This window comes from Mytilus edulis, chromosome 5 (genome assembly GCF_963676685.1).
Source record: "Mytilus edulis chromosome 5, xbMytEdul2.2, whole genome shotgun sequence".
NCBI lineage: Eukaryota > Metazoa > Mollusca > Bivalvia > Mytilida > Mytilidae > Mytilus > Mytilus edulis.
In genome coordinates this window covers 40,962,149-41,034,237 of record NC_092348.1, presented here as the reverse complement: position 1 = coordinate 41,034,237, position 72,089 = coordinate 40,962,149, and the positions used below count along the sequence as shown (strand labels likewise).

Sequence of the window (72,089 nt, the reverse complement as noted above, 5' to 3'; positions counted from 1 at the left end):
TGGTACTCATACCACATCTATATATACATGTAAGTGCAATGACGTCTGTCATAATTGTTTTTTCGTAAATTATTTTGTAATAAATTATGCCATTAGTTTTCTCAATTGAATTGTTTCATATCTTTCATGCGGAGCTTTTTATAGCCGACCATTTGTTATACGATTTTCTCATTGTTGAAGGCCTTACGGTTGCCTGTAATTATTGCTTAATCCACATCGATTGAACTTTTGTTGATAGCTGTCTCATTTGCCATCATACAATTGAAAATCTCCTTCTTTTTATATAGTATTCTATTAATGATACTAGTTTTGAAAATGACATCTGATTTTTGAAAATTGACATCTATATTCATCTGCCAGAAAAAAAAAAATGGTAAGAAAAAGGTCATAAAACTAGAAATAAAATTTACGAAAAATCAATTGCAACTTTCATAGAAAAAAGAAAAAAATAAGATGCCAGTTCATAGTATTTTGGTCTATAACAGGACATGCAATGGCATCTTATTTCTTTTTTTAAATTTATCTGCATATATATGTCAGGGACCATTTTACACTAATTTATGCAGACAAATTTGTTTACATGTTTTTGCTCGTAAACTTTGTCTTTTTACACTGTTTAAGTAATGGTTCTCAAATTCGTATGGTTTTTTCTTTCAAACATTCATTTGGTGTCCTATAAGTGAATAAGTTAAACACTGCGTAAGATAAGAAAATTGATAGCTTAGTAATCTAAACTTCGGACAAGAATATCGTAACAAAATGGAGAACATATTCTACTTCTTAATAACAATAGTCACAGCGGCTTCAGGTTTGTGTTTTCATATCATACCTTAATCAAATATTTATTTTCGTTTTAAGACGAATAACAAAAATACAAACTTCACTACCTCTAATGAATTACAAACCAAAATATAAGTAACTCGTGGTGCCGATTTATGACGTAATATTGTAGAAGAATGCTTACATCTTAATCCCTAGCATTCGGGTGCAGGCTATAAACTTTGAACAGACACATGAAGAATGATGCTGTTTTAAACATGTTTTCGAATGCTCTACCCCTCTTTTTTTGACAGTGGTGCAACAAACAACATCGGGAAACACTACAAATCAGTTAGACAGGGCTAAACTTGTCGGGTCGATAAGTGAAAAAAACAGAAAAACAAAAGACAGAAAGTACTGTGCTCTCGGTCATAAAACTTTACTCAGTACTCCGAGTACAAAATAAGTGCTTGAAACACAAAATCCAGTATTTGATTGGTTGATTCTTGAGTCTGAGTACAAAAATCGTGCTCGAAAGTTTATGACCGCATGTAGGAGTACTCGAAGTCACGTACTATAAATGTTTGTTTTCCTGGTGTAAAGTATTATAAGTATTTACACTGTGCCTTTTCATTATAACATGCAATTTTTTATCAATACATCCGTATCTTTTAGATTAAATTTTGATCAAAATAATAATAAAATCATGTCATATACACCCCCGTAGGTGATCACTGTTTAACATTCTAATGGGGCACGAGGAGCTCAAAATGAACATCTGTAACTTGGCATTGCACAAGGTCATGTTTTTCTCTGGTTGTTTATGACGTCGGTCTTTACACTAAATCCATTGGATGTTGAATGTGTACGGATTGATAGTTTAGTCTTAGATGCATGATTTTTTTTATTAGTTGTTAGTGGCTTTGAACTAGCTGTCAGATAACTGCGAGTACTCTCAGATCTGTTCATTGTGTCTTTTTGTGTCGGGATGTATAAGAACCGGGCCACGTCCACTTGTATTTTGTCCATCTGATGAGTTAAGCCCTTTTCAACTGATTTTTATAGTTCGTTCTTAAGTTGTACTGTTATACCACTGTCCCAGGTTAGGGGGAGGGTTGGGATCCTGCTAACATGTTTAACCCCGCCACATTATTTATGTATGTGCTTGTCCCAAGTCAGGAGCCTGTAATTCAGTGGTTGTCGTTTGTTTATGTGTTACATATTTGTTTTTCGTTCATTTTTTCTACATAAATAAGGCCGTTAGTTTTCTCGTTTGAATGTTTTTACATTGTCTTATCGGGGCCTTTTATAGCTGACTATGCGGTATGGGCTTTGCTCATTGTTGAAGGCCGTACGGTGACCTATAGTTGTTAATGTCTGTGTTATTTTGGTCTTTTGTGGATAGTTGTCTCATTGGCAGTCATACCACATCTTCTTTTTTATATTCTCACCAATAATAATACTAAGTAACTGGTATTAAAAGTTACATTTTATCAAGTCAGAATGAAAGCCTAACAAAATGCAGGTCAATACAGGAGATACATGTATTGAAAAAGTGAAAATATAAGCCGAACATGTACACTGTATCAACAGTGTGCGAACATGATTAATCCATGCAAATGCCAATTCCGTTGGAAGTGCAACTGCCTAACGTGTTACATTTCTAAAAACAAAATATATGTGTGCCCAGAAAATCATGATTCATTTTATTAAATTAATGATATAAAGGAAAATAATTTATTACAACCAATATTATATATGGATTCATTTGACGTCATATGCTATACAATTATTCCAAAAAAAGAAGGCGAAATGGATCTCACTATTCTCTGCTGGTGTATAATAAACAATGAATTGTGGGAAGGTAAACCTACAAATGTATATACACCTCGCCAAAAGTTAAGCAACACCTGATAATTTTCCAGAATCGATTTTTAGGAATTCATAACTTATCGAAATATCGATGCAATGAACTAAATTTGTGTTTTTATAAGATAACATATATAATATTAATTGAAAAGTGAAAGTTTGGACTGTTTTCATGATTGATTTTTTTACTATTTCATTTTTGGCAAATGGTTGTGAAATGGCAAAATAAAATACAAGATAAAGTTTCAACTTATACTGACGTTTTTTAAAATTTGCTTTGCACTTTACACAAAATTCAAACTCGAGAGTGACAATTTGTGAATACATTAAAGTAAAATTTAGGTCACTAGCGAGTGTATCCTTCACGCTCCCGGACTAGTTCATTTACATGTCGTCTTATGCTTTGAACAAAGCGTCGTAATCTTCTTACAGTAATTCTTTGCCATTCTTTAATCAAGGCTGCTCGTAATTCCTGTTAACTCTTACTAGCAGGAATCCTGTTGTTGATTTTTCGACCAATATCATCCCAGACATGCTCAATGGGATTCATATCCGGTGACATGGGTGGCCAAGGAATATTAGTGTCAGTTACATGTACCTCCTTGCGTAAATAATCTGAAACAATGCGTGCTCTGTGTGGCTTAGCATTATCGTCAATGAATATTGGTCTAGTTGCAAGATTGTGATAGTCAAAATGTGGCACATCGATATCCCGGGTAGGTTATAGCGATAATTTTGACACGTCATAGTCCCATCCAGAACATAATGGTCCATTTTGCAGTCAAATGAAAAGCATCTGTAAAATATCAAACCCTTACCGCCAAACGCTGTAGTTTCAAGAAGGCCGTACGGTGACTTATAGTTGTTAATGTCTGTGTCATTTTGGTCTTTTGTGGATAGTTGTCTCATTGGCAATCATACCACATCTCCTTTTTTATATACTGTTTCCTGTATGCTGTATTCCGAGGACGCCATACGCGCATGCGCTCATCAATATGATGTTGGAAGAATCTTCTCTCGTCAGACCAATGGACGTAACGCCACTGTCTCAAAGTCCTATTGCGTTGACCAAGTGACCACTGATGTCGAGCTTGACGATGCCTACGAGTCAGCAATGGTCTTTTGAATGGTCTACGGGCACGTAAATTGACATAATTTAGTCTTCGATTAACAGTTACATTTCATTCACGAAACTTGCAACGATAAAACTTGTATGTAGCTTTATAAAATATGTTTTTTTAAGGTACCTAGGAATAGAATTTGTACCTGAACTCTTACCTTTCGATTAACAATAGATTAACAAAATATATGGAATCAAAGCAGTATCAAATTTAATTTTAAAACAAATAATAGAAGCAAAAAAATTTAGGTGTTGCTTAACTTTTGGCGAGGTGTATATATGTAAGTTAGCGATTACATTGTCCAAATTAAGTGAGTTGAACTTAGAATCATAAACATCGTTGACAGACATTATGGAACTACTTAATGAACTGAACGCCCGATTGGTAATAATGAAGTCGGATGGGAAAGAGCCAGATTGGAAATTCATCGCCAGTTCTGACCAGGCCTTGAAGTCATAAAATTTTCGAGTCATTTTTTGTACTCGTACTCCAAAATCAACCAATCAAAATGCTGGATTTCATGTTTCGAGCATGATTTTTGTGCTCTGAGCACTGAGAAAAGCTTTATTATGACTTCAACCCCAGGTCTCAGTTCAACTTACTTGGATCAATTTAAGGTCAAGGAACAATATACTTCATCTAGGAAACCTAAGCCAGCCCTGAAAAGTAAAAACAAGCCACCATATACAAGGAAACGCAACGCTAACCGTTACGCCCAGTGGATGGCCACAAAAACAGCCGTTGTACCCGCTGCAGAACAACAACAAACCACTGAGTTGTAATAAACAGGGATATTGTCACCAGTCCTTGCAACCCCAACAAGGCATGTCATTGCCGGATCTACTACAACTCCACAAAAGGCAGAGGCAAGCGCAGTAGGATCAGCTTTGATGTAGGGTTTGACTTTAACAACCAAGACCTACTGACCACACTACCACACACATCTCCCGTCAGCATAGGACCCAAAGAGGCAATGCAAGCAGCCATCTTGGCAGAACGGCCTGATACTTCGTACCAGCCACAACATCGCAGTCGGAGTAAGATGAAAGCCAAACGACAGATAGATCCAAATCTGTATAAAGGCATATTAGTCCGCAATATTCAGACAGGATAGCCAGACGGTAAAACACACACATCATCATCATTGTCAAAATATAAATCTGTTATAAATTGTATTATCAGTATCGATCATTATGGATTGAAAAGACAGGGTTGTGGAATTACTGGAGTTTTGCATGAAACAGACATTTTCATATTAAATACACGATCAATCATGAAAGACACAAATGATTAACTATTGACACTGGAACTTATGAGCTACATGTATGAGTCCTAAAAGGATATCATATTAGGGACTTGTCACAATATCGCAATTTTCAAAGCTTAATTTGAAATTCTGTTTTGCAAAGTTTTGTGACAAAATTGTGCCCTCGGTTTCTATCGGCCTCTTTAGACTTTCCCTCGTGAACGATTAATTATTATAATTTTTGCAAACGTTAACCGTGCGATTATAAAAAGAAGTACTTTATAAAATAGTTACAAACAACAACGCTGCTACAATAATACAGATAAGTTTTATTTAACAAACAATCAACAAAAACATACCATAGCTAATCTAAATAAATAATTTAGTACTCTGAGTCATAGTAATATATACACATGGAAAAAAGTATTGCAACACCTTGATGGAATATGATAAAATATTTGTAAAATAATATTGAAACGTAGGTAATGATATCATTGGCATTAAAACGAACAAAAAATGTATGAAAAAAAAGTTTTATCTTACCAAAATTTGTATAACAAAATGAAGTGTTTTTTATGCAACTTTTACTGTAGTCGAACTTTACAATGTCAGATATTTCAAAATTAATCTATAGATGATTGTTCACATCATGGTTGATCGTTATACGCCAAAGAATTTAATTTATTAAAATTAGTACTTTGTGCGCAGCCTCCATTCAAACGGATAACCACATCTTAACGTCTTCTGATTCCTGCCATAAGTCGACTACATTGTTGCTAAGGTAGCAGCAACCATTCTTGACGAAGGGTATTGTTTATTTCATGACGTGTTTGAACTGGGATGTCCTTTCGTGCACTTTACGCCCAATAATGTCCCATATATGCTCGATATGGTTCAAAACCGGGCTACGATTGGGCCAAGGAAGATAAACCGAATTCCATTGGAACAACGGATCTTCCTCCACGACGCTAATTTCCAACTTTGGTGAGCTCTGCACTATATTGGATAAGGTCATCTGTGTGTCTGTTTGTAGGCAAAGGTCCCCGAAATGGTATTATCGCACGATAACCAGTAGCGATGATCCGATCTTGAACAGTTATTGTTTAAAGGCTCCTGTATGGTCATCACTCTCTTTTTAAGATTGTATTGTTTGCAATGGGTTTCCTTCTGACCAACCTTCATTATGCTTGATTTTCCCTAGCAGATGTTATAGGGTGTCTTGTTGACCTCGGAAGGTCTTTAACATCGTTTCCTGCCTGATTTTTATTCTCAAAACGACTTATTATAGTTGAATGGTAATGATCAACAATACGTGTAATTGTCACAGCGACATACCTGCTTCCCTCGTGCTGATTTTCTGCCATCTTGCTGCAGTTATGAGTTGTGGATGACCAATTACAAGGTGTCAATCATATAAATTTATAAACTTGGTTATTTTAAGTGTTGAAAACAATGAGGATAAAAACATCTGTTTTAGTGTTTACGAGTACAGTAGCTGCATGTGCAGACAAGAACTGATAGAGTCGATATTTATTGATTAAACTCAGGTGATATTAAAATAATGTTTAACTAGTTCTATTTCAACAAATTATTTAAGTGTTTTTTTAATTTGAATTTCAATTTGGTGTTGCAATACTTTTTTCCATGTGTATATATTTATATGCTTCGGTGCTACATGTACAATGATATATATTACACGAAACCATTTAGAACAGTTCTATAGATGAGTCGGCAATTTTGTATTTATATACGCCTTAAAATCGCGTTCTTGGAATAGAAGCAGCGAATTCAAATTTCCCAGTGTTGAGTTGAGTCCTAAAAAACTGACAAGCAAACGCTATCAATTAACGCTAAATTGAAAATCAGCTGCCAAAATTTCTGACTTGATACAGGTATTTCATGAAGAAAATTGCTTGGTTAAACATAGTTTAATAGCAAGTTAATCCTCTAACATGTATGTCGCTTGTTTACAGTTCCGACAAGAACTTGGACCTAGCAGCCAAAACTGTGTAAAATCAGACATACACCAATTGGAGGCGTGATCACCCACAATTCCGATGATATTTTAGCAGCTAGGAAGTGCTTTCACTTACTTAACGACGAAAATGTATGTAACTGTTTCAGGGTTCCTGTTTTGAATACAATAACGATGTTTTATGTGATTTTAATGATTTATGTGATTGGAGTAATTATATATTGCTAATCACACTTTTACATTTTTCTGAACAGTTTCGGCTGAGTCATCTTCCAACTGTACTGACGCTACATTCATTGACTGTAACGATACACATGTCTGCAGCAATTCAGACCTCAAGAAGTACTGTCCTCTAACCTGTGGTATATGCAGTAAGTTCTTATAAAAAGTTGTAACGACATGGTGAACTTAAGGTGTGATCCGTCTTACCTCCTAGTATAACAAGATGATGGAATTTGCTATAAGTTTATTAACCTGCATAGGCCGATGTCCCATACAATAAAATACACAAGTATATATACAGAATATAACGGTGTCAAGGTTTCTATTAATTTGACCATTATAGTCTTAAATCAAAAGATACAGGGATGAATATATATTAAGTTGTCTCTAATTGACATGTTTTGACATGTTTTGACCAACCTGGAGATTGATGGTCAAAGAATGCACGTATGTCCAGTGTCAATAACTAATTGTAATGGCTACATGTCACCACCTGGTCTGCATGTAAACTTGTTATATGCAACCTAGAGGTCAATTGAACAACCTTTTACAAGGTCATGTTTTTCTTAATAGATATTCCCCTGTATTTATTTTATTCAATTTAATAAACATTTTTGAGAATATATAATCATAAATATAAATATAAATATATATAATATATATTTATATATATATTTTAAGCCCATCATATTGTCACACTAGGTTTAATTTTGAAATATTTATAAGAATAGAAGACACTAGATTTTCGACACATGTCATTCAAAATTAAAAATACTCAGTGCAAATTATTCTTATATGATTGGGTTTTCTACTTTACACAGTTGATCTTTTCGTTCACTTATGCATGTTATATTGTAGATATCTAGTTCATTCATGTAGCACTAGAATGTCTTAATTTATATCTTGAACAGAAATAGATATTGCTCATTTATTTCATTATGCTTCCTAAAGTGTTATCAATTGTGTCTTGTTGAAACAATAAGGGTGTTGTTGTCACTTACGCATTCTTCGTGGGTTTTTTTTTACAGGAAAAACAAATTTACCACTAAATCGTCTACTGTAACAACTAAGGCCGTGTTCACATTGACCTAAATTCGGTGTTGTGTTAGTGTAACTCACATGTAAACTAAACACAATTGCGTTCCCATTGATAAAACTCAATGTTTAAATGTAGTTTAAATCATGTTTTATCTACACACAGTCGATAGTCAATGTAGGCCTTGTGTAGGTTAAGTGTACACAAAACTAGGCATTTAGGACATTAGTTTTACCGTGTATATATATTTAAGGAGGAAACTATTTTTGAGTAAAATTACTATTTTTGATAATTATTAGTACATAGTTCTTTACAGAAATTATTGTCTAAATTTTACAGATTTTTTTTTGTTAAAAAAAATTAACGTTCTTTATCAAGACTCAAAGCAACATCATTGCCGAACCCATAAGGCAGCAACCAATTGATTTTTCGGGGGGGGGGGGGGGCTATTATAGTTGAGTTTAAAACATAAAGGCAAGCGGGTGGGGGGGGGGGGGGGGGGGGGGTGAGCTATGGATTTTGTTTTGGAAACCAAAAATGTTTCCAGTTTTTGGCCCTGAATTTTTTTTTTTTTTCACCCTCAGCTGCCACTATATTTAATGCTAAAATTGATTTCGACTTGTCACCAAAATTTGTCCTGAAAAAAATCAATAGCCCACGCCCCCTACCCCCCTCCCCCGCTCCCCTTTCCCCTCCCCAAAAAATGAAGTAAATAGTTGCTGCCTAATTCATTTGAAAAGGTCTTCCCGAATCGACTTGGCGTACACAGAAATATTCGTCACTGGTCTTTACTCCAACAACGATTCACGCATAAATGCATGACTAAAAAAAGTGTGAGGTAAATGATACGTTTGTCTTGTATCTCAGATCCGTTAAATAACACTTAAAATAAATTAAAAAAAACGTTACCCTATTCCTTTACCAAATACTACTTGGAGAAGAAATACCATTTGAAACAAACAGAAAAGATAAAAATGTAGTGATCCCTAATATCTCAATCCTTTTTTTCGGCTGTAAGCACGCTGCTGCAGCTAACGTTTTCTAATGCGTAATCGAGACATCTCTAGTATATTCAAACTACTACAAATAATAAAAATGGCTTTCATAAAGTAGCAACCACTTAACTTAAAAAAAGGGGAGGGTTATTTTTTTTTTTTATCTGAGTCAGATTTTTTTTCGCGCGTACGTTTTTATTCCATTTTTTTCGATGCTGGTGATCAAATACTTTTTTTTTCAATATTTAACACTATAATGTATGGGGAAACTCTTGATTCAGAATATTTTTTTTATCATGTGTATGACCACTTTTTTTTTTATCAAATTGGGGAACGGAATATTACCATTTCCACCCCACCCCCTTTTGAAGACAAATGGTTGTTCCCTTACCGCTAGAACAATTGTCCAAAAATTTTGAATTCAGTTCTACGTAATGAACATTTAAATGACATATAGTTTACAAGTGGGAACACATCTTATGTACAGGTAGCTAAACAAGGTGTATAGATGTGAACAAATGTAATGTGAAACCAGTGTACACTACACTAAACTAATTGTAAACATGTTTACTCTACACGGCGTTTGGTGTGAACACGGCCTAATGTTCGATCCCCATACCGCATTTTTGGTTTTTGTGTATTCTAAATTTGAGCCAAAAAGTGTTCGCTGTTGTTGTTTTGTCTTATTTACATACATTCGGAATCCTCTGTGTTTGTACATGCAGTGTCAACGCAAAAGTTTGCCCGCAAATTTGCTTTTCTTTTCATATATTCTTTACATGTAGTTAGACAAAAATGGAAAATGTTATTAAATCCTTGTCATTTTTCATAGTTTTTAAAAGCAAAAGGTGTTGAAATTTAATGTATAAAGTACACGTATCATCTAAGAGACATTTCCCGCCAAATTTGCAATTGATTATATATCAAAAGCAAGGACACGGGTTTTCATTTTTGTTCTGCTTTGTAGTATTTATAAACTATCTGTGTATAACAATCTTACAAAAAACTTGTTATTTTAAAACAGAGCAATAAACATTATCCTTAAAACAATGTATTAATGTTTCTCCTTTTCTTTTGTTTTAGAACCCTGTCAAGACAAGAGTGTATTTAACTGTAATAAGAATGTGTGTTCCTTTCCCACACTGAAGAAGTTCTGCCCTGTAACTTGTAATTCCTGTAGTGAAGCCACTCATATTACATGTATGTTATTTATTTCTTCATGTGTGTGTGTAAAATTAAATCGTTTACATTAATTATGACTGTTATCGCGCATTTTGAATTTATTCTGATCGTTAACAATATTAAAAGTCGCATGTTGTATAATAAGTTACAACTACATGGATGGTATTGTATTCTCAATAGTTTCAGAAAAAAACCATTCCATAACCTCATTATTTTCAAATTTAATATTCTGCAATTTCAAGCACTGAACTTCATACATGTAGCTGTTTTGTCAGATAATAAAAAGTTGTAATAAAATAACCGTCATTACATGTGAACACCATACCTTATCCCAGGGGCGGATCCAGCCATTTTAAAAAGGGGGGGTTCCTAACCCAGGACAAAGGGGGGGGGGGTTCCAATTACATGTCCCCATTCAAATGCATTGATCGTCCAAAAAAAAGGGGGGTTCCAACCCCCGGACCCCCCCCCCCCCCCCCCTCTGGATCCGCGCCTGTTATCCTGACGTGTGCTGAAAAAAAAATCGGCTTACCTTGAATGGCTTATTTGAGTTCACTAGTTTTCGGAATTTTAGTGGTACTAACGTAGGTCATTCTTATCTGAACAAGACGTCAAATATGCCTTCCTATTTAATTTCATTTATATCTATAAGGCATAAAATCTTTCCAAGAAGCTAAACAGTGATACAAAGTCCTAAAGCTATCATTTCACACCAAAATTGACCAACAATTTCACTTACTTACAAGTTTACAGCTATGCGTAGGATCTATTTTGTATTTTGATTCTATACCTACAATTGACGTTATGTTAGTAACACTTCACTACTTAAAACTTATAAGATATTTAACAGAAGATACAACATTGCAATCAATTATCGAACGCCAACAGAGAACAATTGACGGAACTATGATAAAAAGAAAATTGACTAACAATAATCCAAATATCATCACGTAGAAACACTACGAATAAAGCCACAAGAAGTACAAGAAGAAGTAAGGGGGACCCTGTTGATGTGGTAGGATTCTTACTACATACGTAACGTCTCTGTCCCTTCATTCTCCTTAGGACACGTGGGAAATTTGGGATAATACATATCGCTTGTGATAAACACTGAATTGAATTACATTTATTGGAAATCTGACCAAACCCAGAAAAAATCTCGTAACTCACATTTTTTAGAAGCAGTCATCATTTCAAATTTCTATCGGATAGATACACAACAGAGTGATAAATATAGTTTTACCGTTATCTTCTATCATCACTCGTGAAAATTTAGAAACCGATAACGAATAATTCCTTGATATTGTTTTATATTAATGCTTTCCCAATTATGTTTTATTCAGCGCAGTTAAACAGTTGTTATTACAAAGGAAATTCGTACCAGCAAGGTGAACACTTTACTGATGGTTGTGATTATAAATGTGTCTGTGAAGATGCATCTACCGGACGTTACATATGTCATTCGATGTAAGGTTACACCTTTTGTACAACTACGAGACACAGTGTTCGATAAATGTTGGAAAAGATTAAAAATTAGGAGATTGAGCATGATGTGATATGATTGCTAATGATTCAACTATCCCATATCATACAAATGACTTGGGTTTAAGCAACACATACATGTACTATGGGATACATAGGCGTACTTACTAAATTTGATATGCGACTTGTTGAAGCAATACAATAAGACAAGATAATACAGACAAAGGCTCATGCAATGCTCAATCTGTAGAAAGACAATACTGTAAGTCTGTTAGGACAAATAATCTTCTTTTTTTTTCTTTAACATGAAGCAATGCCTGAGCAACGATTTATATATTTACCATGATTTTTTTTAAACATTGACGTCTGGTATGTTTTGATAGAATTAAATTGATGTTACATAGTTTACTTAGTTTACAAAAACAATGGCACGATTGACAAAATGAAGAAATGTCACTTTTATCCAAGATTTTGCGCCCCAAAAAGGCGTGATTTCTACGAACCATGAAATTGGAACATACTATATACTTACATTTCAGAATACATTTTTGTACTTTATTTTTAATTTTTAAAGAAAAGTTGAGTGTTTTTACATTTTGACAATCATATTAATTCCTAAACTCGTTGTGTCAAGATTATAACTTTATACAGGTCAAGATATGGTCTTAGCCGTTTAATTTATTGTCAAAAATTGTTGAGTATTCTAGAAATATCTTTTATTGCAGGTGTTACCAGTGGAGCTTACCAGATGTTTGTAAATTAAATCCCGCTGCTCCTGGAAAGTGTTGTCAGACACCAAGTTGTCCGTCATATGTCCAAATTAATTATCCGTCAGGATATTCAGTTGAATAATTACCTAGTTTAACATGTTTAAGCACAAACAGTGTATAGACATGAAGAGGGATACATATACTATGAATAAAGATGAGAGAACATTACGGTTTAGATTTGCTTTTATAATAGTTCACACTATAATATGTTTAAAACAAAAACGTCGTCGGCTTTGAAAGGACGAATAACAAGGAACATGATACAAGCACTGTGTCTTTACTTAACAACTAACAACTTACAACAAGAAACTTGCCAACAAGATAAAACTTGATGAAAATTGACCACCAAAAGGAAAACTAGTTATAATTTCAACATACAAGAATAACAAAAAAGGCAACAACAGCATCGACGCATGATTTTATCAAGTTTTTTATTTAATTTACCTGTGCACTTTATTGTGGGACCTCGTGTTATCATGAACGATAAATTTTATTGTGTTATGAAGATGCTTAAGGAATAACGCGAGATTGCAGTGTAGCCAATCAGAATAACGATAATAATTCAAATTTAACACCACTGTTTGTATGTTTCTTGGTTGCTTCCGTACTGAGGTCGTTTCAACTTTAGTAAAATGCTTGAAAAATAGTTTCACTTCCATTCACCATACCCCCAACTATATATTACATAGATTTATTGTCGAATGAAAGTGTTTACACTGTACAAGGCCAATACCAGTATAGCAAAACAACATCAAATAAACCAACACGTCAATGTAATCAGCTATTACTAACTATTGATCCTGACATACTGGACATTCCTGCTACATTAACTTGAAGCCTACCGAAATTCAATGCAAACTCATCATACGTTTTTTGATTGAGTTAAGTCTGCCAATTGATATTTTATCGTATGTTTTTCTTTGTTGTGATGTTATGCTATTGTTTCAGAAAAAGGGAGAAGGTTTGGATCCATTAAAACGTTTAATCCCGCTGCAAATGTTTGCACCTGTCCTAAGTCAGGAATCTGATGTACAGTAGTTGTCGTTTGTTTATGTAATATATACGTGTTTCTCGTTTCTCGTTTTGTTTATATAGATTAGACCGTTGGTTTTCCCGTTTGAATGGTTTTACACTAGTAATTTTGGGGCCCTTTATAGCTTGTTGTTCGGTGTGAGCCAAGGCTCCGTGTTGAAGGCCGTACTTTAACCTATAATGGTTTACTTTTTAAATTGTTATTTGTATGGAGAGTTGTCTCATTGGCACTCACACCACATCTTCTTATATCTATCAAATCATTTCACATATTTTTTTTCTATTTTGTCATGTAGCTATAAATTGGCAATCCAATAATCGAGTTTACATAAAGGCATGTAAACAATAACACTTATTTGCTTAAATTTCTAAAATAAAGTCTGAAAGAATTACCATCTTCACACGGACTTTCCATCCATTGTATCTTCCGAAGCTGGAGTTGATGCATTCCCTCTTCAGGATTCACACTAAGAAAATTAAAGGCTGACCTCAAAATGCTCAAAACAGCTAAAAACTAAACACGAGACAAATTATTATGGTTTTGAAGATGAAATAGCCGTCGGTGGACATCTGAGCTTAAATATTATGAAACCCAAATTAAAAAAGCAGTAATTTAATATTATTCTTTTCGTTTATATTAATTTGAACTATAATTGATATATTAATAAGATTTTGTTTAAAACAAAAACTATTTATTTCCGCTTTAATCATGCCGTATATATCACTGGTGGTAAGCGGATGGTCGTAACTAAAAGTTACGACCATCCGAAGATGGGAGACAACTCTAGGGATAAGTTTTTCTTTTCCGATTTTCGTGCACTAAAAGGTTCATTTGAACCAAACCGCTTGTCTCGTACATACTATTCGGCAGTCCGGTGATATTAAAACCAAATTTGATGCCTTAAAACATTCCAATTTTCGTAAAATAGTCATTCAAAAATTCAAGCATGATGGTCGTAACTACAAAAACAAAAATATTGAGGATGGTCGTAACGTAAATTTGTGATGGTCGTAACTAAGATAAATAAGACCGAATAAGGCAAGTCAAGAGTTTTAAACGTTTCTTTTACTATATGAATACTAGTATTTTATATGATGTATTTCTGAAGAATTTTTTTCTTTTTTTACATACAATGCAAAATAAAGCAATTTCAATGCGTGTAACACTTATCAAATCAAAAATTTTAAAAGTTTTAAAATATTAGTTTTGGGGGAATTTTGATTAAAGTTCGATTTGAAATTCCAAATTTTTCAAATGTCTTGTACCGAACCATTCAAGAGTTCTAAACGTGTCTTTTGTTATATGAATATATTATATCATATTATATATTTGTGAAGTTGTTTTCACCAAATAATAAAAACTAAATGGAGAGAGGGATACCTGTAAAGAAAAAAATTGGAACGAATCGAACGAAACAATAAAAAATGAAATGAACAGTTATATATTCTGAAAATATTATGTATAAAATCAACAAAGAGGCAAATAGTTGAATTAATGTAAACGGTTAAATTTATTCACAATGTAAATTTCTCAAAAGTGGAGAATTCATTTTAAAAAAAGAAACACAGCTCTGGTTATGATAATTCTTAGTTAGAAATAAAAAGCACGAAAGTTTTTTTCGTTTGGAATTCGCATCTATTGAAAATATAAACGTTGAGGATGTACCTACTAGTTGATTTTTTAAAATCTTCAATTTAAGAATGATGCATTAAGTCGAAAGAGCATTAATAAGGAGTCAAAATAAGCTTAAAATATTGATAGGTTATGAAGGTCGTTATCGAGACTAGAGCATACCCGCGAATTCGCAGGTCCGTACCTGAGTTAAAGAACATACGCTTTATTTTTAGCCTGGATGCTTAGACGTCATATTGTTGTTGGTGAAATCAAGCTGATAATCAGGTGCACAGTAATGTCCAATAACGAAGTCCATGAGTAGCTCGTAGCCATTCATACCATGTAAACATATAACTTACACATGATTTTCAACCTGCATACCGGGATTTGTATGTAATAGTTGCCGCAGTACATTTAGTTTGACCTAAGTCCTTGTAACATTATCCTGGCTACAAGCTTAAGCCTGGCTACAAACTAGTATTTTATTTTACTCTTAAATTCAGTGCATGTAGCAGTGTAAAGTATATATCAACAATATTCCTGGGTTGAGTTCAAAATCGTAGCAGCTACGTAGCCGCTATCAATGTCTATGTAACAACTAGTCTATAGCTACATGCTCAAAAGTCAAAATCTACGTAGCACTACGTAGCAGCTACGATATTGAACTCAACCCTGACTCAGAAGTGCATTTGCGGATTCTATTTCCTCATGAACGATCAAAAGACGAATATTTGAAGGCCAATAGTTTATAAGACAATAACAATTTAAAGTCAAGGAGTAAAAAAGACTCAAAGACTCAAAGACTTATAAGAGCTGCAATAGATGATTTAAAGATGAATGTTCAGAATTGTGCGTTTAATAATTTCATCTGCCGACATGATTGGAGATAAAAAAAAAAGAAAAAAAGTCGTAAATAAAAAAAACACTAAAAACAAATATAAGGGAGTAGACGTGCATTTAATAATTTCATGCCTTAACGTACAGAAAAAAAGAAATTAATTCTCAACCCTAACATACTGTTTGGCTTAATGCGAGTTGATTAGTTTTCACTGTTGCTCCTAAATGATGAGCGTTTGAAATCCATCAGAAATGTGTATGTTTAATAATTCTCTCGCTTAATTTCTGCATATCATTACCAGAGTAACAAATAAGATTGTTTGTAGCAAATCATATATTACATCTGAGTCTATTACCTTTACAATTAAAATACATTAATAAAAGTTTGTCTAAATACTCGAGTTACGGTCATCTTTCAAAGTTACGACCATCTTGTGTCGGTTACGACCATCATCCAAAATGTTATAGTTGAAGTTACGACCATCACACATTTAAAGTTACGACCATCATGCTTGAATTTTTGAATGACTATTTTACGAAAATTGGAATGTTTTAAGGCATCAAATTTGGTTTTAAAATCACCGGACTGCCGACTAGTATGTACGAGACAAGCAGTTTGGTTCAAATGAACCTTTTAGTGCACGAAAATCGGAAAAGAAAAACTTATACCTAGAGTTGTCTCCCATCTTCGGATGGTCGTAACTTTTAGTTACGACCATCCGCTTACCACCAGTGATATATACACCTGGAAAAAAGTATTGCAACACCAAATTGAAATTGAATTAAAAAAAACACTCATTATTTTTTTGTGATATAATTTGGTAAAATAGAACTAGTTAAACATTATTTAAGTATCACCTGAGTTTATTAATCAATAAATATCGACTCGATAAGTTTTTATCTGCACATGCAGCTACTGTACCCGTAAACAGCAAAATAGATGTTTTGATCCTCATTGTTTTCAGCACTTTAAATAACCAAGTTTTTAAAATTATGTGATTGACACCTTATAATGGGTCCTTGACAACTCTTAACTGCAGCAAGATGGCAGATTATCAGCATAAGAGAAGCAGGGCTGTCGCTGTAACAACTGCACGCATTGTTGGTCATCACCATGCCACTGAAGTCGTTTTGAGAATAAAAATCAGGCAATAAACGCTGTAAAAGACCTTCTGAGATAATGAAGACCCCCTTTTCCATTTGCTAGAGAAAATCAAGCATAATGAAGGTTGGTCAGAAGGAAACCCATTGCATACAAGACAATCCTAAAATGAGAGTGGTGGCCATACAAGAGCCTTTTAACAAGAACTGTTCGAGATCAACTCATCGCTACTGGTTACAGTGCGATAATACCATTTCGGAGACCTTTGCTAACGAGCAGACTTACAGTTTTCCGTATCCAATGTAGTGCAGAGCTCGCCAAAGTTGGAAATTAGCATCGTGGAGGAAGATCCAAAGTTCAAATGGAATTTGGTTCATCTTCCTTGGCCCGATTGTAGCCCGGCTTTGAACCATATTGAGCTTACATGGGACAATATTGGGTGGAAAGTGAGCGAAAGGACACCCCAGTTCAAACACAACATGAAATAAACAATTCCCTTCATCAGAAATGGTTGCTGCTACCTTAGCAACAAATTAGTCGATTTATGGCAGGAATCAGAAGACGTTGAGATGCGGTTATCCGTTTGAATGGAGGCTGCACACAAAGTACTAATTCTTTGGCGTATAACGATCAGCCATGATGTGAACAGTCATCTGAAGATTAATTTTGAAATGTCTGACATTGTAAAGTTCGACTACAGTGAAACTTGTCAAATGCGTTTTTTGTACAAAAAACACTTCATTTTGTTATTGAAATTGTGGTTATATAAATCATTTTTTTTTAAACATTTTGTGTTCGTTTCAATGCCAATGTTATCGTGAACTATGTTTCAATAATATTATACACATATTTTATTATATTCCATAAAAAAAAAAGAGGCTGATTTTTCAAATTTTAAAAATCAAGGTGTTGCAATACTTTTTTCCATGTGTATATTATCAACAGTATATCGTTTAACTTGCACTGTACTGACTTATTTTTTGAAGTTATGTGTATATCTGTCAGAAAAGGTGACGTATCTCCTTACAAACCTGCTAAAACTGTTTACAACTAAATTTGACAACGACACTGACAGGTACAATGTAAACCGTAGTCTCAAATTTAAAAGTAACTAGAACACACCCGCGAAATCGCGGGCATTCAGAGCGTAGTTTAAAGTATGTAAAGTGTTGTTGGAAGAATTTTGTAAAATACAGAATGACTGGAGAATTTCAGCAAAAGTATCATAAGTCATAGGTTATTGGGGACAGGAAAATGTTTTTTTACCCTCCACCTTTATTTCCAAAGTTCCCGATTTTTGGTTTTCTATCAATTTCAAAATGAACATACATTTAGTATGTTATGAACATTTATTTAAGTAAGGAGCCTGTAATTCAGTGGTTGTCGTTTGTTTATGTGTTACATATTTGTTTTTCGTTCATTTTTTGTACATATATAAGGCCGCTAGTTTTCTCGTTTGCATTGTTTTACATTGTCATTTCGGGCCTTTTGAAGCTGAGTATGCGGTATGGGCTTTGCTCTTTGTTGAAGGCCGTAGGGTGACCTATAGTTGTTAATATCTGTGTCATTTTGGTCTCTTGTGGAGAGTTGTCTTAACATGGCAATCATACCACATCTTTTTTTTTATGTAATTAATGAATTTTGTAAAAGATTTAATGACTGGAGAATTTGAGAAAGAGTTTCAAAAGTTCACATGAATAATTTTAGCGCTTATCTGTATATTATGAACATTTGTAACTATATATATATATAAATAAAGCGTATTTACTTTCAATTCTAAGTTTACTAATCGATCCATGGTGATCATTGATATAGTATGCAGACCCTTTCTATTTGATAAACTCTGTGACCGCCGTGGATAGTAAACTTGAAAATGATAGGAGATAAAATTCTGAAAATACACTTTATTCGTAGTATATGTATGTTCAAAGTATACAGAAAAACGCAAACCGGAAGTCTAATCTGACTTAAAATTTCGTACAATGACGGGACAATATTCGGATGCCTTTTTTCTCGTTTTTCTCCTAAAATAACTCAATCTGAATAATCATATGAATGGATGACAAATGCGACTATGAACTGTACCTATAGGACACAGAGGCGTGTTGATTAATTTATTCTGGAAAGAAGAGAAGCGACACCAACAATGAGGTCTTCTCGTTTAATAGTATATTTATAGATGATCTTCAGTGAATATACTTAATAATTTATGCCTATGTAAATTTACGGACGCCATCACAAGTTGCTTGAATGTTATGTAATATCCGTTTTACAAATAATGTTACTACAATCGTATCCACTATTTCCCGATCGAGATCTACAGAATAAGACGAATCATCTCATTTGTACTAATATAACCATCACGATCTGCTCGCCCTTTTGGAACACCTAAATATAAAAAAGAAGATGTGGTATGATTGCCAATGAGACAACTGTCCACAAGAGACCAAAATGACACAGACATTAACAACTATAGGTCACCGTACGGCCTTCAACAATGAGCAAAGCCCATACCGCATAGTCAGCTATAAAAGGCCCCGATAAGACAATGTAAAACAATTCCAACGAGAAAACTAACGGCCTTATTTATGTAAAATAATGAGCTAAAAACAAATGTAACACACAAAAAAAAAACGACAACCACTGAATTACAGGCTCCTGACTTGGGACAGGCACATACATAAATAATGTGGCGGGGTTAAACATGTTAGCGGGATCCCAACCCTCCCCTAACCTTGGACAGTGGTATAACAGTACAACATAAGAACGAACTATAAAAATCAGTTGAAAAAGGCTTAACTCATCAGATGGACAAACATACAACATGTACAAGTGGACGTGGCCGGGTACTTGTACATCACGACACAAAAAGACACAATGAACAGATCTGAGAGTATATACTCGCAGTTATCTGACAGCTAGTTCAAAGCCACTAACTAAGTTCCCCCAATGTTTTTGAGGTTTGTAATTCTCTGCTTTTGAATGATTAGTTTTCTATGATGTGTTGAGTGTACTGTTGTTTGTCTGTTTGTTTTTTAAGCCATCTGTCAGTACCTTTTCGACGTATGAGTTTAAATATTACTTTAGGATCTTTCGCCGTTTCATTAATGACTTCGGGAAAAAAAACTGTTTCTGTATGTCTGTTAAACTTTACATACCAAAACGATATGTTTCTTGCTTTCTGTTGAAAAACATTTGTTGTTATAATTTCGGTGGAGTGCAAAAGAAGAAGCTCAATCTTTTTAAAAGATGAGTATCTGGATTACATAATAGATTAGGGAAATGAAAAAAAAACTGTTAACGTAGTAGTAAAAAAAAAATCAAACAATAAAAATCGTTAAAGTCTAATGACAAGGGTGGCACATATTCTACAATGTCTTTTAATGTTATGTATATTCTGTACTCACTACATTAAGTATTTCAATTCATCAATTTGCTGTTGACTTTAATTCTTTATTCAATAATAATACGTTTAAATTTTCAACATTTTTGTATAAATTATTTTGGCTTGAGCCCCAGTCCCACTAGAAAACGATCGCACCACGCTCACCGCGATGTAAACTAAATTCAGATCGTGGTGAGGTCGCGGTATGAGCTGCATGAACATGTAAATTTTCGTTGCTTTCACGATGCTACTACGTCCTCATTACGCTTCTGATCAAGATCCTGTGAATTGTGGATGGAAATTCAAACTTTAATTAAAATTTGTAAAAAAAAATAATTTAATCACGACAACAATCAGATATTGTTCAGGAAACGTAGATATTCAACCGTTTCCAAGCGAATTTATCCCGATAATCCCGTTCTCAATCCGCTTTTAATCCGATTTGTATCTTTCGCCTGGTAAAATTCGACCGAGTCTGTCACGACTGAGTCTCGATTCTTCCGAATGTAATCCGACAAAGATCAGACAGTGACCAGACAGTGAACCGACGCTGACGGAAGTTATCCGTTCGAAAACAGTCAACATACTCGGGATGATCAGGTACTGACGGAACGTAATCCTATCACGGTCCGCTCTATCGCATTGCAAACGACTTTGTCTGGTCTCAGTCGTACTGAATTCTGTAATTGTCGGGACTCTGACGTGGGTATCATTGACGAATTTCGTATTAATAACGGGACTGTTCCGGAACGGTTTCGTCAAAAACGGTTCGCAATCGACAAGATCTGGATGCAATCTGGACTCAATCGGCAGAAAAACAGCAATGAAAAATTTCTCCAGATTGTTCTCCTTCCACAGGACACCGTCAAAAATACACAGAACATTGTTAGGATTTTGATCCGATACGGCAGAATCTGTCACGACATAGGCACGATTGTAATCCGACTAGACAAAATCGGCCGAGTTTCCCCGAATGTTACGGGACGCACCTAACTGTCGGGTTGCTTTGCCGAACTATTCGGACCCCTCCCAACCCGTGGGAATTTTTTACGAACTTAAACGACTGCGTTCAGACAATGATAGGACATTCCATATAATTGAGGATAGTAATTCCACTTTTTCACTTTTCGTGTCGTATCAATGTCTGATCTCAACCGGGAGCAATAATCGGCAATGTGTGAGCCCCGCATTGTCAAGATCTTCTACGCTCATAACGTTCTCACTACGACCATACCACGAGTTATCCGATTGCAACACGATTTAACCACGTTTCTACTGCGATTATAGCACGTTCTTACCACGATTATACTACGTTCATACCGCGATCGTACTACGTTCTCAGCAATAACATGTTGTTCCATTCCTTCTATTTCTGATTAATACGTAGATTTCTCGGGAACAATACAGTTATGCCACCAAAATCTACTGGAACACGTGGGCTTGGTGGTAAGGGTTGATGTAGAGACAGAGGGAGCTCAAGATATGATAGTAACGAATCCTGGTCAAACAGAAATGTCGGACCGACCAATCCAACCTAAATTACAACCTATTGCTGGTCCATAGAGCTCAAATGACGATTTTTTAGTGTACGATAGCAGAGATGACACATATGTGTCATAGATATAGGAAGAAGTGGTATGAGTGCTAATGAGACAACTCTCCATCTAAGTAACAATTTATAAAAGTAAACAACTATAGGCCAATGTACGGTCTTCAACACGGAGCCTTAGCTCACACCGAACAGCAAGCTATAAAGGGCCCCCAAAATTATTAGTGTAAAACCATTCAAACGGGAAAACCAACGGTCTAATCTATATAAAAACGAGAAGCATGGCTGAGCCGTTAGAGAAAATGGACAAGAAGTCCTAATTATATATACAGACAAACAAAATTTAATATAGTTTAAGTGAAAATGACAATGAGAATGATGGTCGTCGTATGAACGTGGTCAGGTCGTAAGAAGAGCACGATGAGGACGGCAAGGCGTGCTAGAATCGTACTATAGTCGTGAACAGCGTAGCCTAGTCGTAGTGGAAGCGTAGTTGCGTCGCGGAGAGAACGTGATGGTCGTAGTAAGGTCGTAATAACGTCACTGTGAGATTGTAGCGCAGTATCTCCGAATAAAACCATTCTTTCACTACGCTCTCCCTTCAATGGTACAGCGACCGTTGCGATCATACTACGATCTTATTTCGCCAAGACCGCATCACGATTGTTTTGAACATGTTCAAAGTTGGCCACGCTCATCACGATCTTGAAGACCTCACGGCATCTACACGATCGTACTACGATCATCAACATTTGCATTTCCGTTAGGATATATTTCATTTTCAAAGGAGGAAGAGTCATCTTTTAAATACAGTGGACCATCTCTACAATCTCTATATATCTCCAAATTGATACGATATTCCTGGGCTTGTATGTTCTATCATGATTTCGTTGATAGAGGGTTGCTGCTCACAAGGAAGCTATTAAACCAAGAGTTCCAAATTGTGAAGTTGAAATCATCCCTTGGTAAATTTTACGAATGCCATCACGAGTTGGTTGACCGTTATGGAATAACCGTTTCACGGATGATATCGGACATGTTCCTTATGGCGTAACTACAATCCCTTCCCTTTTCACGAATTTGACCTACCTAATAAAACTATTTACCGGGCTTGTAATAATATGAGCAACACGACGGGTGCTACATGTAAAGCAGGATCTGCTTACCATTCTGGAGCACTTGAGGACCCTCCCCCCATTTTTCGTGTCGCTTAGTTTTTAGTTTTCTATGTTGTGTCTTGTGCACTATTTTTTGTCTGTCTTCTTATGCCCCATATATGACTACTATGTTTTCTGGTATGTGCGTCCGTTCGTCCATCCGTCCGTCCGTCTGTCCCGTTTTTTGATCAAGTTAGTTTTTGAAGAAGTTGAAGTCCAATCAACTTGAAACTTAGTACACATGTTCGATATAATATGATATTTCTTATTGTAATGCCAAATCAGAGATTTTACCTCAGTTTCACGGTCCACTGAACATAGAAAGTGATAGTGCGGATGGATATGGACACATTCTTGTTCTTTGTTAGCCATGGCGTAGTGGGTTAATTTTCGATCTATGAGTTTGACTGTCCTTCTGGTATCTTTCGTCCCTCTTTCAAGAAAAAAAAACCCAGATAGCATGTCCTGTATAAATTTTATTTATTTTTTTATTCTTTTATTTTTATTGTTTGGGTAGTTTTTTTTTGCTGTGAAATCTGTTCTTCAATTATAAGTCTGTATTATTATATTATTATATTAAAACATAAATTTTAATGTTTGTTACCAAATTTGTATTTTCTATGCACCAATGTCCTTTTGTATCTGTCCTTACATAATCGTGCCTGAAATACCTCCAAACTTAATCTTTACTATCGACAGCACTACCTACTGTATATATATAGTTCATTAGTTTAAGATAAGAACGTTGAAATAGATTGACTGTTAAACTCCAAATTGCACACACGGATTTCGACGAATCATGATTTTTAAATATTTGTTCTTGTGTATAGTAGTTACTGCAGCTTCAGGTGTGTATATGTTATTTCATATTTAATAAGCACTCTTTATCTCCGATCCCTTACAGATAAATTACATAACATTGTCATATTTCAATTTGCTTATGAATTACATTTTGCCGTATAAATGAACAAGTTTCAAGAATTAAATTGTATATTTATTTCTTAGATGCCTCTTAATATCTATGTATACAGACAGGTAGATAAACATTGTTACCCGGATTTGTTTTTTCTTCAAACCTCAATCGATTTATGCATTTCGAACATCGGTATACTACTGGTGTATTTATTTACCCCCGATCCTATCAATGGATACACCATCACACACGCACAAACATGAATTGGAAACAGATTGTTGACAAGTGTCTCGGGTGTATATAGTCAAGCAAGAAATAAATTATCTTCAGTTATTCATTTGCCTTTTTATCGATTGTATTGCTTGTTTGTATTATTCTGACTTTGAGCTGGCCAGCTTTTATTCTTATAATCCAAAATGCCACGTTTGTTGTACAGGGTTGATTAAGGCGATAATTGAAATAAGTTAAACAAAAAACTACAAGAATATAGTAGGCTATTGTGCTTATAATTTGGGTCCAGCAGCCCCAATTGTGTAAATATACATCACTGACATACAACAATCATATACGTGATCTTCGGCACTTCCTCTATTTCTAGCAGATGTTTTAGTGTCTAGAAAGTGCTTTATTCAATATACATTCACACATACATGCCAACGCAATATGTGTAACTTTTACAAGTTTTCTGAATTGAATTATAATTAATTTGATTGCCAGTTTGGAGTTATAATATTGCTTTTAAAATAATGGTGTATTTTGTCTTCAGTTTCGGCTGGGTCATCTTCCAACTGTACTGACGCTACATTTATTGATTGTCAAGATACACATGTCTGCGGCAATACAGATCTTAATAAATACTGTCCTCTAACTTGTGGTATATGCAGTAAGTTGTTAAAAGAACTTATGAATTTGAATCCTAGGTTTTGTTGAACCAAAAATTTATCATGTTTGTAATGATACCAGACAATAGGTATTTGTATACATATCTTAAATCTTTAATATTACTCAACAAAGTATAAAAAATCTATATATAAACATGTGGGTTCAAACACAGCTCTTTCCAATATGGTTACCGTTACTGTCGTTAATTAGTATGTACTAAATTGTTCTTCTTGAGCTTTATTGTGTGTTCTTTTTCTATTTTTTTTTCAGTTATTGTTTCATTCATTTATTCCTGTTATTGTGTAGCACACAAACGATTTAATTTATCATGAAAAGAAATAAATGCTGCTTAAAAATTTCATCTAGAATCCGGTAGTGTTTTATAAAGTACATGTATGCCCTGGTGAATCAACCTTGAAGTCATTGGTAACCTATGGAACTATGTGTTTTTGCAGCAAAAACACATTTTAAATGTAAAATTACAAACTCGTCAACGTCATTTGTGATAAACAAACTGCATTTATTGTTTTGTTCCTTCTAAATTTAAGCTTAAGAATGTTTGCTTTTGTTGTTTTTGATAATGTTTTTAGATATTCGATATCCTACAGGGTTTTTGTCCATGTAGTCCAATACAAAAGAAGCCCGCTACTCCTAGTTTCTTTTAACAATATATTACATATAGTTTAAAAAAACGTCTTTTAAATTGTTATAACAACCGTGTGTATGTCGCATAGTTTTTAAAGATAAAAATGTTAAAAATGTTTAATGTATTTTAACTGTAGAGAATATTATTTCACGCCAAATTTTCAACTGATATTTAAAAAACAAGGATACGGACGTTACCTTTTTTCGGCTTTTTTTAAACCCTGTTATCTATACAATATCTGTTTATAATACAATGTTATAGTCTTACAAGAAACTTGTTGTTATGTTTATCGGAGCGAACATCCTTAAAACAATATATACATATTCCCTTTTTTTTCTTTCGTTTTAGAACCCTGCCAAGACGAAAGTGTGTTTAACTGTAATCAAAATGTGTGTTCCTTTCCCACACTGAAGAAATTCTGTCCTGTAACTTGTAATTCCTGTATTGAGTTCACACCTATTACATGTATGTTATTTAGTTTAATATGTGTGTAGGTAATACAATTAGTAAAATTGTTATCGCATCCGAATAATGCTTTTAATTGAATTTAGATTGCTTCATTCATGTAAGTTGTACATTTTAATTCTATTGTAATAGATTACCACAGGAACAGTAGAATGGAAATGAATTACAGATATAAATCGAGTATATTGTTTTCTTAATACGTTTGGGACTAAAACCACTATATTATTGGTAACATGGTGTGTTAGTGACCTAATATGATATATATGGGGTCAGAAAGTTCCATATGGGTGAGAGCGAATCTCCATATGGAATTTACTGACTCCATATACATCGTATTAGGTCATTAGCACACCGTGTAACGAATTTATCATACCGACCATCTTTACATGTGGTATTTTGTCTAGAGGCCTATCAAAGTGATCAAGTCTACAATACAAAGTATTAAGATCCTACTTCCATTTGTCTATACAGAAAACAAATGCCAACACTAGCAACTTTTACGTTTGTCTAGGTCTGTTTATTTAAAATCCTTTTAGATCAGAAAACTGAAATACAACACAGTTTGGTTGATATGAGAAGATAACATTCCGAAAATCAATGTTTAGGACAGTTTTTATTAATAAAGGCAGATAATACTTCACTTCAGATTTACAGGATTACATGTTCGGGATTATCTGATAGTTTTACTTCATATTGATTCGGTACATATATGTTTCAAAGTGCTTTGTTTTTGGTGCGTCAAGGACCTCAGATCTAAAGACTCTAGGTTTCTTTTACTAATGTTTTGCAATTAACAAAAACATTTTACTTAATATATGAAATGCAGAATAAGGAATACATGTAACCAACGTATGGGTATAACGAGCAATTTGGAAAAATAAATGTGTCTTTTTCGTATACGGTTGCGAAGAAAAAGCGATTAAAAGTAACAGTGTTCGGAGGGACAACTCTTACACATGCTACAGTGACATTTGTTTGGTTAAACAAGGTCAGTTTCTAAATCGTATAAACTGTTCAATGTCATATGCCATATATCCAAGAAACATCCTGCGAAACAAAACATTCAAACGGACATCAAAGTGGCGGAAGGAAAAAATAATAGTCGGATCAAAATCAATATATCTTCCAATAGAAAAGTTGAAGGATCTAAAAATTACTTAGTCTTCTATACCAACGTATATGATTTATATGTTCATAATTCCATCATCGGCTCACATGACTATAGCATATAGGCAATTTTTCATAAAGGGAGCCGGAGAGAACATTTGAAAGGAACACTTGCAAACCTAGTCAATTAAGATGGGATTCGAACGTGTCTTACTTCGAGCACCGTTCGAAGCCACAAAATCATTGTTGGCAGACTAGTGATAACTCAAAATGAACTGCTCAGACCGTTCAGTTCCCAAAACCAACTTACATGTAAATCAAATTCTAAAAGCCTTCAAATTGTATAAATTAGATTGTAGAATTCCGTTCATTTGGTTCTTCCCAATTTTGTTTTATTCAGCTCAGGTTAATGGTTGTATTTACAAGGGGAAGACGTATCAGCAAGATGAACATTTTGACGATGGTTGTCGTTACAAATGTGTCTGTGAAGATGCATCTACTGGACAATATGTTTGTCGTGAAAAGTAAGGTGCTTCTATATAGGTTACAACTTTTTTACAATTAACGTAATTATATGTTAAAATGCCTAATTTTAATTGATTAATACATGGGCGACATCCTGCTATATTATCCTTCACTTTTATATGCCGGATTTTGATTGGCTTACACGAAGGAAATATTCCGATGGCAGTACAGGTCAATCGAAAGCGATCGTATAAAGGAAAACGATATTACAGACAATGCTCAAAATCTACGTTTTTACCTCAGATTTTTCCATAGAATATAAAAATAAAACTTATATCATATACATATATTGTATTGTTTTTCTAACATGTATATATTGTATTGTTTTTCTAACATGTGTCACGTTGTAATGTTCATGACGTCATAGTTAATTATATAAATTTAAATAGATAATGTTAGAAAGTTTAAAAATAAGGAGATGTAGTGTGATTGCCGGCGAGAAAGCTTATATATACCAACTATTGACGTAAAAGAACGCAACCATAATAGGTCAATGATGGACCTCCAATGGTAAAATACTGAAAAATTGAAGCGCTTCCGCGATTCATACAAAATGTACCTCGGTCAACGCTTTTACACCCCAATGAAGTTACAAAAAGATGCATTCAATTCTTAAATAAAACGACACATTATGAAATATTAATTGAAAACGCATAACTCGACCAATTAGCCATATGGAAAAACAACACATAACATGAAAGAACAAACTTATTATATATGTGTCTGTCCCAAGTCAGGAGCCTGTAATTCAGTGGTTGTCGTTTGTTTATGTGTTACATATTTGTTTTTCGTTCATTTTTTTACATGAATAAGGCCGTTAGTTTTCTCGTTTGAATTGTTTTACATTGTCTTATCGGGGCCTATTATAGCTGACTATGCGGTATGGGCTTTGCTCATTGTTGAAGGTCGTACGGTGACCTATAGTTGTTAATGTCTTTGCAATTTTGGTCTTTTGTGGATAGTTGTCTCATTGGCAATCATACCACATCTTCTTTTTAATATTGATCTATGACGCATGTAATTAACGAAAAGGTTTTTTCACATTTTTTATGTTTTACACATCATGATATTCACTTCTTAACCCATTCCTTCTCCGAATTCCAACTTCATACAGGTATATATTTAGGTCTTAACCATCCAACTGTCTGTCGAAAATATTTACGATACACTATTGTGTATTCTAAAAGTATTGCTTGCTTCGTATGATATTTGTTGTACATTATGTTGCAGGTGCTACACGTGGAACCTACCAAGTGTTTGTTCATTAGATCCTCCAGCTCCTGGAAAGTGTTGTCATGAACCAAATTGTCCTTCGTACGTACAAATAACGTATCCACAGGGATATTCCAAAGAATAGTCAACAAATGTATTCATAAGCATGTTCATGTATATTTAGATACATACATGTAATAAATGGAGATACGAAAACATGGAAGGTTAGGTTTGCTTTCGTAACTCCTTTCTCTGATCTTTCCCGTGACTTTGACTTAAAGAACAGAAAATAGTAGCTTTGTTATTTTTATTCCTGTTTTTCACGCAGACATGTACTGAAGGCTCAGATAAATTTAATATGTTTCTTTATCTATGTTTTCACGACTGAAGGACAATAACCTGTGTAAAGTTGGCTGAAAAAATAGTCCATGCGGACATTTTAAATTAGTGTATTGCCTTTCATGTCAACTGTTTTCATATATATAAAATACTTTTCAAGAAAATAAGCAAAAAAGCAAAAACTGTAAAAAATGTCAAATGAGGCTAAAACTAAGAGTCGATAAACGATTTCGGCAATTTGACCTGTTTGATTGCAGATCTTGTTTTATGCATCATGTTTCGATTGTAAATGTTGTTCTCTAATTACCACTTTACTTTAAATGTATACATGAAGTAGATAACGCATACAGTTGATAAAAATTGTTATATTAGGGCAATTGTTCATATAAATAGTTACATGTAGCAGTACCGGCAATGTGAGCCAAATATGGCTCATAGGTAAATCTTGATTTGCCGGTTCATTTATTTTTAAAAAGTTTAATAATAGTTTTTTTTTTAAATAACACAAAAACAAAAATCGTCATTAAAGGGTAAAACTTACCAACAAGATAAAACTTGATGACAATTGACTACCAAAGTCAGAACTAGTCATAATTACAAAATCACAGAATAGAAAAAAAGGTATTAACACACAAAGGCATTAATGCATCAGATAAACGGAGTTGTCTGCTATTAATTATTGATTATAAACATTATCTAGACAATTCCATATGAATTCAAAAAAGTATCCTTGCCATTATACGACAAATGTACCACAACTTGATTAAGTAAACTTTTGGTGCGTTGTCAGTGGGAATAACAGTTCAATCTCCAGTTTTATTCAAATATACCATCACTTATTTACACGTTTCTTGGTGACACACGTAGCTTTAATTGTTTCAACAATGGTAAAATTCTTGAAAATATAATTCTTCTTCCATTCATCATACGCCCAACTACATCATTCATTGTCGAATGAAACTATCAACAGTGTACAAGGCTAATATCAGTAAAGCAAACGACACCAGGTCAACCAGCACTATGTAACCAATTCTCGACTATTGGTCTTGGCATACCGGACATTCTTGCCACGTTCACCTGAAGCTGATCTTATGCATTTCCAAATCTTTCCAAATCAGGTTTAAAAGAATTATAATCTAAACAGTCACGGACTTGTATTTTTCATCCATTTTGTATTCCGAATCTGCAATTGATTAAGCCCCTCCCTGAATGAGTATTAAATTCATCAAGATTAAAACGGATGTCATCACGAGATGGTTGACTGTTATGTAATATCTTTTTCATAGATGACAACGGATATGTTAAAATTGACGTTATTACAAATAAAGGCAACAGTAGTATACCGCTGTTCAAAACTCATAAATCCATGGACAAAAAACAGAATCGGGGTAACAAACTAAAACTGAGGGTAACGCATTAAATATAAGAAGAGAACAACGACACAACATTAAAATGTAACACACACAGAAACGGACTAAGCATTTGACAAAATCCTATGAGAATAACAAATATAACAAATATAACATCAAAACCAAAAAAATACAATCTCGTCCCCTATTTCCGAGTGAGATTTACGGAATTAAGCGACTCACCGGGTGTGTACTTATATGAGCATCCCCCGGGTGTCACATGTGAAGCATGATCTGCTAACCCTTTCGAAGCACCTCGAATGACCCCATACTGTACTCTTTAAATTTTGTACTTTAATTCATCAATTTAAAGTTGAACTTAGTCCTGTTTATAATATATAGTGGTGTTTGTGTTGCTTTTATACCCCTATCTGTGACATTTTTACCCATTGTGTCTGTTTGCATTGCTCACATATAGCTGTCAATATAATGGAATTTGACGCGACTCTCATTTAAGTGAGAGGTTTGACTAGCTTTAAAAGTTTAACCCACCGTTTTTCTTAAATTGTCCTATACCAAGTCAGGAAAATGGCAATTGTTATCTTATATACACATGGAAAAGAGTATTACACCAAATTGAGATTCAAATAAAAAAAACACTCTTTATTTTTTTGTGATATAACTTGTTGAAATAGAACTAGTTAAACATTATTCAAATATCACCTGAATTTAATCAATACATATCCACTCGATAAGTTCTTATCTGCACATGCAGCTACTGTACTCGTAAACAATAAAACAGATGTTTTTATCCTTATTGTTTTTAACACTTTAAATAACCAAGTTTATAAAGTTATGTGATTGACACCTTATAATTGCTCATCCACAACTCATAACTGCAGCAAGATTGCAGATAATCAGCATAAGAGAAGCAGGTATGTCGCTGTGATAATTGCAGGTATTGTTGGTCATCACCATTCCACTATAAGTCGTTTTGAGAATAAAAATCAGGCAACAGACAATGTCAAAGACCTTCCGAGATCAAGAAGACCCCCTATAACATCTGCTACAGAAAATCAAGCATAATGAAAGTTGGTAAGAAGAAAACCCATTGCAAACAATACAATCCTAAAAAGAGAGTGATGACCATACAAGAGCCTTTAAACAAGAACTGTTCGAGATCGGCTCATCGCTACTGGTTATCGTACGATAAGACCATTTCGGGGACCTTTGCCTACGAACATACACACAGTTGTCCGTATCTAATATAGTGCAGAGCTCGCTAAAGTTGGAAGTTAGCATAGAAGAGAAAGATCCATTGTGCTAATGGATTTCGGTTTATCTTCCTTGGCCTCATCGTAGCCCGAATTTGAACCATATCGAGCATGTATAGGACACTATTGGGCGTAAAGTGCACGAAAGGTCACCCCAGTTCAAACACGTCATGAACTAAACAATACCCTTCGACAGGAATGGTTGCTGCTACCTTTAGAAACAAGTTAGTCGACTTCTGGCAGGGATCAGAAGACGTTAAGATGCGGTTATCCGTTTGAATGGCGGCTGCGCACAAAGTACTAATTCTTTGGCGTATAACGATCAACCATGATGTGAACAAACATCTAAAGATTAATTTTGAAATGACTGACATTGTAAAGTTCGACTACAGTGAAAGTTGTAAAATACATTTTTTTGTACAAAAAACACTTCATTTTGTTATAAAAATTTTGGTTAGATAAAACATTTTTTTTCATACATTTTTTGTTATTTTTAATGCCAATGTTATCATTAACTGCGTTTCAATACTATTTTACAAATATTTTTTAAGACAGACAGCTAGATACCATAAGCATACTATGTATACACATGCCAGAGTCTGAGCTTGATTTGCTATATGACATAAAAACTAAACTGACGAAAAAAGGTCATTTATTCAAAATCTTAAAATGCAAAAAATACATTTTGCAAATAAAACATTTGACATAAAAGTTCATATTTAATATGAAATAATAATACATAATTAATACGAAATTACATCAAGTAATATCATATCATTTGAATAAATGACATAAAAATAGCAAAGGTGGTGAGAAAAATCTGCCCCATAAATAAACATATACATATCTACTTCAAAAGATAACTTATGGCCATAATAACATTAAGGGAGGTATGTGGGTGGGAATTTTGAACAAATTGTTTGATAAGAATCACAAGTTAACACATCAAATGCTGATGATAAAAGGAAGTGACCACAATGCAGTTACACGTGACCTCGTGCTGACCCGCAAGATCATTTACCAATAAGAAAGATGAAATCATGCATTGGTCATAAGTGAAATTTCTCTGCACGTGAAAACATGTTATCTAATTTCAACAATTTATCGTTTAATTAAGTAAGGACACTCTGACCCTTTGACCAGACTAGAGCCATCATACATTTAAAGTATAAATAGCTCACTCTTTTATTTAAGTTTAACGATGGGACAACATGCGTCAACCGTTTTAGTCTTCAGTTAAACAGACTCTCTACTAATATATTTGTTTTTTTTGTCATTCTTTTATATAAAAAAAGGCCGTTTGTTTTCTCGTTTGAATTGATTTACATTGTCATTTCGGGCCTTTATAGCTGACTATGCGGTATGGGCTTTGCTCATTGTTGAAGGTCGTACAGTGACCTATAATTGTTAAATTCTGTGTCATGTTGGTCTCTTGTGGAGAGTTGTCTCATTTTCAATCATACCACATCTTCTTTTTTATGATAATGTTCAAGTTCATGGATATAATCTCCATTCCCGGTGCTCCTGTATTGTTGTATGATAAATTGGTTCCAAATTGATTCTCTACCATCACGAAAACTCCTTACCATTATCATGATTAAGGTGGGTACCATGAAAATTGCGATGAGACTTTGCGTTTAAGCTTTAAAATCAAAAGGCTCGTAACATTTTCTGTATTGGATGTGTACATCAACATCATCAAGGACATCAAGTGTGCTTTAATATACTCATAAACGCGTTAATCACTCTTGTCATGTGTGCGGACATTAGCCACGAAAGATTCAAACATCTAACTATTTATATTCTGCTGCAGAAAAATTGGTACCGTATATGTTATTATATTAATATATGTGTAAACGAAAAGAATTCGGATATAAATCTATTGCAGTGCATGTTGCTTTCTGCGAGATGGTCTTTGTCCTGAAAACAATTCCTATACCGTTAAATCGAAAAATTATATATTAAGTTATTCCTAAATGATTTTATCTTTGATACGACCACAATATTTCTTTTGTAAACTGTAGGTGTCGATCGTGACTGTAATGTATTGAAAACTTAACCTTTGCTACCGAAAGTACCGCCTGTAAACATGTTGTAAAATCTTCAGATAAGAAATTTGATTTGTGTAGACTGTATTAATAATCTAAATAACAAATCAGGATTTCGTAACAACATGATGCATATACATGTGTTCTTGTTTATAGTAGTTTCTGCAGGTGCTTCAGGTTTGTGTATTTTATATCATACTTAAACTAAAACTATATTTCCCTAAAATTAAATAATAATAAAACAATCTTCACGGATAAATTTCGCACAAAAAAGTCACTTTCTAACGTTTTTGTACTTACTCTATATATAGCATTTGGCAGAGACTAATAGTAAACATTAGTCAGCGTAATCCTTCAACAATTATCAAAACTAAGAACGTATAGTATGTTATAACAAAAAAACAAACGGCTTGGCAAAATCTGAAAATAAGATTCAAACGGGAAACAAAATGTCTGTTTGATGCTAAAATTCTAATACAAACATGGCGGATAGCAACATAGGAAAACCCCTACATCCAGGCTCTCGATTTTGAACAGGCACATAAATAACTAGGCGGAGTTAAACAGGTTTGGGATAGCTCTACCTCCCCCATTACATTAGACAGTGGTCACAACACATCATCGGCACACATTGTAAAAATCGTTATACAAACTGAAGGCTTGAATTGTCGTTCGATGCGCGAGAAGAAAAAAAAACGCCACACGAAATTATAAAAGACAGACAGTTCCGCTCTAGGAATACATACTATTTAGTATTATAAAAAAGAAGATATGGTATGATTGCCAATGATACAACTATCCACAAAAGACAAAAATGACACAGACATTAACAACTATAGGTCACCGTACGGCCTTCAACAATGAGCAAAGCCCATACCGCATAGTCAGCTATAATAGGCCCCGATAAGACAATGTAAAAATATTCAAACGAGAAAACTAACGGTCTTATTTATGTAAAAAAATTAATGAAAAACAAACATGTAACACATAAATAAACAAACGACAACCACTGAATTACAGGCTGCTGATTTGGGACAGGCACATACATAAATAATGTGGCGGGGTTAAACATGTTAGCGGGATCCCGACCCTCCCCTAACCTGTGACAGTGGTATAACAGTACAACATAAGAACGAACTATAAAAATCAGTTAAAAATTGAATGTTTTTCTCCACTGTGACTTATTATACTTGCATTGTAGTTCAATAAATGCCAATGAAAATACTTTTACACATTTGATTGATAATCAAAACGAAAATAAAATTCATCTTGACATTAACACCCTTATAATGGTGATCAACATTTTGAAAATTAACACTTTGGCCAGTTAATAATTAGAATAAAATAACTTTTCCAAGTCAGGATGTAAATGAAAATATTCAGCCCACTGCAGGACATTGCAGGAAATATTGTTTCAAAACTATACGATGTACTTATAATACTTGAAAACGAAAATTCCATTCACGAACAACTTACTGGTGCAAGTGTCCAGTTAATTTAAAATGAGTGTTGGTATAGTAAGGTTCTAGGTGCAGTTAAAAATCATGTTGAGAATCAAAAAGTCCTTCCATGTTACAGGTTAATGATTAGAATGATCTGCATAAAATCATTCAGATAATATAAAGAAACGTATTTACCACAAACCAATATACCAGCGTACCGATTGTGAATGCTTATATTCGTTTAATTCAATGATTACAAATTCAGCAAAGAAAAACGTGTAGAAGCATTTGACATCATTAACCATACAATTATTTCTGACCAATAAAATTAATGTAAGATCATTATTCGTTGCTACTCAATTATAAACGAAAAATTGTGGTAAGGTATACGTGTAAACTAACGACTAAATTGTAAAAATATTTATATTATCTACAAAGATCTGTTTCAAATTAATATATTTAAGGTGGTACCTAACACTACAGGAAGATAACTCTGTGAAGTCAGCTAAACGTCCTAATTACGTTGTGTTGTAAAAGGAAAATTAAGAATCTCAATGATCAAAATAGGTGTTTGTCAAACTTCTATTTAATCAGTGTAATTTTTCTGACAAAACGATTGGTTAAAATTTTGAAATTTTTATATTTTTGTTAAAGGGTAAAAGTAAATACTTAGACAAAATTTTATGAAAATTAAACGGGCCAAATTAATTTTAGTGAAAGTGTTCGGTACTACCTTAAAACCGTCTTTGGAAAATTCAAAGCAAGGATGTTGAAATATTCGAGTCGCGCATGAAACAGAAATTTTTATATGAAGCACACGACACCATATCACAAATTAAAAAGTTTGTTTTAACAATTTGTGGATCTGTCCTCTCGATCGATGGTCTCTTTTGACACTATCGACTATTTTCCTCGGTATCTAATGATAATCGGCTCTATTGGCTGTTCTCTATTATTATTATTGCAAACACTAACCATTAGATTATAAACAGACGAATTATAAACAATATCGCTGCTACTATGATACAGATAAATGATATTTAGAAAACAACCAACAACAAAATAACATAGCAAACTAGTTACATGTATCTACTCATCACAGTATACATTTACATGTTACGATGTTACAAGAATGAATCATGTGTTTCTTGCGGAAAGTATGTAGCTAGAACAAAACACAAAATACTTCCGTTCGCTGTAATTAAAAACAATTGTGTCAAAAGTCAGGCACATTGTAAGCTCAAATTTTTTGACCATTTTTGTGCGAAAATTCTGTTATAATTCTTAACCGTTACATTTATGGGGAACAAAAGAACGGATATTGGTAACAAAATGTATTCCGTAAACAAAGTAAATTGTCCATGAAAAGAAGTATTAGAAAGCAAATGATTGAGATTTTTTGTTAAATTGTATTTTTATTTTGTATATTCAGTGGAGATCCCTTCTAACCTCTTATTAGATCTGTCACAATAATCTGTCATAGAACTGTTCTAAATTGTCCTAGAATAGTTCTACCTAGAACTGTTCTAAGTAGAAATGTCAGAATCAGTTCTATGTAGAACTGACTAAATCAGTTCTAGGTAGAACTGTCAAGATCAGTTCTAGGGTAGAACTGTCCAAATCAGTTCTAACCGTAGAACTGTAAGCAGAACTGACTAAATCAGTTCTAAATGACGTCACTGCAGTAAGGGCATCTTAGAATTTAGAAGAAAAAAAATTCAGTTCCAATTACTTTACTGTATAATAGCAGGTTTTCTATATCTTTACTGATCAAACGTCACATGAACAAATATCGAAGCGGATAGAGAGGTTATCCAACTCATCGGAGAAATATTTTTTTATATGATTGCACATACACATCATGGTTTACGTTGCTTCGTTCCCCGTTTTTAACAGTTTCTTCCTTAAATATAACTCTGCATTTAATTCATGAAATTTTAATGGTAATTTACCTTGTTCATGTTGTTTGCCTTGGATTTAAATTCATGATTTAAGATTCTGTTATGACAAATGTTGGAACGAAAATTGTACAGTATACCTATAAGCTGTATTGCTTTTGGTTTGAAATAAACTAATTATATGACAGTGGATGAAATACGTGTTGTGTAACTTAAGTAAAAAACTCTGTACATTTGCACAATCTTGTCAGTTGAGACAGACTTATCCATAACGATTATAAATGATATCTGGGAGTCTGGGACGTTAGAAAAATATACTCGATCTGAACATGAATGAAATATTTGCCCCTGGACGTTAAGCTACAAACAAAATCAATCATAATTCTTCTTTACCTTTTCAAAAACCCAAACGACAAATAAGAGGTACAACATATAACAATTTTGCAACTGAAAACATTATAGACCAAGAAGTCCGTAACAACAAACGTACGGTCATACATGTAGTTCCTAATAGTAAGACCGACCAGTTAAAAAAACTGCATCTTTGTGCGCACTGCAGTACATGTAGGTTGGAACCATCTAGAGGACTCTGTAGTGTGCGTCACTACAACCAAGGAGTTTAAATCAATACTCCTCAGCAAGCACGACTAATTTATGCGCAGACCAATCAGTCACACAATAGAGGTTTCCCTATTTGCTACGTATCAGGTACGGTTGGTACGTAACACAACCGTTGGTGCTGTTTTGGAGATATCATTTAATGCATGTGATTATTGTATTCATCCTGATGAAATTAAAGAAATTAAATCAGCGATAAAAATCTTTTATCTTTTATTTATTTACGATTACACAGCTTCTAGAACACTTTGTTCGTGATTTTAAACGAGAATATTTATTTTTGTGCACAAGAGAATGAATCAAACAGTCCTAACTAGAACTGAGTTGCGTCGACCTTTAGATTCTAAATATAGATTTGCGTTTCTGTTTTTTTGGCTTTGATTTTGTTTTGTATATATTTAGCAAATAAATTAGACCAAAGAATGTTTTCTAATACTAAAATATAATTAATAATATCTTACTGGTGTCGTTATAACAATTTTACGTTTAAATGACAAAATTGTGATCAAAATTGTGTTGACTTCTCATTAAAATCAATTGTTTTTTTTTTATTAAAGTTATCATTTCGATCATTGCAGCAACGTTTTTCTTAAATGTAACACACTTTATAAAAATACGGATCTATCTTTTTCCTTATATTTTGTCACTGAACTTTTTGGGGTGGATGTAATCATTAGAAAAAATTGTTGATTAAATTACTTAAAGAATATATATAAATTTTATGACACTTACGAAAACCATTTCTTGAGTCGAAATATTTATCATTACGATATAATTTCATCTTGTTCGTTTATTATTACATCAATAATTATTGTTATAACATCAAGATTGGTAAATTTTATCCCGAGTAAATTTGTGTACTGCACGGGCTTGCAAGTAGTATATAATATATAATCTACGAGGGATATTGTTAACCAGTATCCATCGATTAATCCTTGTATCGTAAAGCAATGCTAGATAAACCCCTTACATGATAGCGTATTTTGTTCACTGATTACGGCATAATTTGACGTTATATTTGCACTAATGCACTATGAATATGTCTTTCTATCTCTTGGTATTGTTGTACGGGAAATACTATGTTGCTATACAATGTCTTTTGCACAATTTATAACTGCTTTTTGGACTCAAAATTAAGGATTATTTTCAACGGTTGGTAAATGTTTCTAGATAATTTGTTCAGGTTAATATGTATCATGAATACGAATTACAAAACATACTTCAACTCTTTGTTTCTTATTTTTCTCACTCGGCTCACTGCGAAAAAAGATAAATGAACTGTTATGTTTCTAAAATTTATATAGCATAGTGACTAAGGAGGTTTTTTTTTCAAAGAAAAACTTCTAGTCTGAGGGTGTACACTTAATTTTCAAAAAATAAAAATGCCAAGTGAATACGATACAGTTGATGTGTTATATCCTTGATTTTGCCATTTGATTTGGGACTTTCCGTTTTTGATTTTCAGTTTTTTTTGTGATTTTACTTTTTACTAGAGATACGTCTAGTATTGGACTTCTTGTTATATGCATAGATCTATGGATAATTGCTTATCAAGTTATCGAAATTAAAAGTAACTAGAAGATATAAAGACTACAATATAATTCATGACTAAAATCTCAATTTTATTGATCATTTTTTTTTTCAATTTCTCTCTATCTTCCATATTTTGACGTACACTTGCAAAAGTATAAACATTGCCATTTAAGGGCAATAACTTTCATATATAACAACTGACAACACCATCTACACTGAACTATTTGAAGATCTGTATTTTTGATTAATGATCATTATTTGCTATTAAAAATTTCTATCAATCAAGGGCAATGACTACAATAACAAGTTGAGTGATGATTTAGGATTGCTGATCACTTTTGCTTTTGAAGTTAATCTCTGTCTATTAAAGATTTCAAGATAATAAGCCGTACTTTGACCTATAATGGTTTACTTTTACAAATTGTGACTTCGATGGAGAGTTGTCTCACTGGCACTCATACCACATCTTCTTATATCTATATGGAACAGAAGTTGATCTATGTTACGGGGACTATATTCTATCTGTACTTGTCATATCACAAGTTGATTTATTTCATACTTATACACTATTCACTCTTGTATTCCTAAAATTAACAATAAAGAATGAAAATATAACCTTAACATTCAGATTTGTTTTATTGAAAGGCAATATTATTTTGTTAAAATAAATTTCATTTGTTTATTTTTTCTAAAAACATACCAAAGTATACCAAGCTTAAACATTTTATATTGATGTAAAGCTAATACGAACAAAATTTATATAGGTTTAAAATTTGTTTTGTAAATTAGCTTCTTTTTGTCTATGAAGTTTTAGGGGGAAATAACTCTTAACTATAAACCTTTCGTACCAACGGTTACTTGCAACGATTGCAAAAAAACAATCAAAAACCACTGACTTTAGTGACGGTTCATTATTACTAATACTATGGATACAGAGAGGAAATAATGGCACTTTAAATTGATGTGGACAAACTTTTGTAGTCATGGTAGTCATTGTGTTCCAAAGTTGGTGTCATCTTTATCATATGATCCGTCCTGACATAGCTATATATATAGAAATATTATTGGTCTACAATGAGGCCATATATATTTACATGATAAAGTGTAAATATGTTCAGTTTTGGTGATGCGGTCAAATAATGTTGTTAAAATGACTCAGTCTGATATACCGAAACTACTGAAATTTGTTTACGATTCAATATTTTGAATAAAAAGAGGACATGCTGGTACCCTAGTTGAAATTTTTTTGTAGTCAATGTCTTCCAATATTGCTGTCATTTGAATAATACAATACATAATGATATGTAACTATACAATGTACGTGATTTACTATGCGGCTATATATATATAGATATTAAGATTTACATTATAAAGTGCAAATACCAAATTGTATGGTCAGTTTTGGATGATGCGTTCACATATGGTCAGTTTAGGTTGATGCTGTCAAATATGGTCAGTTTTGCTTAATTTGGACAAATAATTTTGATATATAATATATGAGTCAGTCTGAAATATCAAAACTACTGAAATTAATTTATGATTCAAAATTTTGAATAAAAAGAGGACATGCTGGCACTATACACATGATAAACTGATGCAAGCATAATTTTGTAGTCATTTTTTCCCAATATTGCTGACATTTACATTATACAATACATCCTGATATAAAATATAAGTTATTTACTTTGCGGCTATTAATATTTACATAATACGGTTTAACTATGCGACTATAAGATTTACATAAAAAAAAGAGCACATATGGTCAGTTGTGGTTGATGCAGGCAAATATGGTCAGTTTTGGTTGATGCTGTCAAATATGGTCAATTTTGATTGATGCGGACAAATTATTTTGTTACACAGTCAGTCTGAGGTATGAAAACTGTTGATATTTTTTTCTGATGCAATATTTTGAATGAAAAGAGGAAATGCTGGCACTCTCAATTGAAGCGAGATAAAAAAAAAATTGTGGTCATTGATTTTCAATATTGCGGTTATTTGTAAACTATAGTCCCTCTTGACCAAAAGTTATAACTGAAATACTGTGCAGCTATATAGATTTACATAAAAAAAAAAAGCAAATATGGTCAGTTTGGGTTGATGAGGTCAAAAGATTTTATTACACAAGTCAGTCTGAGGTATGAAAACTTCTGATATTTGTTTATGATTCAATATTTTGAATAAAGAGAGGAAATGCTGGCACTCTCAATTGATGCGAAAAAAATTGTGGTCATTGATTTCCAATATTGTGGCTATTTGTATACTACAGTCTCTCTTGACCTAAAATTATAACTGAATTATTGTGCAGCTATATAGATTTACATTAAAAAAAAAAAGCAAATACGGTCAGTTTGGGTTGATGCGGACAAAAGATTTTATTACACGGGACAGTCTGAGGTATGAAAAATACTGATATTTGTTTACGATTCAAAATTTTGAATAAAATGAGGACATGCTGGCACTATAAATTGATGCGAACAAAAATTTGTGGTCATTGCTTTCCAATATTGCTGTAACTTTATATTACAGGCCCTCTTGACCGAAAATTATAACTGAATTACTGTGCAGCTATATAGATTTAGGTTTAGGTTGATGCAGTCAAAAGATGTTTGTTAAACGGGTCCGTCCGAGGTATGAAAACTACTCGTAAACAGATATAATATTTGTTTACGATTCAATATTTTGAATAAAAAGAGGACATGCTGGTACTATAAATTGATGCAAACAAAATTTTGAAGTCATTGTTTTCCAATACATGTATAATTGCTGTCATTTGTACAATCCATCCTTGTCTAAAAATTTAACTATATTACTGCAGTTTATATAATTTTACATGATGAAGACCAAATATGTTCAGTTTAAGTTTAATTTAAAAAAAATATATTTATTTATAATAGTGGATTGGGAAACAAGTTATTACATTTGGTTAATGAGGTCAAATAATTTTGTTATACGAGTCATCTCGACTCCTGGAATGACAAAAGTAAAATAATTCAAATGATAAAACTAACGGCCTAATTTATGTACAAAAAATGAACGAAAAACATAATTAATGTAACACGTCAACAAAAGAAAATCACTGAATAACAGGCTCCTGACTTGGAACAGGCACACACACCTCTTGATTTAAAATCTTAAATAAGACCGGCAAAATAGCAAAACTCTATATAAATCGCTATTTTGCCGAAGCCTTAATATATTTAATACAAAGAGTTCTTGAATCAATTCTAGCCATACAATTCATAAATCAATTCTAGCCCTAGAATCACTGTTATAAATCAATTCTAGCCGTAGAATCATAGTTATAAATCAATTCTAGCCGTAGAATTTATAAATCAATTCTAGCCTTAGAATTTATAAATCAATTCTAGCCGTAGAATTTATAAATCAATTCTAACCGTAGAACTGTTATAGAAGTAGAACTGACCAAAGATGTGGTCAGTTCTAGGTAGAACTGTCTAAAATTGTTCTACGGTAAACTGTCAGGATCAGTTCTAGGTAGAACTGTCAAAATCAGTTCTAGGTAGAAGTGACCAAATCAGTTTTAGATTAGAACTGTTCTAGCTAGAACTGTCCAAAAGGTGTCAGGCTGACAGTTCTACATACTGTCCTAAAACAGTTCTCCTGACAGATTCTGACAGATTTTATAAGAGGTTAGAAGTGATCTCCACTGTACCTACAAATAAATAAAGACGAGTAAACACTGTCTACTATCTATAGTTAGTGTTATTGACTAAACTGTCGATTACACCTGGCTTTGTAGCTAGATAAACGTCCAATATATATGGCAGTTGTTTATTAATCCGGTATATTGACAAAAATAACTGATCAACATAAACAGATATAATAACTTAATGTGACGCTGATTAGGATCTCGCAGTCAAAACATTGTGAAATTATAGCAACTAGGAAGTACGTTTTTATGCATTCACCAACATATGGCGAAACACACGTATGTTACTTTTCAGGTTTCCTGTATTGAATTATTTTAAATAAGGCATGATATGATTTGACTTCCGGATTATTTCTATATTGCTTTATCCCACTTTTGTATATGTCTTAAGGTTCTTACACATCATGGGCTTTCGAATACTAGGCTTTTATCGTTCCTGATTTAGGTGAATCCAGAAAAGCGCTTCGGAAGCATACAATTTATAACGTGTTGTTTTCATTTTTTACAGTTACGGCTGGATCACCTTCCAACTGTACTGACGCTACATTTATTGATTGTCAGGATACACATGTCTGCAGCCATACAGATCTCAAGAAGTACTGTCCTCTCACCTGTGGTATATGCAGTAAGTTGTTACCCGCATCCGTGGTTACCATTTATAGAACCAAAGATTTAAATAATGATAGAATACTATACATGTAGGTCAGTGTATCCCAAACTCTGTCTGACCGACAAAATGTCAGTCAAAAAATCATTCGGACAGACAGCAATTTTCAGTATAAAAGTGCAAATTTCTCTTTCGGTCAGACAAACACTAAAAACGTTTGGCACAGACTGGTATGTATTTGCATACTTATTAAATATCATGTCTTAATATTTTACATATATATATATAAATAAGGGTTTACATACGTTCGCAAGGGTTGTAATAATTTACTATCGCGTGGAGCTCTTTTGTGTGTTCTCTTTCTATTTTTTAATAGTTCGCAAATGGTTCGCTTATACTATTAGATATCTAGCTCGTGGCACAAACACGTCTTTATGTAAATCTTGAAATGAAATAGATGCAACTACTTTATGTCTCTCAGTTAATATTAGTGTTTCATCATATTTTCTTTTTGAATCAACACTAACGTCGTTATGGCTTACTTTTTGCCTACATTATTCTGTATTTGTTGTAAATCAAAATTGTCGGGGAACAAATAAACAAATCGCATAAACTAATGGGTTTTTTTCTTTTGAATTTGACCTTTAAACAATGAATCAATACTTTACTTTCTTTTGTTTTAGAACCCTGTCAAGACGAAAGTGTGTTTAACTGTAATCAGAATGTGTGTTCTTTTCCCACGCTAAAGAAATTCTGCCCTGTAACTTGTAATTCTTGCAGTGATGCCACACATAACATGCATAATACAAGTATGTTATTTAGTTTTACATAAGTGTGGGTTATATTATAAGTATCATTTCAAAAGAATTCTAGATATTATATTACTTATGTTTAACCCGATTACAACCAAGGCCGTGTTCACATTGACCTAAACTCGGTGCTGTGTTAGTGTAACTCCCACATAAACTAAACATAATTACATTCCCATTGATAAAACTCAATGGTTACAAGACATTTGCGGAAACTAGGCCTATGCCTAGGATTACACTTTAGACTTACGATTACAGGTGACAAAAACAAGGGGTCATCTCAAAATACAAAAACAAACCAACAATACATATACAAAATAGCAAATGGTGTCTTCTATATAAAAAAAATGTAAGCAACACGTTAAATTGCATGTCCGAAGCGCTTTTCTGTATTTCCCATCAGGACCGCACAAAGCCGAATAAATATTTTTCAGATGATACTCTACTGCACGATTACAACTTTGTATCCGCAACTGTTTCGTTACCGACTTAGATAGATTGTGATTTTTTTTAACAATTTTTCTCGCCTGCTACACTTTTGAGTTTTTTTTATCCCTAACAATCAATTGAATAGATTTGGGTATAAACTTTGTGTAGAAATGAACAACGTCGCAGTGAGAGATCACGGGCTGTTCCGGGGGCAGGAACACCCTTTTTCTTGCCGATCAATGCTTTTGATTAGTGACATTTGGTCGGACCCCCAACCCCCCCCCCCCTTCCTCCCCTTTACCTTGGGTTGGAATCGTCTTTGGAAAATGGCTGGATCGACCCCTGCGTCGTCAGGTCCCTCTATATTACAATTCCATGAAAAAAGTACCAGTCTCGGAACAGGGGTTAAATTAGCTCATGTTTCGAGCATACCAGTTTCACCTATGTTCATGGAGGATAATTATCGACACCGCGAAACAAAAACGTCCATACTTAAGGTAGCACAATACAAAGATTTTTTAACTCCCAATCAGATAACTTTAAACTGATGTAATTCATTTCATCCTTCTTTATATTTTATAAATGAGGTACCAAAAGAAAGAAGACTCAGATTTCCAAAAACATCAATTATTATAGAACAAATTGTATACCCAATTGAATTTAGTGATTTCTTATGAATTGATGTTGCAAACTTCATTGAAGATTTATGAGAGAATGAAATACAATAGGAAAAATCTGCGACACAGTTTTGGAGGTCAAACTGTGTTGTGCAAGGATCTATAAAATATTTTGGGATGCTATGAATAACAAAGAAGCTAAAGTCATTCAAGTATGGACATCACAATATAGCAACTAATTACATAACAACTAATTAATATGTAATAATTAAATCATAATGAAATTATAACAATTTGAAAGATTAATTATTCTTCTTTCTTTTGGTACCTCATTTATAAAATTTAAAGGAGGATGAATGGAATTACATCAGTTTAAAGATGTCCGATTGGGGGTGAAAAATCTTTGTATTGTGCTACCTTAATGATTCCCAAGATCTTTTTATAATAGTTGCATGAAAGAAAAACAACTTTTGTTTGTCTTTTTCTGGTTGTTGCTGTTGAAAACATAGATAGCAAAGTTTTAACTATTTGAGTACAGCTATTTTACATTTCAACTCAGTCTGGCGAACAGTCTAAAATATATTTCCGACACAGAAAAGTTCGTCGATAACTGTTTTTTTTTTTTTGGGGGGGGGGGGGAGGTCTCGAATAGTTGTGATTTTTTTTCTATTGAAACCAAAAACGCAGACAAAAGTGTTTGTCCTATTTAGGAAAAATAAAAGATTTCAAAATTATACCGAACGGCAAGTGAAATTTAATGAAGAATAAATAGCTCAAAAACACCCGTCCGCTGTATTTCCTCATTCTCTTTAAAACAAAATAAAAGAGAAAGTATGTCTTAGTGCGTCTGGCGTATTAAATTATAATCCTGGTACCTTTGATAACCTTTTTAGCATAAGCATGCTAACATGCTCCATTATTGATTGCACCTTTCTTAAGCTTACACAAAGTATTGCTGACTTTTTGTCAGCAATTGTCCCAACAGCAACGACAATTGCGATATTTTTTGTGTCTCATGTTAAATTTATTTCTAAAATAATATTAGTTCATTCTATCATACTTCGTACAATTGCAGCTCAATCGTTTTCAACCTTGGATAACACCGTATACAATAATTAATGTTAACACATTGCTGCAAATATATTTGAAAAAAAATCATTGTTCAACTACAGAAAAACATCCCTATCGTTACATTGTTTTGGATCGACGGTTTATTTTTATGTGATAGTCGTGTTTTACGGGGGTTCCATAAACGACAAGTCTAGGGTTCTTTGACATCACTTTATTAAGTAAACATAGGAATAAATAAATAAATAACCCTGCAATAACAATAGCATATAGTTATTACAATTATCAATATCACAGTCTTATCAAAGTCTTATACTATAAACATATAAATATTATACTGGCGTAATAACAATGTTACAAGATCGCATATAATATTCTATTCCGTATACAATAATCTATACTGAGTATGAAGAATGCGGTGACATTCACAATATGCAATACACTCGCAATTATATCTTTCTAAATACAAATGCATGCTTTTGATAAGTCGTATCAAATAGTATATCATTATAATCAATCAAGCATATTATAAGCAAGTCGAATGTATCGTACTTCACAAACGAGTGTCATTCATAAAACCTTTAACATACAAAGGTTATTATCTGTTCACTATAGTATTCTATTAAGTTCGTATGCACTACTGTAATGTATAATATCTATGTAGGTACAACATAATATAATATGACCCTTACCAATCTGTGGAACCAGGTTATATATCTAACATCTACAGTACAACCAGTATGTTACAGAGACATCATAATCTATGTGTCCTGAAAATAATACACAATAGTAAATACTAGGATCTAGGAAAATAGTGATCCCTTATATAAAATACAACATATTAAAGACTGATATAATAAAATCAAGCTATTACACAGAATAACCATATATGACAATATGAATGCAATTGTCAATGTGACATCCATAACTGAAAGGTCAAGGTCACTTTCAAAATCATTCGTAAATCTCCCTTTCTACATTCAAACTACAGATTCAAATCATATATTCTCAGATTAATACATCAACTATCTTACTCCTATCATATCTAAGATCCATGGGCATACTTACCTATAAACGGGCAGAATTGTATAGCATGCACTGCATACGCCTTTCATACACCACAAAGAATATAAAATCTACTTACCAGATATAAAGAATGTAATTTCCAATAACTACAGTTGTTCCAAAGTATGGAAACTTCAGTGAGTAATCACGAGCACTAAATATAATGTTTCTATATAAGTTTCATCACTATATACGGTTTAAACAAGAAGTATATATTAAATATGTATGTCTCCAATTTTCAAGAGTTAACCACCATTACTTCTTTTCCAAAATCTGAGGTGTGTCCAGAATGACCAATAAGAACTGACCATAAAGGTAAACAAGGTGTGACAATTAATTTACTAATGAGTTGGACAGGTAGATACTATTACAACTATGCCCAATGAAGTATGACTGACTAGAACTTTCATACATTTTAAAGTGTGAAGAGATAATGAACTATAAATCAAAAGATCAAATAATCAAAGTGAAGTAATCAAGTCTAATATCTGGCATATGATAAAATGTAAAATACTAATAAATGAAACACGTAAAAATATACTCTGTCACATTCTCCCCCTGCTGCGAGAATGTCTTCCAAGACATAACTGGAATCATAGTGACAATAAACAAAAATATATAACAATGATCTTCCCCCTGTGTGAGGAAAAGACGTCCTCGTCTAATACTGGACAAAACTGAAATACAAAAATCATCTAATCACCTGGCTTAGTGATCAGCTTCAACATCGCTCTAGAAACTTCATCAGCCATGTTGACAAACATTCCAGAGGATGCTGCAGTCCTAAGGTAGTCAGCACGAACCATCCATTCTGGTTGTGCACTCTTGGAGACTGGTGGTACAACAAAATCCTTGTACTTGGTTGTAGCTGTTGATGTCTTAGTTCTAGTAGATCGTCTTTGCTGTGGTTCTGGTGTACTAATATCATCATCATCTTCCTCGTCATCATCAATGTTCTCATCTTCCTTGCTATCATCATCTGTTACATCATGTAAAGCATCTGTTGCCAAATCGTATACTTGATCATCTAGTGATGTTTCGTGCTCTGAACCTCCTGATTCCTCAGGCAAAGAAGCGTCCTCCTCTAATTCAGAATGTTCCTCGGTGCGGTCCTGATCGTCATCAGCGTTACCGGGAACAGTAGCCTCCTCCTCAACCGATGCTATTTCATCATCTGCTTGGATAACATCATCCGGCTGAATATCTTGTTGAACTCCTTGTTGAGGCTCTTCAACCACGACATATACCATTGATTCATCCTCACTCTCCGTGTTGGAGTCTGTTGAAACTTCTTCTGGAGCAGGTTTCTTCTTAGGTGATGCTGGTTTTCGTTTACTTCTTCTTGGCAAAGGAACTGGTATCTGGTGAGTTGTGTTCTCTTCCACAAGTTCCTCGTTGATGCTTCCAATAGGTAGTAAATGGTTCCTGTGAAGCGTTCGTTTTCTTCCATGACCATTTTCTTTCCTAACTACATAGACAGGTAGTTCGGTATTAGGCTGATCGAGGATTACATATGGTTCTTCTTCCCATTTATCCTGTAACTTGTGGGTTCCATCGAAGGCAAGAATCTTCACAAGTACTCGATCGTCTTTATGTAAAATTGCTCCTTTAACTCTGATGTCATAAGCTTGCTTCTGTTTACCCTGTGATTTTACTGCAGCTGATGATGCAAGTTCATAAGATGTCTTTAACTTCTGTCTCAGATCTTCAACATACTTCGTCATACTTTTCGGATCTCTATCACTGTCAATCCCGAAAGCTAAATCTACTGGAAGCTTCGGCTGTCGACCAAACATCAGCTGGAACGGTGTAAAGCCTGTAGTGTCATGCTTGGTCGAGTTGTAGGCATGAACAATAGGACCAATATAAGACTTCCAGTCTGCTTTCTTGTCTTTCTCCAGAGTTCCAAGCATGTTTATGAGTGTCCTGTTGAATCTCTCGCATTGTCCGTTGCCTTGTGGATGGTATGGCGTTGTACGAGACTTCTTGATGCCAGTGATATCGCATAAATCTTTGACTAGACGACTCTCAAAGTTAGCACCTTGGTGGCTGTGTATTCTTTCTGGAAGTCCATAATGTACCACGTAGTTCTTGAAGAAAGCTTCAGCAGTTGTTCGGGCTGTCATGTTCTTCGTTGGAATGGCCTGTGCGTATCGAGTAAAATGATCTGTGATCACCAATACGTACTGGTATCCGCCCTTGGAAACTTCTAACTTCAGAAAGTCCATGCAGACTATCTCCATGGCTTGAGTAGTTCTTATACTGGTCAATGGAGCTCTGTCGTTGGTTGGAGTCTTACGCAATATACATCTTGGACATCTCTGGATCCACTGCTCAATATCTCTAGTCATACCATACCAAAAGAAACGATCTTTGACTAATGATGTCGTCCTGTCTCTTCCCTGATGTCCCATATTGTTATGTAGTGATCTGAGTACTGTTGAGATCTGAGAGATTGGTAGTACAAGTTGATCTTTAGTAGTGTCGTTGTCAGTAGTTGTTTTGTATAATATACCATGCTTGATCCTCAACTTGTCAAAATTATTATACAGTATGTTGTGGAATGGTGACGACGGTACATCTTGCTTTCTGGGTTTCATCTTACTACTAACTTTGTCTATCCAGTATCTTATTGTAGAGTCGTTCATCTGCTCCTCCCTGATGTTGATTTGGTGTTCTTTGAGCATATCCGGCATGTTGTCTAAAGCATCTGGTTGGTGTGATAAAGACTCTACGTATGCAACAGGTTGTACTAAGCTGCATATGGCCTTGACAGATTCCTCTGAGATGTTATCTGGTTTGGTGTGAATACCAGGAAGACGCGACAATCCATCAGCATCTGCGTTGTTTTTACCTGGTCGATAAACTATGTTGAAATCGAAGGATGCTAACGCTGCAAGCCAACGATGTCCTGTGGCATCTAACTTCGCTGTGGTAAGTGCGTACGTCAGAGGGTTGTTATCGGTGTAGACTGTAAACTTCTGGCCATATAAGTAATCCTTAAATTTCTCTGTAACGGCCCATTTTAACGCAAGGAATTCTTGTTTATGTACTGGATAGTTTCTCTCTGATTTTGACAAGCCTCTGCTGGCATAAGCTAAATCTCTCTGTTTTCCTTCCTGTGTCTGATAAAGAACAGCTCCAAGTCCATTAATACAAGCGTCGGTGTGCAGCTCAAATGGATGTTCGGAGTCGGGAAAGCTTAATATCGGCGGTGATGCAAGGTGACTTTTCAACTGTTGAAAGGCTTTCTCCTGTTCTTTATTCCACTGCCATGGTTGTTGCTTATGGTCTTTCTTCGGTTTCTTTCCTAGGAATTGGCGCACTTCTTCAGGTGTTGTTGGTCTTGGCCAATTAGTGACTTTGCTGATCTTATCTGGGTCTGGCTCAACTCCTTTCTCGGATACGATGTGACCAATGTACTTCACCTTTCGTTGAAAGAAAGAACACTTCTTTGGAGATAACTTTAAGCCAACTTCTCGGAGACGCTGGAAAACTCTCTCGAGGCGATCTAGATGTTCGTCCAAGGTTTTCGAAAAGATGATTAGATCATCTAAGTAGATGAAGCAAATTCTTGCATGTAGATCACCAAGGCATTCTTCCATCAATCGTTGATATGTAGCTGGTGAATTTGCTAACCCAAATGGCAATCGGTTGAATTCGAAGAAACCAAGTGGTCTTACTGTGAAAGCTGTTCGTTTCTTGTGTTCCTCCTCTAACTCCACTTGATGATAGCCTGACTTCATATCAAGCACTGTAAATATCTTATTGCCACCTAGCGAGTCAAGGATTTCTTCAATTCTCGGAAGTGCATAGGCATCTTTGATAGACAGATTGTTCAGTTGTCGATAATCAACGCACATGCGCAGTTTTCCATCTTTCTTCCGTACTAAGACGACGTTAGACGACCATGGTGAATGTGAACGCCTAATGATACCTGCTGACAGTAGTTGCTGAAGATGATCTCTGACTTCATCTAGCATTGACGGTGGAATTCGTCGGTGTCGTTGCTTAAATGGAGTGTTATCTGTTAAATCTATCCGGTGTTTCACTAACGACGTATAACCAATGTCTGTATCGCTCTTGGAGAATATATCGTTGTATCGGTTTATCAATTTCTTTCCTCGTTTAAGTTCATCTGGTTTCATATCGTCTGGTATGTGTATATCCTTGAGAATATCTATCTGATTGTTGTCATCTGGTTTTACTTGTTCTGTTGTTATGGTTACTGGTTGAAGTTCACATAAAAGAGCTCTAGGTGCAACGGTAACGGTTCTTGTAGAAATGTTCGAAATGTGAACTGGAATATCATCTCGTTGATTCTGGTCGTATGTGATAATAGCTTGTACAATATCTAGGTCGTAAGGTATTACTGAGTTTGAAGGTGCATGAAGCATGGAAACGGTGGATGGATACGGTAACATCTTGTCCATATAGCCTTTGATAACTACTTCGGTGTTAGGTTGTATGATAATCGGTTTTGTTTCTGCTGATTTCACCAGTGCTAAACGGTTATGTTGTCTTTCAAGTTCTTTCTCTCTTAATGTCATACATCTGAAGGCTAAGTAGTATGGTGTTATCAGAGTAGCATCTTGTAGAAAACGTGTACCATGTTCTTGTTTGATGTCCTTCATAACTTCAGATAAGATGTTTGTTCCGATAAGCAGTGGTACTTCTTGATGATATTCGCTATCTGGTATGATGAGAAATAAACCAGGTTGTATCTTGTTGTCATTTGCTCCTTGAAGTTGCAAATCAGCTTCAATGTATCCCTTGTAAGGTAAACGTTGTCCATCGGCGCATTCTATTTTCAAAAGAAAACTAAGTGACTGTAATGGTGTAGAATAAAGATGTTGATTGTAAAAACTTTCGCTTATTGTTGATACAGTTGAACCTGTGTCGAGAAGTGCTGTTGTGTTAATTCCATTAACAGTAATAGGAACTTCATTTGATGAACCAAGTAATCCTGATATAGGTGATTTCTGTTCAGTTTGTTGTGTTGATTGTTTCATGATGAATGATTGTTGGAGGTTCAGAGCACGCTGTGTCTTTCTTGAATGATCAAGTCGTACAGTGCAGTCTATAGCGTAGTGTCCTGGCTGTCTGCATCGCCAACATGTGAAATCATTCTGTTTGCGTCTTCTATGTTGTTCTACTGGTCTATATATAGTTGTTTCATCTGGATGATATGGTGTCCATGATGTATCTCTTCGTGACCATTGAATGCTAGTAGATGGTTGGTCACAATTTCTATCTTCCTTCAAAGCCTTGACATCTTGTGAGAGTTGTTTCACCAATGCTGTAAGTTGCTGAATTTGCCTGTTTTCTACTGTTGTTGTCGTTGATTTACTCGTAGCCTGTGTAGGTGGTTTCTTTTTCAAAGATGGTTTGAGGTTATGTTGATTCTCTATTTCTCTTGTAGCTTTCAGTAAGGAGTGAAAATCGGTGATGGTATCTTTCTTGTAGCGGACAATATTCTTCATTTCCGGTCTTAATCCATCAAAGAACTTTGACGTAAGCATATCGTTGATGTTTTCCTCTGTGACATTCTTTCTGTTCTTGGCTTTGCTTAGTATTTCCTCTAATCGACAAGCCCATGTTGCAACGTCTTCATCATCTTGCTGTCTAGCCGTGTAGAATTGGCCAAGTAAAGCTTCAGGCTGATCAACAGATCCGTATATACTGTCCATCTTATCAATGATGTCGTCAATGGTTGCTTCCGGACCAAGTCTCATGGGATCCTTGCTAGCATCTCCACGTAGAGAACGTCTAATAGCCATCGTGATGGTTTCATGTGTATGTCCTGTCTTGATGAGACACTGTACCTCATATCTCCATAGGTCGTATGGTGTACCAGTCTTTGCATCTCCGGAAAACGCTGATATCCGCGGTAAATAGGCATTCCATAAATCATCATCAGTTTCTTTGTAATCTTCCATCCAGGTCTTAAAATCATCTGGTGTCAGAGCGCATGGTTTGAGATCCATCTCCTTGAAGGCCATAACTATGTTGCTGATCTCATCCTTAGATAGATAATCCGACATGGCTGTACAAAATGATAATACCTAAACTGTAAAAATAAAATGCTGAGATGAAATCTGTAATAAACAAAAGCTTCTGAAACGAAAGAAATGTTAAGTTCCTAAAAGAAAAAGAAGAAAAAAATATGTCTGAAATGAATACAAATATATACCAAAAGTTAATGCTAAAACAAACAAAAAAATGTTAAGTACCTACAATAGAAACAAAATATCTGAAATAAAAAAAAAATATGAATAATATTAATTTATCCTAAAATACAAAGAAATTATCTGGAATAAATTAAATAAACAAAACGTTTTTAAGTACCTATAACAAAAATAAAGATTCTGAAATCAAATAGAGAAAAAAATAAGATTAAGTACCTGAAATCTAAATGAAAAAATAAGATTAGTATCTGCAGTCTAATGTCTAATCTACAATAAAGATAGAATTAATGCAAATCCAAATATGATACAATATAATCTGGAAATCTCAAAGAAATATCCTGTAAAAAAATAAGATTAGTAACTCTAACTACTAGTATGGTCTGAAATCAAAATTATGATTAAGTATCAACAAACTCGACAACAGTGCCTAAATAAATATAGAGTGATATAATACTGAACTGAAATGACTAACTCCTCTGAAATAAACAGACTAGATGGTAAATGCAACTCTGCAATGGTAAATCAATATGCTGAAATCAAAACTCAAAAATGGATCTGAGAAAACACTATATATAAGTATAATGTACACAGTGGCTAACAATACCTCACAACTGAAAACCAATGAGTATGTATAATGAAAACAAATATGAATAGTATCAATATACACGTACGTACCTTTTTTAAAGTTCCTACCCAGCGATGTCTCTGCAAATCACACACACCTAATACTCACCAAAATGTGTGCAATTTATTCCTTACTGAGTATGACTAGCTGCTACATATAATCAAAATATATGTAACTATATAGGGGAATATATATAATACAATATAATGTAAAGTAGAAACTGGTACTGCTGTTGCTGTAAATAATATCAATGTATCATCAATGAAATCGCTGAAAGTCCTGAAACTTAAAATGTATTAAAGAATCAGTCAGTCACCAACCAGAACCGAAGAAACAGATCTACCTATACAATATAATGTAGACACCTATCAAGTACCTTAATAACCAGAACCTATCAATCAAACAACATGTATACTTACTTAACTATGTATACTTCTAGTTCTTCAATGAGCTTTATACCTACTTCTTCAAATGTACAAATTACTCCAGTCGGTTTCTTTCTGTACTTATATTCCTCACTTACCCTCAAATTTTTGTAGGTAAATATCTGCGACAGCAAAGTTCTGTGGAACTTTACCAGTAAAAGAGTATTTGTCGTGTCTCTAGTCTTTGCAATAATCCTAACTGACAGATGCGGGGATTGGGCAGTTATGAATCTATTTAATATGTACAGAATAATATGCAAATTATTTCAATGTACAAATATCAACACAATATATATGTATTTACAAAGTCAAATATAATATATAAATTACAAACAGTAGCAACTGTTTATTCTTCTACCTATGTGTCACACTTTGAAATTCTAATATAAATTAACTAACTGTACAAGCGTTCGAAAGCTAATTATATAATCAAATTCTGAATGAAAGTTTAAAGTAATTTCAACAAAAATTTACAACAAAAATTTAAATCCAAATACAGCTAATATGTATGAAATAATTTCAAATAATTTCCGAGAGAAAAAAAATCAAAGAAATTTATTTAAAAAAATTAAGTGACACAAACAAAATGTGTATTACAAGTCAAGTACAAATAAACAAATACATTCAATGTCAATCAACTAATGAGTATATATCAAAAGTTTTACTAAATGATGTTTATTTATAAAGTCAAAACACACACAGTGTATAAATACAACTCAGTTTAAAAGTAACATCTATAGTCAATAGGTAATCTCTGAAGTGTATCGACATCTACGGTCATCGTGTATTGCCAAAATACGATCAATTCTTCATAGTCTACATTATCCACCAAAAACGTCTGATCTACTAGAAAAACTACGTTGGGCGCCATTGTGATAGTCGTGTTTTACGGGGGTTCAATAAACGACAAGTCTAGGGTTCTTTGACATCACTTTATTAAGTAAACATAGGAATAGATAAATAAATAACCCTGCAATTACAATAGCATATAGTTATTACAATTATCAATATCACAGTCTTAGCAAAGTCTTATACTATAAACATATAAATATTATACTTGCGTAATAACAATGTTACAAGATCGCATATAATATTCTATTCCGTATACAATAATCTATACTGAGTATGAAGAATGCGGTGACATTCACAATATGCAATACACTCGCAATTATATCTTTCTAAATACAAATGCATGCTTTTGATAAGTCGTATCAAATAGTATATCATTATAATCAATCAAGCATATTATAAGCAAGTCGAATGTATCGTACTTCACAAACGAGTGTCATTCATAAAACCTTTAACATACAAAGGTTATTATCTGTTCACTATAGTATTCTATTAAGTTCGTATGCACTACTGTAATGTATAATATCTATGTAGGTACAACATAATATAATATGACCCTTACCAATCTGTGGAACCAGGTTATATATCTAACATCTACAGTACAACCAGTATGTTACAGGGACATCATAATCTATGTGTCCTGAAAATAATACACAATAGTAAATACTAGGATCTAGGAAAATAGTGATCCCTTATATAAAATACAACATATTAAAGACTGATATAATAAAATCAAGCTATTACACAGAATAACCATATATGACAATATGAATGCAATTGTCAATGTGACATCCATAACTGAAAGGTCAAGGTCACTTTCAAAATCATTCGTAAATCTCCCTTTCTACATTCAAACTACAGATTCAAATCATATATTCTCAGATTAATACATCAACTATCTTACTCCTATCATATCTAAGATCCATGGGCATACTTACCTATAAACGGACAGAATTGTATAGCATGCACTGCATACGCCTTTCATACACCACAAAGAATATAAAATCTATTTACCAGATATAAAGAATGTAATTTCCAATAACTACAGTTGTTCCAAAGTATGGAAACTTCAGTGAGTAATCACGAGCACTAAATATAATGTTTCTATATAAGTTTCATCACTATATACGGTTTAAACAAGAAGTATATATTAAATATGTATGTCTCCAATTTTCAAGAGTTAACCACCATTACTTCTTTTCCAAAATCTGAGGTGTGTCCAGAATGACCAATAAGAACTGACCATAAAGGTAAACAAGGTGTGACAATTAATTTACTAATGAGTTGGACAGGTAGATACTATTACAACTATGCCCAATGAAGTATGACTGACTAGAACTTTCATACATTTTAAAGTGTGAAGAGATAATGAACTATAAATCAAAAGATCAAATAATCAAAGTGAAGTAATCAAGTCTAATATCTGGCATATGATAAAATGTAAAATACTAATAAATGAAATACGTAAAAATATACTCTGTCACATTTACACTTTGAGAAAGCCCAAGATTTAAATTCTACCTGTAAGTGTAATTATAATCCTAATCGTAGGTGTATGACAGTTTCCGCAAATGTCTAATAGACATTTGCGGAAACTAGGTCTACACTTAGGATTACACCTTAGACTAACGATTACAGATAAAAAAAACCAGAGTCATCTCAAAATGAAAAAAAAAAAACCAAAACAAATAAAGATACTTTAGAGTGGCATACTTAAACTATAGTTTAACACAACGACCAATATTAAATATGTAAATTATAGTTACATGTTTTGCTTGAAAACGCAATTGTTCAACATTTAAAATCATCATTGGTTTGGAACGACAGTTTGTATTTACACTTTGAGACGCCCAAAGTTTAAATGTTACCTGTAAGCGTAATCGTAATCCTAATCGTAGGTGTATGCGAGTTTCCGCAAATGTCTATTTACATTCCTATGCAGTCTTAAAAGGGGTGGTTGGGTGGGAAACGAAACTTTACTGTCGGATAGGCGAACCTCGAATGACAATTCTAGACTATAATACTATAATTTTTGCGCTAAAATTCAAGCATGAAGTTATCATGATTGATATAACTCAAACCGGTAATAACTTACTGATTGTCCAATCAAATTAAACATAAACATGTTTTGATTTGAACACGCGTGCTAAAAGTAAACAAATACACATGTTCCCGAGTAACCTTTATAAATACATACACAATGTATCATCGTATGGTCTCCTATACTAACATATTTGACTGATTGAATGGTCGATGGTTTCAATGTCATCGTCAGCTCTCATAACTGTATAACGTAGTGAATAAAATTGAAAAATATTTGTTATTTATGCTTCATTTCTTTTAAATTCTGTTTGATACAGCACAGATAAATAGTTGTTTTTACAAGGGAAAGACTTATCAGGAAGGTGAACACTTTACTGATGGTTGTGATTACAAATGCGTCTGTGAAGATGGACCTACTGGACGTTACGTATGCCATTCAATGTAAGGTTACAGCTGTTTTATAACTTACTGTGCATGTTCGGTTATTGATAGGAATGTTTTTAAATAAAGAGATGTGACATGATTGCCAATTATTAGGGGATGTTCAGTCTGTATGTAGAAATACTGAAAATTTTATCTATGTAGGAATGATCTTCAATTAGCAATGAATGAGCAACAATATTAACCATGAATTTTGAAACCCCTGACGTCTCGTATATGATTTGTCTCAATGTCGTTTTGTTTACATACATGTAGTTCAATCTACAAAATGACGACATTTCACTGTGATACATTATTTTGGCCCAATTTTATTTGAAATTGATTGTGTGATTCATTTAACTTAAAATTAATGAAAAGTGAAGTGATGAAATCTCTTATATAGGCGTCTCTATTTTACTTATGATGAACATATCCCATTGGTATCTTTCGCCCCTCTTATACAGATAAAAAAAACTTGTCAGACAGACATATGAGAAATACAAAATTGCGTGATTGTTATACCAACCACAAAATTATAACATATGATACTTACAATTCAGGATAGTCTATTTTGAAGTTTAATGACAAGTTGAGTGTATTGACCACCAGATTCACTTCTAAACCCATCCCTTTTATAAGTTACAACTTTTAACAGGTCTAGACAGGCTTTAATTGTCTTGGTGTGCGTTCCTGAAATACAAAATGTATATTGCATGATTGTATGATGTTACATGTTGTCAGTTTTGTTACAGGTGTACCCAGTGGAACCTACCAAGGATTTGTACATTAAATCCTCCAGCTCCTGGGAAGTGTTGTAAGACACCAAGTTGTCCGTCACACATGACAATAAGCTACCCGCCAGGGTATATAGAGCAGTAATCAAATGTTTAAACATGTACAGTTCATTTACATGTACATCGATACATATAATGAATGAATAAAATATAAGACAAAGACAAATACTTTATTAGAGTCTCACCTCAAAATTGACATACATTTATACATTAATAAAATAACAATAATATTTAAAACAACATGAGCCACTCTAAAAAGAGTTATGAGAGACTATAAAAAAAACATTTCTACAAAACACATTATTATCTACAATTATATAAAATACCTTTTCTTTTTAATAATAAATCATAGCAGATTTTAGCTAAAAAGTAACACACATTTTCATCAGTGAATAAAAATTTGAATTAATCATCATCAGACAAATTAACAGAATCATAATTAAAAGAGCTAGCATGTCTAAAGAAAATAGCTCGTAAATCTGCATATACTGGGCAGTTAATTAACACATGTTTCTCATCTTCAATAATGTTATTTTTCTTACATTGCTCATTAAAACATAATCTAATGTCAACCATAATGCCTTCATATCGACCAGTTTCTATTCTCAGAGGTGCAACACCACATCTAAATTTAGCATATGCACTCTTATATTTTCCAGGCATATTAATACATAAATATTTTTCTCTATTAAAACATTGTTTAAACATTCTATACGTTCGCAATTTACTTCTTTCATTGTACATTAAGTCAGAGTATCACTTCTCTTTATAGCTACAAAAATTTTCATGTTCAATTTGTTTAATTGTATTTTTATCAATAGAAAAATCAGTATTACATAAAAACTCCATATCCATTTCTTTAAATTTCACATTGACTCTATAATTCCAATTTTCAAATTTACTATTTCAGCATTTATTGCCCCATAAGAAAACCTTTTTATTAACTATACAATGAGACATTTTAGTTAGTCTCGACCATAATCTAAAACTACATGTCCACTGAGATATAATACTGGGCATCCAACCCATATCTCCATATAAGGCTAAGTTAGGGGTGTATTTACCCACACCCATAAAAAAATCTCTTTGCTCTTTTTTTTACAGCATTAATACAAGACAAATCTTGGTGATCCCAAATTGAGGCACCGTATTCAATTACAGACATAACAAGTGTATCAAAAAGTTTTGTAAATGTATCAAATTGAAAACTTCCATTAGCTTTACATCTATAGCTATTTATAAACCTAATGACCTACTTACACATTTAGCTACTGCCTTAGCCATACAATTGTAATCTAAAAATTCTGACAACAGTAAAGCAAGATATTAAAGTATATTAACTAGGAACAATTTCCATATCATTATTATTAAGTACAAAAGTAAAATTTGTCTTTGGTGTAGACTGAGTTCTGAAATGTACAATTTTTGATTTCTCTAGATTTACAACTAAATCATTTTTACAACACCATATATTTAAAGTATCCAACATTTTTGTAGATCTTTCTCATTTTCTGTTAAAAATACAAGATCATCTGCATAAGGCCACGGTTTTTTAATTTGTTGGTTTACGGATTTTTCGCATAAAAAAGTCGGGTCGGTCGGTCGGGAAAAAAGAAAAAAAATATCTTTCAAAACAGAAAAAATATGCAAAATAAATATATATTTCACCTTACTAACAAAATGTTTGTCTTATATGCTGTTTTGTCATCATTTATTAACATTAAGTTCGATGAAATATTAATGATCAGTGATCATGAAAATCGCATGACATCCGACGTTTAATAATCAAGTTCCTGTAAAAAAGGGGGGTTTCACGGACAAAGACGAAATTAAATCGTCATTTCACAAACAAGAAAAACAGATTCGCGTAGCTCTCAATCAATTCCTGAAAACTTGGTGAATAATGATCTTCAAGCACAAAAACTGATAAAGAAAAAAATATAAAAACGTCGTACAAAAATAAGTTTCAACACACGTGTCGAAAAACGTAATAGACTCGTCCACTGGAAAAACGACAATATCGGGTTAATCAGTTGTCATGCAATCCGGTTTTTATCCCAATGATCGATATTTTTTGTTATTTATGAAACAAGAAAATTTCAAATGATTTGTTAATATTCAGTACTTTAATTGATGTATTCCTCCTGTCCACATTTGGACAAGTCTATTTCTCTGAGATGATGCATCTTACGGACTGATGACAAATAAGGGAAACGAACTTATTTTGTAATTGGTTTTAAACACAGGTTTCGTTCCGCAAAATTATTTGCGCAATAGACATTTCAAGGTCAGTTATAATTGATTTGTCTATTTTTAGAAACGTAAATTGGAAGTTTTCACAACAGAAAGTGTTATCAACTTTGTTAATGATTAATGCATTTCATTTCATAATGGAAGAAAATTTTAATTATTTTTCAGGGATAATGCATTTATAAGGGTCGGCGGGAATAAAAAACGTGAAAAGTCAATTTTATTTTTATTTTGAAAATCGGCAAAATCGGGTCGGCGGATCCGTAAACCAACAAATAAAAAAACTGTGGCCTAAAGTAGTACACAAATTTTTTCATCATCAATTTTTACTCCAATATTTAATTTTTTAACTTCATCTACAAGGTCATTAATAAAAATATAAACAAAATTGGAGACAGAATACACCCTTGTTTTAAACCACATTTAACCTCAAACCACCCTTGTTTTAAACCACATTTAACCTCAAACCAATCAGTAAAATTACCATTTACTTTTACACATGAATATACATTTCTATAAAGTGAAAAATTAGCATTTAACATTTTACTACTTATACCTAAATTTTCCAATTTACCAAAAAACCAATCTCTGTTTATCCAGTCGTAAGCTTTTTTGAAGTCTATAAATGCTACATATGTTGATAATTTATGTAATTTACGTGTTTCTATGACAGTAGTCAAAGTAGAAATATGGTCTATAGTATTTCGTCCCTTTCTGAAACCATTTTGTTCATCATGAAGAAAATTAAGTTCATCAAGTTTAACGGTAAGACGAGAGTTTAATACACCACAGTAAAGTTTATAAGATACAGGAGCCAAAGTTATTCCACGGTATGCCATAGGGTCTCTTGGGTCTGCAGTAGAGCTCTTTGGAATCGGAGTAATGATACCTTTCGACCATAAAGCAGGTATCTTACCAGAGTTAAAGCAAATATTAAAAATTCGAGTTAAAGCTAACAATTAATGCAGTTTGATTCTTATAAAGTTCAACTGTAATTTCATCACAGCCAGGCGATTTACCATTTTTTGAAGACAACAGTACATTATACACTGCTTCATATGATATAAAGCTATCAAGATAATCATCATACACATTTTCATTACTATGAATATATGCAACACTATTGTGACAAAAATGCAGTTTAGGCATAAGACAATATTTGTAATTTATCGTTGAATTGTTATCCATAATAAATTACCCGTTTGAACAATGCGTTAACAAATAATACATATAAAATCAGTCTTTTATCCTTGGTTGTTATGAGACGCGTTAATTGTTGCTAGGGTGCTCTCTTCGAGGTCTGCGCTCTTGGTATATAAAGACACCGATTCATTGCAAGTCGCTCATTTTATTAATTGGCCGTCGACGGATGAACATCGGAAAGTGAATACCAGCCAATAAAGTAGTTTAAAAGGAAAGTTTGTAAACCTAGTTTGAGTTGAAAGCTTGTGGTTTTGAAGCAAGCGGTTTTTGAAGTCTTTACGATTGTTGCAAGCTACCGGGTTGTTCCGATACTGTAATATCCCTCGGGAATGGTCGCAGTCCCTCGAACAGGTGGTTTGTAAAAGTCTGGTGACTTTGGTGCTTCGGAGACTAAGTATTACAATTATTGCAAGCTACCGCGTTGTTCCGAAACTGTAATTTCTCTCGGGAATGGTCGCAGTCCCTCGAACAGATAGCTTGTAATAATCTGGTGACTTAGGTGCTCCGGGGACTAGGTGCTTCAAAACTAGTTGTCTCAGGAACTAGGTGCTTCAGAGACTAGTTGTCTCAGAGACTGGGTGTCTCAGAACTAGGTGTTTCAGGAACCTAGGATTTTTTAAGCTTATTCTTAAGTTTAATATAATTGTTTGTCAAATCAGTTGGGACCTCGGAGTCAGTGAAAGGATCAAGGATAAATTGAGGTTCTAGTTTTCAGACTACTCTTTGATACAAAGTTATTTGTGTAAATAGTGTTATTTCTTAATTAAGTTTCAAAGTTGGTCTTGTAGTTTTAAGTAAAGCCTCCAAGTTGTAGTTGGGTTTTTGAGTTAGTTAAAAGATTGATATTGGAGTGTCTCAGATTCTGTGAAAACGGATACGAACATATAGTTCATAAGCCAAACACGTTACAAAATTGGTGGCAGCGGTGGGATCTGAGAAACTTCAATATTATATGTAAATAATCACATTGTTTTATTGTCATTATTTCCTATTTGTCATTACTTGCAAGAAGCAACACACTATTTTGTAAATACACTGATTGTCAGATTGTTAAATAAAATATATTTGAAAACTTGTTAAATTATTCTTCAAAATATGTCCCGAGCATACAGAGAAGATAAAATATTGTATGACCCTTACAGTGTCGAAACAAGAAATTTGACCAGGGAATTAGATAAATTAAACAAGGAAATAGAGTGCTTAAGAGATAAGAGTTTTGAAAATACCCCAGACTTTGCTCAGTCAACTCCTATTAGTCAAGCAACACGTCCAAGACAATCTGACTCTGGAATTGCTTCTGCTAGAATTCCAGACCCAGACTCTGGTACAGGCAGCAACATACTCCAAAGTACACACGTTGGGGTAGGGGCTAAGACAAAAGTTATGCCACGGCCTGAAATACATAATAAAGATATTCCCGATTCTGTAAAATTAACACCAGAAATGAGAACTTATTCAGATTCTGTTCTTGAGACAAATTTTGTAACTGAGAGACGAAAGAAAAGTCTACAAAAACCACAAGACAAATTAGGTGCATATAGGGGAGACAACAAAAGCAAAAATATCATAAAGCCCGCTACGTTTGACGGCCAAGGATCATTGATAGATTACAAGTCTCATTTTGATGCCTGTTCGCGTATAAATGGCTGGACAGAGTCAGAAAAGGGTTTATATTTGGCAGTCTCATTGAGAGGACAGGCCCAGGGGGTACTAGGACATCTACCAGCAGATAAAAGACAAGATTTTAAAAACATGCAGACAGCTTTGACTGATCTGCAGCAAGAAGTTAGAGCTTTAAAGCAGACTCGGGCGCAATACCAGAATCACAAGAATCGAGGATGTTTCAATTGTGGAAAATTTGGACACTTCAAGAAAGATTGTCCCGATAGTAGAGTGAAAAGAGGACATCCAAACTCCCAAAACCTACCCGAAGTTTCACATGAAAAACAGAACGGTGTAATAGGAGTTAACAAATTAGCAAATGAGGCTGGTATGTTTATAGAGGCTAAGGTCAATGGTTGTAAAGCAAAGATGCTTATAGACACAAGGGGCGACAGTTTCCCTTATTTCAAAAAAGATGTTTGACAGTATGAAATCTCAGGTTCTGTCACCAATGAACAGAGAGATACTGACTGCAAATGGTTCTCCCTTAATTCTGTTTGGGAAAACTATAATTGACATTGACTTAAATGGACATGTTTGTTCAAACATTGCTGTAGTAGCAGACCTAAACGTAGATGGTATATTGGGAATAGACTTTCTTAGAAGCCATAATTGTGTAATAAATATTACTAAAGGTAGCATTTGGGTAAACGGAAGAGAGAACCGTTTACATTTTGAAGGTCAGATAGGCTGTTACAGGGTAGATGTTGCAACAACATATATAAAACTGCCTCCTACTAGTGAAGTAATGGTGTCTAGAAACATAAAAAAACCTGTTATACCAAAGCCAGAAGTTGGTATTATAATTATAAATAAAGATCACGAGAAGAGCAAGTTGATATGCTACCAGTGTAACAGACGGTATAAAAAGACAGCATATCATAGACGTCATATGACAAGGTGTCACCAGGGAAATGGTGCTGAAAACTTTGAGCTACCAAAAGATCAAGATGAAACACACGACAGTGGAAAAGAGATGTCAGATCTTGTAGAGTTGAAGAACTTGGCCAATAATGACGAAAACAGTCTGATACAAGAAAAAGTTGTTCGAGAGCCCAAAACAGATATGGAGACTGTTAATAAAATGTGTCTTAAAACAAGGAGCACAATAAGGCCGTCAGGATCAGTGAAATTTGTGGCTCCAAGAAATGAAAAATCACTTGATCTTTTGAAATTTCTCGAAACTGTTAATAGATATATTGGAAATAATAAAGAATTAAAACACACAGTTCAGGAAGAATTTTCTATATTTTGTTGAGTTTAAATGGTTATTGAGATAGCAATGTTTGGTTGTTGTTTTTTATAAAATGTATAGCAATGTTTGGTTGTTGTTTTTTATAAAATTTTATTGTTATTGTAACTGTTGAGGTCTGTTGAAATACACTCAGCAAAGAGAAAAAAAATATATAGATACATATGTAGAGTCCGTCTGATGGGGACGTTAAATCCGAGGCCCCATGTACAGGAACATGTCACGCCCTGTGCATGTAAAAGACCCCTCCTGCAGATTTCGTTAAGAGTAGGCTCCTTTGGGCCGCTGCAGAGGCAAAATTTGTTGTGGACATTTTAAACTTATTCTTTGGTAGTAACGCTCAACATTACAGACGTTATAATAGAAAAAAAAGTATGTTAGTCATGCGAGGACGCATGAAATCGGAGGCGTGGGTAATGTGACAAAAATGCAGTTTAGGCATAAGACAATATTTGTAATTTATCGTTGAATTGTTATCCATAATAAATTACCCGTTTGAACAATGCGTTAACAAATAATACATATAAAATCAGTCTTTTATCCTTGGTTGTTATGAGACGCGTTAATTGTTGCTAGGGTGCTCTCTTCGAGGTCTGCGCTCTTGGTATATAAAGACACCGATTCATTGCAAGTCGCTCATTTTATTAATTGGCCGTCGACGGATGAACATCGGAAAGTGAATACCAGCCAATAAAGTAGTTTAAAAGGAAAGTTTGTAAACCTAGTTTGAGTTGAAAGCTTGTGGTTTTGAAGCAAGCGGTTTTTGAAGTCTTTACGATTGTTGCAAGCTACCGGGTTGTTCCGATACTGTAATTTCCCTCGGGAATGGTCGCAGTCCCTCGAACAGGTGGTTTGTAAAAGTCTGGTGACTTTGGTGCTTCGGAGACTAAGTATTACAATTATTGCAAGCTACCGCGTTGTTCCGAAACTGTAATTTCTCTCGGGAATGGTCGCAGTCCCTCGAACAGATAGCTTGTAATAATCTGGTGACTTAGGTGCTCCGGGGACTAGGTGCTTCAAAACTAGTTGTCTCAGGAACTAGGTGCTTCAGAGACTAGTTGTCTCAGAGACTGGGTGTCTCAGAACTAGGTGTTTCAGGAACCTAGGATTTTTTAAGCTTATTCTTAAGTTTAATATAATTGTTTGTCAAATCAGTTGGGACCTCGGAGTCAGTGAAAGGATCAAGGATAAATTGAGGTTCTAGTTTTCAGACTACTCTTTGATACAAAGTTATTTGTGTAAATAGTGTTATTTCTTAATTAAGTTTCAAAGTTGGTCTTGTAGTTTTAAGTAAAGCCTCCAAGTTGTAGTTGGGTTTTTGAGTTAGTTAAAAGATTGATATTGGAGTGTCTCAGATTCTGTGAAAACGGATACGAACATATAGTTCATAAGCCAAACACGTTACACTATTATGATTATTTCTATTTAACATATTAGAAAATTCACATTTCCATTTATCTAACACTACATTTTTATCACATGATACTGACTCATCACTTAATTTCACTTCCATTGGGATAAAACTTCGGCGTTCACTACCAACTCCTATTTTACCAATTTTCCTCCAAAACTCCTTTAGATTATCACAAGACTTTATTAAATCTTCTTGTAAGGAATATCAATATTTTCGTTTAGAACTCTGAACGGCCTTATCGAATATCCTACGTTTATTCACAAATATATTATATGTCGCAACTCCCGTTTATTACGCTTAATTTATCATTTAATCCACACTTTTTCGGCTTTACACACTTCATTCCACAATAAAGTAAGCTCCTCATTCCACCATTCTTTTTTACACCTTCTTCTTTTATTGATATTAAATCCATTTGATAGAACAATATTTTTAGCCGGTAATTTATTACACATTTCGGTTTTAACGATTTTCACAAAATTTTCATACATATTATCAATACTACTTTGATCGGCAATGGAATTTTCTAAAAAACGAATAGCATTATCAATTTCAGCGATAGTACATTCTTGACACAACCAATCTTCCGGTAAATTTCTTGTATCATATTTTTTCTTTGTCTCAACAGTTCCTCTTGTTTGTGTATTTATACAGCAATTTGAGTCAAAATTCAAGGCAAAATCCCAAGTCAGTAATGAATGATCGGGCATAGCTTTCTTCAAGTCGTATTTTCCCAATACATTAATTTGTTCAACTATTGAACTTGTTCTGATTACATTAAAATTGTTACAATTATCAAAATGTTCATATGGCAAAATATAATAATCTACCACACTCATTCCTCTAGTATATATGTTCCGGACCATATGAGTATTTGGACCATACGCGTATGGTCATGACCATATGGGTATATACTCATATGGTCCGACCATACGCGTATGGTCGGACCGTACGCGTATGGTCGGGGTAATTGAGGGTTACATTTATGCTTACCTTTTTATATAACCCTCCTAGTTGTCACGTCATTAAAAAGACACTACCAAAGGTCATTTTTTCATTAAAAATTAGTAATAACAAGATTAACAAAATAAAATAAGCATTTCACACAGTAAATTTCATCATTAGTCAAAACTATAGTAAACACATTTTTTTTCATTACCGAGTGAATGGCAAAATGTCGACCTGGGAAGATAACTTCCAAAAATATCTGAATGAACTGATACACAAGAAGTCAACTGTAACCTGACGTAAAAGTCGACAGGATAAAGAGTCTAATAAATTGCTTACTTTTGAAACTTAATATAATTAGCATTAGCAGTGCAATATCATAATTTTTTATACCTAGACGTGTTTTGTTTTAAAAAAAAAATGAATGACGTCCCGGCAAGGACACTAGGAGCTTTTTCACCGTAGACACATCGGAATGACCCAGGACCCAAGAAAAGCTATGGTACCGTGTGGACGTAAATGTCACCCTACGCATCCATGCAAGAATACAATTAGCGATGAAAACTAATTTTGGCATCAATATTTAATGTTATTTGAATTGTAAATAATACAATTGCATGTAGCAATCATTGTTATTTTATAAAGTTATCTCATGCATATTATTGAAAAATATACCTATATGGTCCAAATACTCATATGGTCCGGCCCGTTTATAACCAAACGAGTATATACTCATATGGTCCGACCATATAAAAAAAATCATGAATATTCACAGCCCTTGTGGAATTTTCCGGCGGAAAATATATAACACATACATAAAAGCAGTTATGTCATGTATGTGCACAGTTTTTATCTTCAAATTTTACCCAGATTATACCATCTGTGGTTAAATTCATCTCGCACATCATTACGGATTAAAATCCCAACACCACCAGATCCGGTTTTAGCTCTAATGTGATTTTCCTTTCGATTCAAACCAAACCATGTATATCCATCTATATTTATACCAGTATTCCCTGTAAGATGGGTTTCTACTAAACCCAGTATATGCAGATTATAGTACCTTACACATTCAGCTAAAAAGTTATATTTCTCACTATCAACATCCACCTTCCATCCGTTGATATTCCAAAATCCGCATGAAACCTAGTAGTGATCTCCACGTCTTTGATTATTTCCACCTCTAGTATTTCCACGACCACGATTGTTGTGTCTGTTATGACAGCCATGATTACCGCTCTGTGTATCATTATTGATTTGTGTATCGTCTGGGTTATCACGCCTATTATGTGTGTTCGTGTCACGTGTACTTTTAGCGTATTTAGGTCTAATCACCGAGCCTCTCATCTCAAACTTGTCTTTACCAATCGCTTTAACAATACTCCTCAAATTTGAATTCATAAGGCGCTGTGCTTTTTGAATAGCATTATCTATGTTAACATCTTTATAGTTACGGGAGTCTTTAAGATCACGTTTTTTTCCATAACTTTTTGCTTGTCACCACTGTTTTGAAACTTAACGATTATTACTCCGTGTTTACCTGGAATTTTATTTATTTTTCGTTCTACAGCGGCAACCTGGATATTTTTTAAGCGTAATCCATCTTTGATTAGTCCTCCCACTTTACGAGATATATTTTCCTTTTCTGTTTCGGGAACTTTTTTTATAACCACTGAGAGTCAATCTAATTAAAAACCGATCTCTCATCGCTCCTGTTTCTGATATGTCGCGTGGGAGATCTAACGAAACCCGCTTTGAGGTCACATGTGAGTGAACTAAAAGTTATGAATTTATAAAGATATGCAAATGAGTTGACGACCTATTAATAAGCCAATCAAAAAAGTTTATGAATTATTTTGACTGACGATTTCGTCGTAAATAAAATGAGTTACATCCCTTTGCCTTACGTTAAACTTCCAAGATCGTGGAAGACTCAATTTCATTGGTCGAAAAAGACACACCTACGAGGTCACTCACATGTGACCTCAAAGCGGGTTTCGTTAGATCTCCCACGCGACATATCAGAAACAGGAGCGATGAGAGATCGGTTTTTAATTAGATTGACTGAGAGTTTGTCTTCACTTAACGCTTGACTCTGATTTTTATTTTGTTTTAAGACATCAGCATATGATTGTTCTAAGGAGCTGACTTTTTCCGTCACTGTTTTTAGTTCTGTTTTAAATTGTTCCTTAACCTTTGTCATTTCTTCCGACACTTTCTGATAGATCATTTGAGCCACTTGTTTTGGAATGTTAGTTTCTATATCCCCCATCCGTTTAGTTATAATATCACAAAATTGGTTCATGCTACTAGCTAATCCCACCACTATACTCTTTAACTCGGCTTTCTCTGAACAGTGTTTATATATGTACAATAATTGGCTCTGTCATCGTTGTTATAAAACAAACTCACTGTGACTTTTAAATTAAGAACAACATTTTTACATCAGAGGCCCCTAAGGGGCCTCGGGTGTATTGCCATCGCCTACTTTTCAATTCGCGCAAAGATCAAAGAGATGCATATATAATTAGTTTTGGAATAATAACCGACATTATAGACCCGCGGACCTATATAGTGCAAAATAAAATTCCGTATCACTTCTTTTAAATTCATGTTTTCAATGGATACTCAGTTTTTTTGATTTTTCTTAATGCAAAATTTATAATATGAAAATGTTTTGTCGTTAAAATTTTGTATTTTAATCAAACGATCTTCAATATCAAAAAATTGTTGTTGCGGATGAATACCACGAGTGCGCAAGAGGGCAAGAGCGAGCGTGTAGAAAATCGAGAGGAAATCAATTCACACATTTATACACAGAAAGGTAATTATATTTCAATTATTTGATTTGGAGTAACCTTTTTAAACCGTTTTTAGCATATATTTGTCTATAATATTAACGTAGCAAAACCAGGAAAATTTAATCTGTCATAATATTAAAATAAATTATCAGGTCACTCCCCCGCAGCCATTTTGAAAATACCAGCACCGGCAGCAGATTGGGTAGAAGTAAGAAGAACCTGCAAGGCCTTTAAAGATAAGGTTACTATTTGTGTATTTTTTATAACAACAATTTGTTTTTATAAAGATCTCAACAATTTTTTGAGTTAAATTTCTTTTCTTCGTAAATAACAAGTAGATTGATCACTTGGACACGCACACGGAACTATTTTCTTTTTTTTAAGATACTGTTTCGGATTTTCGCTTCTTCTCCGACTTAGTTTGTTGCAATTAGTATATGTGAATATGTCCCCTTGACTGGAAATACGCGGAATTTGTAATGACTTTGACTATGTCTATGTAAGTAATTCTATATAATTATTGGTTGAATTTATTGTTTATATAATATTCAGAGAAGACTTTTTCTTCTTCCTATAGAGTTGGACTCTTTTTGAGTGTATAAAGACTCTTGCTCGTGAAATCAAGAGTCTTACTTTACACTGAAATGTCAGAATTTGGGTTAATCACATTTACTGAATTACTATAGATATATTGGGAGAAACCATACAGTTTTGGAGATATAAATATAGATTAACTGTCCTGTTTTTTAAGTCTTCCTTAGCTTGTAGTATCAGTGGCGGATCCAGGGGGGGGGGGGGGGGGGGGGGTTTCCAGGGGTGCGCACCCCCCCCTTTATTTTTGCCGATCAATGCATTTGTATCGGGACATATGTTTTGCACCCCCCCTTTGCCCTGGGTGCCCTGGGTTAGCACCCCCCCCCCCCCTTTCGAAAATTCCTGCATCCGCCCCTGAGTATTGTATTATTTTGACCATACATGACATGTATCGCCAAAATTATATGATAATTTGGTATCCGGTCGTTCCGGCCCCAAACCGATCCGGCCCCAAGTCAATCCGGCCCAAAGTCGATCCGGCCCAAGTCGATCCGGCCCCAAGTCGATCCGGCCCCATAATAAAATATGAATAAACTATATTCACTATATGGACGAATTTGTCACAAATTTGAACAATATAAACGGAATTTGCAAAAAGTGTCGATGATGGATGACAACAGGTAAAGTAAAGTATTGGAGTACCAGTCAAAGAACTATGTTAAATCGATACGAAACTGAGTGGTAATGTGTCTGTGTGTATAGCAGCTCCAACATATTTTAAAATGTGAAGATATTTTCCATGTTGCATGACTTTGAATGTCATGGCGATTT

At 33.9% G+C, this 72,089-nt stretch overlaps 3 protein-coding genes across 4 annotated transcripts; all 3 read left to right on the top strand.

The window, feature by feature from the left end:
* The first annotated feature begins 708 nt into the window (after nt 1-708).
* On the top strand, nt 709-12,825 carry LOC139522406 (uncharacterized). The gene is made up of 5 exons (XM_071315923.1): nt 709-808; nt 7,225-7,341; nt 10,307-10,423; nt 11,749-11,872; nt 12,613-12,825. Exons 1-5 carry the CDS (start codon nt 760-762, stop codon nt 12,737-12,739), a joined length of 534 nt encoding a protein of 177 aa, XP_071172024.1. The 5' UTR covers nt 709-759; the 3' UTR covers nt 12,740-12,825.
* Nucleotides 12,826-24,052: 11,227 nt separating this feature from the next.
* Nucleotides 24,053-29,307, top strand: LOC139522405 (CCN family member 4-like). Of its 2 annotated transcripts, XM_071315921.1 has the most exons (5): nt 24,053-24,182; nt 25,014-25,130; nt 26,124-26,240; nt 27,748-27,871; nt 29,103-29,307. In XM_071315921.1, the coding sequence occupies exons 1-5, from the start codon at nt 24,134-24,136 to the stop codon at nt 29,227-29,229; spliced, it is 534 nt and encodes a 177-aa protein (XP_071172022.1). In that variant the 5' UTR covers nt 24,053-24,133; the 3' UTR covers nt 29,230-29,307. The 2 variants fall into 2 exon arrangements, with proteins under 2 accessions (XP_071172022.1, XP_071172023.1); XM_071315922.1 differs by lacking the exon at nt 25,014-25,130 and having other exon boundaries at nt 24,079-24,182.
* Nucleotides 29,308-34,129: 4,822 nt separating this feature from the next.
* LOC139523678 (CCN family member 5-like) lies at nt 34,130-59,360 on the top strand. The gene is made up of 5 exons (XM_071317876.1): nt 34,130-34,271; nt 43,764-43,880; nt 44,546-44,671; nt 58,298-58,421; nt 59,153-59,360. Exons 1-5 carry the CDS (start codon nt 34,220-34,222, stop codon nt 59,277-59,279), a joined length of 546 nt encoding a protein of 181 aa, XP_071173977.1. The 5' UTR covers nt 34,130-34,219; the 3' UTR covers nt 59,280-59,360.
* Nucleotides 59,361-72,089: the final 12,729 nt, after the last annotated feature.

Coding starts and splice junctions, on each gene's coding strand:
- LOC139522406 (XM_071315923.1), top strand. CDS start 760: ATGGAGAACATATTCTACTTCTTAATAACAATAGTCACAGCGGCTTCA. Junction 10,424..11,748: donor TGAAGCCACTCATATTACAT/GTATGTTATTTA, acceptor TGTTTTATTCAG/CGCAGTTAAACAGTTGTTAT. Junction 11,873..12,612: donor CGTTACATATGTCATTCGAT/GTAAGGTTACAC, acceptor CTTTTATTGCAG/GTGTTACCAGTGGAGCTTAC.
- LOC139522405 (XM_071315921.1), top strand. CDS start 24,134: ATGATTTTTAAATATTTGTTCTTGTGTATAGTAGTTACTGCAGCTTCA. Junction 26,241..27,747: donor TGAGTTCACACCTATTACAT/GTATGTTATTTA, acceptor TGTTTTATTCAG/CTCAGGTTAATGGTTGTATT. Junction 27,872..29,102: donor CAATATGTTTGTCGTGAAAA/GTAAGGTGCTTC, acceptor ATTATGTTGCAG/GTGCTACACGTGGAACCTAC.
- LOC139523678 (XM_071317876.1), top strand. CDS start 34,220: ATGATGCATATACATGTGTTCTTGTTTATAGTAGTTTCTGCAGGTGCT. Junction 34,272..43,763: donor AGTTTCTGCAGGTGCTTCAG/GTTTGTGTATTT, acceptor CATTTTTTACAG/TTACGGCTGGATCACCTTCC. Junction 44,672..58,297: donor ACATAACATGCATAATACAA/GTATGTTATTTA, acceptor TGTTTGATACAG/CACAGATAAATAGTTGTTTT.